At 44.9% G+C, this 57500-nt stretch overlaps 5 protein-coding genes across 5 annotated transcripts in view; all 5 read left to right on the top strand.

The window, feature by feature from the left end:
• The window catches only part of LOC310812175 (glutamate receptor ionotropic, kainate 5-like), a gene marked incomplete at its 3' end in the record, with an annotated part of 18327 nt that extends 17993 nt beyond the window's left edge, over positions 1 to 334 (top strand). Inside the window, exon 17 of the mRNA XM_083680593.1 lies at positions 1 to 334. This exon is cut by the window's left edge and continues 308 nt beyond it. Within this exon, the coding sequence (XP_083536719.1) occupies positions 1 to 334 (334 nt within the window).
• A 4117-nt stretch (positions 335 to 4451) lies between these two features.
• On the top strand, positions 4452 to 18690 carry LOC310811718 (cell adhesion molecule CEACAM20). Its single transcript, XM_083679981.1, has 9 exons — positions 4452 to 4579; positions 4976 to 5296; positions 6372 to 6674; positions 7088 to 7354; positions 9910 to 10185; positions 10417 to 10671; positions 11003 to 11120; positions 15796 to 15838; positions 16677 to 18690. The coding sequence occupies exons 1-8, from the start codon at positions 4531 to 4533 to the stop codon at positions 15812 to 15814; spliced, it is 1608 nt and encodes a 535-aa protein (XP_083536107.1). The 5' UTR covers positions 4452 to 4530; the 3' UTR covers positions 15815 to 15838; positions 16677 to 18690.
• Positions 18691 to 31057: 12367 nt separating this feature from the next.
• LOC310811722 (uncharacterized protein) lies at positions 31058 to 37411 on the top strand. The gene is made up of 6 exons (XM_083679985.1): positions 31058 to 31303; positions 32906 to 33031; positions 33354 to 33545; positions 33895 to 34076; positions 34975 to 35090; positions 36769 to 37411. Exons 1-6 carry the CDS (start codon positions 31192 to 31194, stop codon positions 36932 to 36934), a joined length of 894 nt encoding a protein of 297 aa, XP_083536111.1. The 5' UTR covers positions 31058 to 31191; the 3' UTR covers positions 36935 to 37411.
• An 8301-nt stretch (positions 37412 to 45712) lies between these two features.
• On the top strand, positions 45713 to 50827 carry gnb3b (guanine nucleotide binding protein (G protein), beta polypeptide 3b; the record flags this gene model as incomplete). Its single annotated transcript, XM_083679984.1, has 8 exons — positions 45713 to 45769; positions 47451 to 47596; positions 47861 to 47924; positions 48577 to 48733; positions 48879 to 48945; positions 49348 to 49549; positions 49981 to 50197; positions 50721 to 50827. 8 exons carry the CDS (start codon positions 45713 to 45715, stop codon positions 50825 to 50827), a joined length of 1017 nt encoding a protein of 338 aa, XP_083536110.1.
• Positions 50828 to 53166: 2339 nt separating this feature from the next.
• tpi1a (triosephosphate isomerase 1a) overlaps positions 53167 to 57500 on the top strand; it is a 5253-nt gene continuing 919 nt past the window's right edge. Inside the window, exons 1-5 of the mRNA XM_083679986.1 lie at positions 53167 to 53314; positions 54915 to 55038; positions 55306 to 55523; positions 55745 to 55830; positions 56608 to 56695. Of these exons, the coding sequence (XP_083536112.1) occupies positions 53203 to 53314; positions 54915 to 55038; positions 55306 to 55523; positions 55745 to 55830; positions 56608 to 56695 (628 nt within the window). The 5' untranslated portion in view covers positions 53167 to 53202. The remainder of the gene's footprint in view (positions 53315 to 54914; positions 55039 to 55305; positions 55524 to 55744; positions 55831 to 56607; positions 56696 to 57500) is intronic.

Here is a 57500-nt window from a genome sequence, read left to right on the forward strand (position 1 = left end):
TCTGGGGGCCAATACCACGCCGCCCCCTCCCCCACCCCCCCCCGTGGCGCCCCCCCGGGGCTGCAGCCACGTGCGGATCTGCCAGGAGTGTCGGCGCATCCAGAGCCTAAGGTCCGGGTCCTTGTGCTCCCGCCTCCCGCCCGCGGGCGCCCACTCCTCCCTGTCCCTCCCCCGCCTGCCCCCGCCTCCGCCGCCATCCTCCACCGCCACAGAGAGCGAGGGAGGCGGCCGCTCCATCAGCCCGCGGAGGCCAAAGTCTAAGCCCACGCCCCCGCCGCGACCTTTGCCCCCGGCCAAGACCCCCTCCACGGACCTGCTTGGGAAACAAGACTGAGAAGGCAACAGAGGGGGGGGGTGGTGGGGGGGGGGGGCGGGGTCAGGAGTACGGGTATGGGATGTCAGGTTGAGAGGGGTCAAAGGTCATGAATTTACAGGGACGCACATAAACTGAGAATGACAAGTGGAGGAGGCTGTGGGCTTGTAGTGAACTGACATGGCCGGGTGAAACCACTAGCCCGTTTATGGGGGTGGCGGCTTTTTGGGAGAAACCAACTCAGTCAAAGGAATCATTGATTAGCAGGAAGGTTGGTCAAACCAGGGTTGCAGACACTGAGAGACACCAAGAGAAACCCTCTGACCAGCCAAACGGTGGTCTTCATACTGAATGAGGAACCAATCGGTGGTCTCCATGTTGAATGAGGAACCAGTCGGTGGCCTCCATGCTGAATGAGGAACCAATGGGTGGTCTCCATGCTGAATGAGGAACCAATCGGCGGTCTCCATGTTGACGTGCTATGCAACAGGCTGTCTGTGGAGTGTGGTGGTCTTGTTGACCGTACTTGAACCGTTAGATCTCGTTGGTGCGTGGAACAACCATGTGGTGTCCGATCCACAGGAGGAGTGGGATCAGCTGGTGTGGGTCAGCGACCCGGTCTGACTGTTCCACTTGGACCTGATGGGAGGACTTGATTTATCCCACAAGCCCCAAGGAGGTTCAGTGGACGATAGAGACTTCACACAGACATAAGAGACACACAGACACACACACACACACACACACACACACACACACACACACACACACACACACACACACACTTAAATTCTTGCGCTGAAGGTTGGTTCTCGCCTGAAGATGCATCCTTTTTCCCAGAGCTGTCAGAGCCCGAACTTTGTGTCATGTGACATGACGGAACTCTGTGTCATGTGTCATGTGACATGGCGGAACTCTGTGACATGTGGCTTCCTCTCAGAGTCATACTCACTACATTTCTTTTTCTATCGTTCTTTATTTCCTGATCTGTTCTTTTTTGCTGTCATCATTGGTCAGTGTGTACCTCTTGACTCATGTTTGTTTGTGTACATGAGGTTCAGGGGAGGCTGGTGGAGGTAGACATCGGAGGACGGGCTCATTGTAATGCACGGAACGGAATGGGGAACGGTGTCAAACACAACGTGTTCCATGCATTTCAAATGAGGCCGTCCTCCGATGTCTACCTCCACCAGCCTCCCCTGGTTTAATATAGTGTCAAGGAGGAAAAGGAGACCCATCGGTTCAAGCTCCAGAGCACACCATGACATGTTGTTAGTGTGTAAAACAGAATCATGATGTCCAGGTATACACAGGTGTGAGTACCTGACCCAGCAAAGCCCACAACCAATAAGACAACTGTGTGTAGTTCTCATAACAGAAGATGCCACATGCAGTCCTGATTGGTTCATGGCAAGAGGAGGCCAGGTTAAACGTATATTCTGTGTGATTCATAATACGAGTGTTATTAGTGTTGCGAATAAGCACTGTGTGTGTGTGTGTGTGTGTGTGTGTGTGTGTGTGTGTGTGTGTGTGTGTGTGTGTGTGTGTGTGTGTGTGTGTGTGTGTGTGTGTGTGTGTGTGTGGTGCCTGTTACACAAGCTGTGTGTGTGTTTGTGTGTGGTGCCCATTACACAAGCTGTGTGTGTGTGTGTGTGTGTGTGTGTGTGTGTATGTGTGTGTGTGTGTGTGTATGTGTGTGTGTGTGTGCGTGTGTGTGTGTGTGTGTGTGTGTGTGCGTGTGTGTGTGTGTGTGTGTGTGTGTGTGCGCATGCGTGCATGCATCTGTGTGTGTGTGTGTGTGTGTGCGTGTGTGTGTGTGTGTGTGTGTGTGTGTGTGTGTGTGTGTGTGTGCGCATGCGTGCATGCATCTGTGTGTGTGTGTGTGTGTGTGTGTGTGTGTGTGCGAGAGAGAAGGAGTAAAGAATGCGTCAGAGTTCATGTTTATGCTCTTTATTTCCTTCCCCTCCTCCCTCAGATTTCTATACCAGTGCTAAATGGATTATTAAGAAAATGACGACAAATGGATATTATTATGATTATATGGTTATTATTATTATTATTACTATTGAAGTGTGGGGTATTGTAGGAGGGTCACTGCCCTCTTATGTTAAATATATAGACACACAAAGGTATTTGGAATAAAAATATATATACATACAAGAATGTGTGGTGTCATTTGTGACCAGTTGCATCGAGATCTTCACAACCGTAGGAGACCATGACAACCATGGCAACCATAGGAGACCATGACAACCATAGGAGACCATATCAACCATGACAACCATGGCAACCATAGGAGACCATGACAACCATAGGAGACCATGACAACCATGGCAACCATAGGAGACCATGACAACCATAGGAGACCATATCAACCATGACAACCATGGCAACCATAGGAGACCATGACAACCATAGGAGACCATGACAACCATAGGAGACCATATCAACCATGACAACCACAGGAGACCATGACTACCATAGGAGACCATGACAACCATAGGAGACCATAACAACAATAGGAGACCATAACAACCATAGGAGACCATGACAACTATAGGAGATCATAACAACCATAGGAGACCATGACAACTATAGGAGATCATAACAACCATAGGAGACCATAACAACTATGACAACCATAGGAGACCATGACAACCATAGGAGACATTGACAACCATAGGAGACCATGACAACCATAGGAGACCATGACAACCATAAGAGACCATGACAACCATGACAACCATAGGAGACCATGATAACCATAGGAGACCATAACAGCCATAGAAGACCATGACAACTATAGGAGACCATGACAACCATAGGAGACCATAACAGGAAACCATAACAACCATAGGAGACCATGACAACCATGGCAACCATAGGAGACCATGACAACCATAGGACACCATGACAACCATAAGAGACCATGACAACCACGACAACCATAGGAGACCATGACAACATAGGAGGCCATGACAACCATGAGATTGAAGCTTTAAATGTCATATCTTAAACAGAGAGTTTGTTGGGGACTTCAGCTCTCTTTTTCCCTCTGTGCACACCCTCCCACATGCATGTTTGATACCATTCCTCATTGCGTTCCGTGCTTTATAATGAGCCCGTTCTCCGATTTTTGCCTCCACCAGCCTCCCCTCGTCTGGGTGTGCCAGGGCTTGAGGGCAGGAGGTTGTTATAGAAACGGCAGACACAAAACCTCATTTAATGGACGGTCAGTTGTTGTTCTTCACCACTAGGTGGCAGTGCAGTCAAAGAAAAGCAGAGCATCTAGAAACATTCCATGACTAAAACAGCTTAATTTTCGGACATTTTTAGAAATGTTCTTTCACTTTGAATGTGTCCAGTGGGCTATGTAGACTATGCTGTGTAGACTATTGGGAAACTAATATAATTTTGATTACAGGCTCTGGGAAAATAAAAGGGTGAAGCTTTTGAAAGGGGGTGTAAACTCTCTATAGGCGATGTATTTCACCAAAGGTTTCCTATGTTTTAGATGTTACACTATTTGGACGCTAACACATTGAAATGTCATAATTTACACAACATTTACCATATTTATTTTTTTATTTTGCTTTCGTTAATGTGGCCCAATACTGATTTGATAATGACAGGCCTATTCATTTTCTAAACTTTTTCACTAGGTGCCAGCATCGCTCAACGGCAAAACTGTGATTTTGCCTAAATTCAAGTACAATGACTTTATGGTTTGAGGAGAATTAGACTTTCTTGCCTGTGAAGGGTTGAAAGTTATATTTAGAATGAGGACCACACAGAATGACTAAATGTTAAATGATCTAAATGATCGAATCATCAATATTGGTGCCACCACTACGTACTATGCCTCTAGAACATTCTAGCCTGTTTAGAACACTCTAGCCTGTTTAGAACACGTATAAATGACGGTTAAGACATTCTGTTCCAAGAAAAAGACATTCCAACTTTATCAACTTGTTGACTCCAGTTGCTGGAAATACTTGTGACGTTCCTTATGCGGACATTTTAATCATTGTTTAAAATACATACTGTACAGTAGGTTAGGCTGGGACGTTTGTGAGGTGAATAGGCAGACATTGATATGGAGAGGCGGGCTTCCTGGTACTGACACCTTTACTGGGTGTGTACACATTCATTCAGGCTGTAAAAGCAAGAGGACAAGGCATTTTCCTCTGTCGCAAGAAGGTTTCCAGACGTCCGGGATGGATTTGTTTAATTTGAAGTCGCTTGTACTTTTGCTGTTAGCTGTCGGTAAGATTAATTAATGATTATTAAATTCAGAAAATTGAGTGATTTTGTTAAATCTGTTTAGTGTGCTGCAGAATATGTATAGATAGGTTCCTAGCCTATGGGCCTATTCAACAATAATATGCAATAAGGTGATCATATTATAGGTGTATACTTTTTATTTTCTTGGCCAATATTATCACTTGAATTCGTTTTTTTCGTTATTTGACTCGTCACTTGTCTACCAACTGAGGCAGATATAGGCGATATAATTCTCTATAGATATCTATCTCCGATAGTCGTTGACTTGTTTTGTAGTGTTATTATAAGTATAAGATGTGCCTATCTGCGTACACATATGACTTGGCCGTCTGAACCACCTTTTAGAAGTGAACCTGCAATAAAACCGGTTTCCTTCAGGATGCTGCTTAGGGCAGGACGCACTGCCACCAGGTCCGATTGACGGAGTATCGGGCAAGAACGTTACCTTCAAAACCATCGTGGGCGCCGGCGAGAAGTTTCTCACCATAACTTGGACTTTCCACGGCTCGCCTGTTATCACCTCTTCGCCTGGAGGTGCTACGATTGGCACCGGTTACGAAGGACGGGTGAAGGTGAATCCAACCACTGGCGAAATGGAACTTCGATCTTTGACGCCGGAGGATAGTGGGACATATTCGGTGTCAATGGTCCCAGATCCGGGAGAAGCTAAAATAGGTGAAACGATGCTTCGAGTTCTAGGTGAGTACGTTTTTTTTTGTTTTTTGTTTTTAAATGTTTGAATGCTTAAAATACCTAATATCACGTTTTGTTTTGGGTTCATATTGAGTAGCCTACAGTCTCCACGCTATTTTGGTCATGCTGGCTTTCTTCCCAATATCACTGCATGCAAGATAACTCTCCATACAGTTTACTGTTCCTGTGTGAAAAAGGTTGTTTGATGTAGAGTTGCTATAATATGCCTCACAAAGATTACAAAGACTGTAATTTGTTTTGGGATGTTTGTGTGTCATCATTTGTGAATTGTCTGAAATATAATTTTCCTTGGCTGCTGTCTTGGACTAGGTCTCTCTTGAAAAAGAGATTTTATCTCAATGAGTAACTAACCTGGATAAATAAAGATAAGTTAAATTAAAAAAAAATAATAATAAATTTTTTTTTAAAAAAAGACATGGAAATGGAGTAAATGTAAAATATGTAAAAACAACCCAAGTTAAGTTTAACTGGGAAGGTAACATTTCAAAGACCTATGTTCATGAACTTGATATGCAGCCTACAGGGCGTGTCCTCCCTTCCCTTGCACCCACAGTAGTCTGAGACATGGAGCCACAGGGTGGATCAACGGCATGATATCAACATAGTGTTATCATTGCAATAACTGTCATGATTTGGTGCCCTTGTGCTAGGTCAGAATTGTTCGGGTGACACTTTGGCTCCTTAAACCACAGTCTGTGTTATTGCATCACCGAGATTGGAGCACTCGTTTGGTTCTAAATGTCCGGCCCGTGTTTGCATTTTCAGAATTTGATACATCTTTCCGTCATAATTTATTTACACTTCTCAGAGTACATTCATTATCCCCTCCCTCCGCTCTCATCATGACATCACGGAGGACGGGCTCATTGTAATGCATGGAATGGATGTGTTTGATACCATTCCTCGATCCATGCATTACAATGAGCCCGTCCTCTGATTTCTACCTTGACCAGCCTCCCCTGCTGCCATCTCACTCACTCTCCCCCCTCCATCCCTCCTCCCTCCCTCCTCCTCCCTCCTCCCCTCCTCCTCCCTCCTCCCCTCCCTCCATCTCCTTCAGAGCCCGTCTCCAATTTGGTCATCAAATCCGACATGGCGGAAGCCATTGAGTTTAACAGCACCGTTAAGCTAAACTGTTCCGCGAATGGCTCCTTCCTGAAGTTCACCTGGACCAACGGCACTGTCCCCGTGGTTATTGACGGGAATCACATCACCGTCACTAAAGGCGACGACGTCACCTCACCTTGGTCACAGCTCACCGTGGTTGGGGTCTTAAGGTCTGATCTGGTCGGCCCGATCTACTGCACAGCCTCCAACGCTCTGGAGGTTGAGAAGAGCGCGCCCTTCAATCTCAGTGTCAGCTGTGAGTACTGCACCTTTTGTATACTATGGTGTACGTCCATGCCTCTGTGGGATGGGCTCAGGGAGTGCTGAGTTGCTTGCTCCTCAAGGCTTTGTGTCAGTCACGGCACTCAGGGGAGTGGTTTCTACTCTACACCCAAACTGAACTCTGCTGTGTAAACAATGCTTGTGATTTGGATGCATAAGCCGATTGATTACCCGTTCAAAAGAAAATAAAAGCCATGTTTGCACAGTAATAGTGAGATGCTGCTGATCACAATCTGCAGTTTAGGTTGTCATAATGGGCTAGGTCTATGTAGGTCTTTAGGTCCACAATCTAGAGTCGATCCATCACAGTGTGTTTCCTTTGAGATGTTAGCATGTTGCTACATCCTGATCGGGAACCTATCTCTGAACACAACTGTATGTTTACAGATGGGCCAGAGAACATGGTGATGGTCGTCGCCCCCGCCAGTGAGATCCACAAGAAGGGTTCTAACATCACGCTGACCTGCTCGGCCCAGTCCAGCCCGGCTGCTGTGCTCCAGTGGATCCACAACGGGAAGCCCCTCACAGAGACGAGCTCCAAGCTGGTGCTGGCCAAAGCTGCGGAGGCCCAGGGTGGGAACTACTCCTGCACAGCCTTCAACGCCAAGACCAAGCGCACCATTTCATCCATCATGGCCAAGATCACTGTCATTGGTGAGTAGAATGTGTATCACAGAAGCTAACAAACTAATTGGTAATTTAGCTTTTCTGCAGGTATAGGAAAGGGATGTCATTTGTATTATTTAGTTTGAGAGGCAGATCTTGCTCTGATGACAAAAAGAAACTGGTTTTAGAACTCAGGTGAGCGAGTGCATACCCTTGAGGTGCTTGTTGGCAACATATCATTAGATTTTAGTAGTCCTACCTGTTCAGCTGTTGTTGATTTTGCACTCTACTTAAAGTAGTGGCACAATTACTATTTCAATGGTAATATTGTCATTAATGTCTGTATATCCAATAAAGCACTACTGTAGTATTACCCTAGATTGTTTACTAAAGACTTTCTCAGCATGAATCCGTTTTCTCTAGTCAGACTCACCAACTGCCAAAGAACTCTGGAACACTCACCACCGAGAGTGCCGAGTGTTTTATGTGGTGTTTACCTAGCAACAACACTCTGATTGGCTAAATGAAGTATCATAATGTCTGCAAAATGAAGCATCATTAATGTATGCATTTTTGGTGAATAAAGTCACCTTTGGCACTCTAGAATGTTGACAACTTAGGCGACTTTGTTCACCCTCAGCACTAAATGAGTGAAGACCGGTGGTCACAATGGAGACTTGGTTACAGATCAGAGCTTTTTTTAGTTGGATCACAGCCAATGGCTACTGGCTAATGTATGGATGACTGTCTGACTTGTCCTGCCTGACCTCATTCCTGCTGTGTGAGTTAGCCCTAGCCCTAACCCTAACCCTAACACTCTTCATGAGTTAATGAAGTGACAGGTATTGTCGTCTATGAGGATAGCCCATAGGCAAACCAGCAGACTGAAACCTGCTTCCTGTCTCACTGCCCTGTAGCCATGACAACATTGTATGGGTTTCACCTCAACTTGAAGCGCAGTGTCAAACCCAGTGGCTTTGTTCCATCATGACAGCACTCAGTGTTCCCGCGTAGGCTTTTCAAACTCGTTAAATATGCCCTGTTGACAACGTGAGTGTGAGTGACTCAAACCTGCTGGGTTGGAGGATGGTCTTTCAAAACCGCCTGAAGTCTTTTGAGTTGGGTTGAGTTTTCTCAAAGAAAGAGGGAGATGGCGGGAGGGGAGGAAGGGAGGTATAGGAAGGGAGGGGAGGGAGAGGAGGGAAGGGAGGGAGGGTTTCACATTCACAGTAATTCCATGTATTCTGTGAATGCTCACTGGAGTCTGGTAAATAGTAGTGACTGTACATCCAACCATTACTCTACATGACTCATATAGAGTTACACATTCCACTGAAATTACTGACACTTTTTTGGGACACTTTGCTCTAACCTTATACAGCATTCATCATCTCCAGTACCAAACCAGTGTCTACATATGTTCTGTAGTGAAAAGGATAAGACAAAAGGCCCTAAGGAAATTATCCTCTATGATTGTAATTGGGGGTAAAACATTTAATTTGTTGTGTTTTACTGTTTTATACGTTTATTGTTGTTTTTATTTGCATATCTGTTTTATCTATTTGAAAAGCACTTTGTAACACAGAGTGTTTTAAATAGGTGCTATATAAATAAAGTTTATTATTATTGTATTCAGTGATTTTCAGAAACTACAAAGAGTTTTGAGCCAGGCAGAGTGCGTTTGTGGCTGTAGTAGAAACAAAAAGACATCTTAGCTGGTATTTTCCTTTGGATCTTTTTGACTACAGAACATAGAAAACCACTGTTTTCACATATGTAGACACGGTTACAGTATGGTGTTGGAGATAATAAATTTGAGGAGTGTCCTATTAAGGTGAATACATCGGGATTAAAGGACAATATTTGCCCTTTAAGGGTTGGATCAAGACTTAGGAACCATACAGTATGTATCTTACTTACCAGCAGTGCTGTCAATCGATGTGTGTCTTTAAAGGGCAACCCTTTATGCATGAGACCTGTGAAAACCACGGTTACTGTGTGACTCACCGTTCTGGCGACAATGAACTTTGTGTTAACAAATCTTATCTTGCCGTTTGCTTCCCCCACCCTCCAGGCTGCCTGATACATTTCAGAATACAGTCGTTTTTCATTTGTACTAAAAGACAAATAGACCATCTAGCCTCGCCCATAGTCTGTCAGCTCTGAAGTGGTTCAGTTTGACCATGAGGAGTTATCTAGTGGTTGTCTCTCACTTTGACTGATGCATGAGACTTAGATCACATTTAAATGGTTTATCAAGCTTCTGCTGTTTATGTTACGGTTTTGCCATTTGAACACTGTCTCTGCCTGCAGGTGTAGTATATTTTAATAGGTGCAACGTTCCATGTCTGAGGAAGGTCTCTGACCGAACTGTTGCACCTATTAAAACATATTACACAAGCAGAGACAGTGGGCGGGAGCCACCTTTTTCTACTTCTAGTCTCATTCATCTGACACACCTGTCAAATCCACAATACAGGTGTGCAAAAGCCCTTCATTTGTTTGTCTTTCTACCGTTTTAACCCTGAAACCCAGCAGTTCTTTGTTCCACAAGTTTACTCCGTAAACCCTAACCCCTTCGTTTGTCCTCCTTTTATTTGTAGAGGCCATATCTGGCACCAACATCACAGGCCCCACCACGACTCTGGTCGCAGGCAACAGCACAGCCAGCCTCAGCTGCAAGGCAGGAGCCGGCACCGGCAAGGCAGTGTGGCTGAAGGGGGGCGCGCCGCTGTTGCCAAGCAACAGGGTCAACATCTCGGCAGACATGAGCTCCGTAGTGATTAAGCCGGTGCAGAAAGAGGACAGTGGGGAGTACCATTGCAAGCTCACCAACGCTGTGAGCGCAGACTCCGCCAGCTACAAGATCCTGGTCAACTGTGAGTATGAGGCAGGGGAGGCTGGTGGAGGTAGACATCAGAGGACGGGCACATTGTAATGCACGGAACAGAATGAGGAATGGTATCAAGCTACTTCTATTCTGCTGGTCACCTGGTTTATATTTACTTGAACTGTTGATAAAATGCAGGACATTCAGGGGGAATTTCAGGGAAGATGTCCAGATGAAACCCAGGTACCTAACTAACTACCTTTCCTCTCCGTGCAATCAGATGGTCCTGAGACGGTGTTGGTGGAGGGCGAGGCTGCGGTGGAGGTGAAAGACCCTGTGATGCTGAAGTGTTCTGTGGTCTCCGTCCCCCCTGCCACCTACACCTGGAAGTTCAATGGCACATTGACCATCGTGAAGACCGCTGACTACGCCATCCCGAGCGCTGTTTACAAGAACTCTGGGACGTATACCTGCTTGGCGCACAACGCCATCACAGGACTGAGCATGTCCGTTGACCACAAGCTGTCCGTCAAAGGTGAGACCCCATAACCCCCATAATTTTCAAACACCTGCCAGAAGCTCAGTTCTTTGAAAATAAAATCTGTACACACTGATAGGACGACTCATTTTGTTTGGTTTAAGGTTGGTTTTAAGTTGGTTTAAGTGTTGTAAGTCAGATTAAGGTTCGTTTAAGTGTTGCAAGTGGGTTTAAGGTTCGTTTAAGTTGGTTTAAGTGTTGTAAGTCGGATTAAGGTTGGTTTAAGTGTTGTAAGTGGGTTTAAGGTTGGTTTAAGTTGATTTAAGTGTTGAAAGTGGGTTTAAGTTGGTTTAAGTGTTGCTAATGTTCTTTCCTTGTCGCTCTGCAGAGGAGGGGGCCCTGGACGAGGGTCTGTCAGGCGGTGCCATCGCCGGCATCGTGATCGGTGTGCTGCTGGCCCTTGTAGCCATCATCGCTATAGTCATCTACATGAGAAAGAAAGGGCCGTGAGTATTCTTTATTATTGCTCAGAGGCCCGCATGACCAGTATATACTGGACAAGGGGAGGCTGGTGGAGGTCGAAATCGGAGGACGGGCTGATTGTAATGCATGGAACAGAATGAGGAATGGCATCAAACACGCGTGTACACGAGCGTTGTGCTTTTTCTACGTAACTCAAAAAGTTAAGATAACAGGAGAGAGGGCCAACCCTGGGAAACGTAAATAGTACTCTCCTCAGGTTCTAACCATCGCTAATCAAAACCCAAATTAGGTGTAGGGATGTCACAGGTGTTACTAAGTACTGTACCTTCACTGTGTCCAAAGCTATGAAATACTGTGTGCATTCATCCTGTATGCATCCAAAGACATGTAGAGACAAGCTCTGTTATCAGACCCATACAGTACAATAGGTCTCCTATGCAACTCCACTGTTTCATTTCCAACCTAATGCGGAAGTGATGCGTTTGCCACATCCTGTCTGTTACCTGCCATTGGATTTAAGGCGAACGTGTCGTTAAACAAAGAACAAACTGTTTAGTCAAGAACAACAGGGGCTGACATGCCTCGCACATTCCAGCATTTGGCAGGAGGAAACAGCGTTGGAAACACCCCCCTCAAGGCCCTTCCGAAACACTCACACAACGTAGAGATATACACTACATCGTACAGATTAGTAGATTAGTAGATTAGTAGAGATTAGTTCTCTCTCTGAAGTATTGCCTGTTGGTGTCTCCAGTCCTCGACTCGCCTGCCGATCCCTCCCTGCATGTTCCCCATTACCACACCTTCCTCTCCTCCAAACAAACCACAAAGTCACAATAGAGTTCTCAGGGTGTGATGACAGAGGAGTCAGGTGACATGACGGCGTTGAGCAGAGGTCATACCTGTAAAGCGCAGTCTAGCGCTCAGAGCGTGGCGGCTGGGCCTCCTTCATCATCGCCAGACATCTGTGCCTGCAGGTTGTGGTTCTCTGACACACACACACACACACACACACACACACACACACACACACACACACACTCTGGGTGGTCTTGTCTGGCACAGGGACATGTCTCCGTTCTCTGAAAACGTCAGGTTTGGATTGTCGGTTGAGGATTCCAGTGTGATTCTCAGTGGAAAAGCAGTAACTGAGTCCTCTGTCAGAAGTGTTGAGCTAAACTTTTGGATTGCTTGGATTGCTTGGATCGATTTACAGAATGTACCTGGTAAGGACTTCCTCAGCACCTGAACTTAGCTTTCAATTCTATACTATAGCAGCTATGCAACACAACAAACGTGAAATATTCATCGATTGTATTTGTTTGACAAGAGAGAACATGTCTACTCACTTTATGTGAGTGACCCGGCAAGCAAAGGGAAGCAGTCCTCAGATCACTTATGCAAATACGAAGCCCAACCTTCTTTGTCCAGATCCTGTCTGCGATAATCAACCAGCGTAGCATATTAGCATAGCAGCATATGTCTAGCGTTTGCTCTGAGAACGGCCCAGCCTTCCTACCAGAGAGGTAGCAGGTCGTAAATATAGAAACAGAATGAGTAGAACAGACATGCCCATTCAGGTCAACATTCCATTGTGGGTTTAGCCAACCGGCGGCCATCTTGTGGTGTACCATTTGGAAGTTTTACTTTACAGCTTTATTAACAACCAACTAAACACAACTGACATTGGAATGTTCAGTCAAATGGTGCTTAGTTGCCAATGCACCACCTCTGATTTCTTCGCTTCTCTCTGTGTTCTACACATGCAGCAATAACAATGATTACCATGGCGATTATGTTTTACAATACCATGTTGGCTATCTTGTGGTGTACTAGCCTAATCGCCATGTCCTGAGGTTACCTTGTGCGTTTTACTAATTCTGTTTCTACGGTGGTGAAGCCCGAGGGAAAGAAGCAGGTTGTCTTGAGTTGTTGACAGGGAGTGAACAGGAGAATGCAGTGTGCTTCTGAAAGTAGCGACCTGATTGGCTGCCTTCACCGTGGTGTTCGCACACCTGCACACCTGTTGACATGGGAGAGGGACAAACGCATTCAACAATAAACAGGACGCTGTCGCCTGATTGGTGCATAGGTGGCTGGCCAATGGGAGTACAGCAGGCCAGGCAGCTATGTAGTGTGAAGAATACTGATGACAGGGGCTGACAGGGCAGGGGAGGCTGGTGGAGGTAGAAATCGGAGGACAGGCTCATTGTAATGCATGGATGGAATGAGGAATGATATCAAATACGCATTCCTAGATCAAGACACGTGTTTGACAACATTCTTCAACCTCAAATGTAGCCCGTCCTCCAGTTTCTACCTCCATCAGCCTCCTCCGGTACCATTATAGGTCACTATCCTGATACAGAACAGGTCGTTTCCCTGTTGACAAATGTCAGTTGGCAGTTATGTGACTACAGATGTCAGTTGGCAGTCATGTGACTACAGATGTCAGTTGGCAGTCATGTGGCCAGTGGAGAGTGAATGCGTTCAAGCCACTGATAGACAAGACGACTACTCTTTCGTTTTGATGGAGTTTATCCAAGATAAGATGCAAGCAACTGATTACAGCAGATAGCTTGCTTTATTAAACGGTCTACTGAGTAGATAACACATTTAAGACAACTACTACAGTCTGTCCATGTTGCCCCCCCTCTATCCATTTTGCATGGCCTGGTTAGCCAGCATTAAGCCTGTGAGTATTTTGAAAACACAGTTGGACCACATTCCAAGACATCTCCGCCAGCCGGTCCGCCTCCTCTTACTGCTGCTGCTCTCTGAATCAACTTCAGATACTATATAATATAATAATATATATACGCCATTTAGCTGATGCTTTTATCCAAAGCAACTTACATTGCAGTGAGTGCATACTTTTCAGTATACATGGTCCCAGCGGGAATCAAACCTACAACCTAAGCGTTGTTAGCGCCATGCTCTACCGACTGAGCCACAGATACCAACCTGTCAGGGTGTGGTGCCTCAGGGGAGGGGAGGGGACTCCTTCAGTCAGGCCCTGAGCCCCAAGCCTCTCTCAGCCTCTCTTCCCTCCCCTCTCCTTTCTCCCCCTCTCAGTCTCTCCCCTCTCCCCTCTCAGCCTCTCCTCTCTCCTTTCTCCTCTTTCCTCTCTCCCCTCTCCCCTCTCCCCTCTTCCAGTCAGGCCCAAGCCCCTCTCCTCTCCCCTCTCCTCTCTCCTCTCCCTCTCTCCTCTCCCCTCTCAGCCTCTCCTCTCTCCTCTCCCCTCTCCTCTCTCCTCTCCCTCTCTCCTCTCCCCTCTCAGCCTCTCCTCTCCCCTCTCCTCTCTCCTCTCCCCTCTCAGCCTCTCCTCTCTCCCCTCTCCCCTCTCAGCCCAGTTGAACTCCTGCCGAGTAGAGTATGAGTTGGTTGAACATTGAGCAGGTCAGGTGGACGTGAGGCTCTTCCTTATCACTGTCTCTGAATTCCCTCCTCTGCATAGAAGGAACTGGTCTTAGGGGCTTTGGGGAGGGAGGCAGTTAAAAGGTAGAAACCGGAGGACAGGCTCATTGTAATGCATGGAACAGAATGACCTACCTCCACCAGCCTCCACTGGTTTAGAATATGGTTGGAATGTCAGTATCGTGTCTGCACAGGTTTCCTCCCTTCTTTCTTGTCCCTCGTTCCCTCTCTGGCCATCTCTCTTTCTCTTTCTCTTTCTCTCTCTCTCTCTCTCTCTTTCCCTCTCCTCTTCTATTCTTTCACCTTCATCTCACTCTTTCTCTCACATCTGAACTCAACAACACTCCGATCTTTCATCCTCTCTTTCATCCTCTCTTTCATCCAGTACTGGTATGTTTTCAATGGCCTCCCTCTCTACCTGCCACTGTCACATGGTTGCCTTGATGTGGTTAGTCCTGAGGGTTTTCTTCGTAGACTAGTATATTTTCTGTAGACACGCCATAACTCACAACACTGACACACCTGCAAGGCTCGACTACGTTCTGTAGCTGAAGTCTATTTCCTCTTCATGTTTAAGTTTTTTTTATTGCTGTCTTCATGTTTGATAAGTTTCACACGCTCTTCCTCTTGCGTGTCCTAAAGCCGGGTCTGTTGTCATGGTTACAGCTCTTATCGATTGAATCAAGATCTTCAGATGCTTAGACAGGATTCCAGTTGAGAAAGTCAGTTACTTTGTGAAACAAGTTTAAAAGTTACTTTGTGATATTCTACGCTAACAGCTAACACCACAACAACACTGGTTAGCCTCTCAGCAACAGTTAGGGTTGTTGACACTGTGGCTCAGTTGGTAGAGCACAGCGCTAACAATGCTTAGGTTGTCGGTTCGATTCCTGCTGGGACCATATATACTGAAATGTATGCACTCACTGCAATGTAAGTTGCTTTGGATAAAAGCGTGAGCTAAATGGCATATATATATATATATATATATACACCACAACAACACTGGTTAGCCTCTCAGCAACATTAGCTGTTCTTCAAACCCTGCTTTAGACTTTTAGATGCTAGTCAGCCAGCGTGAACTCTGCATCACCAGATCGTGCGAGCAGGGGGTGAAACAACACAGCGGCCTGCGCGTCCGAGATGTCGTTGTTTCTTCTCGTGGTTCCGAGCCACGATAATTCTAATCATCCCAAACACTGTAAAACAGCACGTTCCCCAACTCCTGACGCCGCAAGGCCGTCACTCCTCTCATGTCTGTTCTCCTTGGTTCTGTTTCAGGGTCGAGTCTCCGTACTAAGAGGACAGCAACGATGGGAAGCTGGTAAGCCGCTCTTTGATAAGTGCTGATGTTATCCCTGTGTGTGTGTGTGTGTGTGTGTGTGTGTGTGTGTGTGTGTGTGTGTGTGTGTGTGTTTTGGGTGTGTTGTGTGTGTGTGTGTGTGTGTGTGTGTGTGTGTGTGTGTGTGTGTGTTCTGTGTGTGTTCTGTGTGTGTGTGTGTGTGTGTGTGTGTTCTGTGTGTGTGTGTGTGTGTGTGTGTTCTGTGTGTGTGTGTGTGTATGTGTTCTGTGTGTGTGTTCTGTGTGTGTTTGTGTGTGTGTGTGTGTGTGTGTGTGTGTGTGTGTGTTCAGGCCTCACACTGGCCTTTTCCTCCTCCAGTAGTAACACCAGTGATCAAGGTGTCTCCATTGCCAGGGGACAAACACGTCCTTGTTGACGTCCTTGTTGTTGTTGTTGTTTGCGTTGTTGTGTTCAAGGTTCGAGCGACTGCTCTCCCTTGTGTGTAGCTCCCTACAGTCTCTCCCTATCACACACATTTGACCGGGGAGGCCAGAGTCTTTAAGATAAAGGGTGTTGACTTTACGTTGGGGCCGGGCCGTGTGGCACCAGGCCCAGGCTGGCAGAACTGGGTCAGTGTGTCCTTTACTCTGAATGGCAGTAAGTAAGGAAGAGGTCCTCAGGATTGTTTAGATTTGATTTCTGAGACTATCAGCAGCTCAGGAGTTAGAGGCTAGAATGAAAGAGAGTTAAAATTATCCATGGTTTGCTTTATATTTGGGGGTTCCAAATGTTACAATTCAAAACAGCAGTTATGCATGTTGACTTTGGGGAGGGCAACATCATGTGACTTATGTGACTCTTGATCCTCTCCCCCCCCCAGGAGATATCAACCCACACGATCAGCCATTTCCCCCGAAGACCCATCTCTTGAATCAGGTCGACCAATCAGGCGGAGACCTCCCCCATGCAGGTTAAACGCTCCAACATTACTCTGTCAACAGGACCTTCCTGTTTCTACATATTGTCATCCCTCCCTCCCTCCCTCTTCCCCACCCACCACATTAGCTAAAGTAAACAGCCTCCAACCCCCCCCCCCGCGTCTAAAAAAAACCAGGAGGAATGTCATTGCTTACAGTATATGAATTCTTTGACGCTCCTTGGGAAATGAATGGCATTTGAGACTTCAGCTGTAATTGTGACGTCATGCGTCACAAGGTATCCCTTCCCCCTGGAGAGAAGCCCTGGAGGAAGATCAAGTCCAACAACACTCTTGATTCAAACAGGACATCTACAGGACTGTAGGGCTGGGTTGCTCTCCCGCAGGGTAGGCTGGTGGAGGTAGAAATCGGAGAAACCATCCTCCAGTTTCTACCTCCACCAGCCTCCCCTGTTCCTCAGTTATCACAATGTCAAAGGCCAGATCAAGAGGTCAGGAGACAGAGACAGAGACATCAGCCATCTGAGGACGCAGGTCTGTACGTCCAACCACCACAGCTAGGAATCTGCTTGATCCCAAGGATCAAGGATTTTTTTCTCGTGAGAAATGTAGCTAAATGTGAAGACTGCACCGACAAGATTCAACATGCAGCAAGCATAAAAAAGAGAAAATACAGGAACCATTTTTTTTTGTGGGCGATGACATTCTTTGGTTTTGGAGGGAAAATGGTGTGTGCTTCATAGTTGTACAAGAGTTCCGTTTCCAAAAGGATCTTTATTTTATATTTGGATTGTTCTTTGCGCCATTCTGTTCAATTTCAGGTACCATTGTTTAATAGAAACACAAAACCGATTTTTTTACCTGCTGTTTACTTATGTGAAATACCATATTTTTGTTCATTTCAGCAACCTCAAATTAATACATTGAGAAGATGACTTTTAAGGAGTGATAATGATGTCATAGCATAGCTCTGCACATACACTTAGCTCCAGGTTAAAGCCAATTATTATGTTTACTGGAGTTGAAGATCACAGCTAATCTAGGGAAGGGGCATTCCAGGGTGCAATTACACACACACACACACACACACACACCTACACACACACACACACACACACCTACCCACACACACACATACACACACACACACACACACACACACCTACCTACACACACAGACACACACGAACACACACACACACACACACACACGCACCCACACCCACCCACCCACCCACCCACCCACACACACACAAACACAAAAACACAATCTCTTAAACATTTAAATACGTTAGAAATTATTTTAGCTGGTATCTTTTTGGTGTGACTGTTGACGATAATTGGAGAGCTTTCCCAGAACAGTGTATGTTATATACACATTACTGCAGTTTCATCAAAGGGAACAAAACTGCTCATAATGAGGGGAAAAAAATGAAGAAAAAAAATGAAAAAAAAAGTATGGAAAAAAGAAAAAAATGAGAAAAAAATAATCCTGATGAATCCCATGTTGTAAATAATCAACAGATACATTATGTACATGAATGCTGTAAAGAACATTTTTTGTTTTGGCATTTTATGGTTTTGTTTTTTGGTGTATCCTAATTTGAATGTTTTAAATGTTGATTTTCTCAGGTTGTTTACAGAAATGACATATACTATAACTCCTATCCCCAGCCTATCCCCATAAGCCATTTCTCTCCTTCAGTTGTATGAACACGCCTCAGAAATATTTGTTTTCTTTATTTATTCTTTGGTTACTGCCAGGTCCCGCTAAAACATAAAACAACCTTGTTTTTTTCCAAACTGAACTTTCGTATATTTATCTAGCCAATCCCTGTCACTGTATTTCCAAGCAGCCAATCAGCAGCCAGGGCCTCTCTCTTGTATGTTCTTTTGGTGGTTCCTGGGATTTTGATTGACAGTCTATAAAGGCGGACCAACGGTTCTTTTTTTGAAACCCTGTGTTGACTCTTTTCTGGTGAGACCGCCAAGGGTTTTTCTGTGTTGTGCGTGTCCCCTCCCCTCCTACCACACCCATCTCTCACACTCTCCAAGCCACAGATCTTTGAGAGGGCTTACAAGACAAGACAACAGCTTTCCAGGGACAGTTACTGGGTTGAGTTTTCTTCGACATTCAAATACTGAAGACACACCCAGTTGTAGTATTGTTTCATTAACCGTCCAATCAGACCAGATCTTATAAAACCAGGACGTTGTTAACTCAAGGTCAATAAACTCGACAGACTGGTCAGTAATTGATGCCTACCCCCAACAATGTGTTCTTATTCCTGTGTTAATAAAAAACCTCAGTAATTACTCATTAATGTAGTAAGCTTACCCTGTAATCACACTCATACAGGTTGCTTTTCTTGTTGGCAAATGAGAAAGGCAGTGAGATCTGCTTCTACAGGCCTAGATGTCCCCATTGTTGCCTGTGAAAATTTCATGACAAGCGAGGGATTATCTTTACCAAGTGCAAGTTTGCTTTTTGGAATGTTTTAATTACGCCTTGACATATGCTCTTCTACCTCCACCAGCCTCCCCTGGGCCACACCATTCCTAAGGGTCGGGCTAACCACTAAACATCCTCCCATTACACCATCACAGTGAGCATGACACACCGTGGGTGACCAGACCTGTCCTTTTTATTAACACAGGAATAAGAACACATTGTTGGGGGTAGGCATCAATTACTGACCAGTCTATCGAGTTTATTGACCTTGAGTTAACAACATCCTGGTTTTATAAGCTCTGGTCTGATTGGATGGTTAATGAAACAATGCTACAACTGGGTGTGTCTTCTGTATTATATCTGTCGAAGAAAACTCAACCCAATAACTGTCAAGATGTCCCTGAATACCATGGAAAGCTGTTGTCTTGTCTTGTAAGCCCTCTCAAAGATCTCTGGCTTGGAGAATGCGTTGGACGTGAAATCGAATCACCTGAGGGTAGAGGTGCTCTTTAATGGAACTCTTTAATTCACTGTAATTTGCATATTATTAGAAGCCTGTTTACTTCTGTGGTGACACTGTTGTGTGCATGTGTGTGTGTGTGTGTCTGTGTGCGTGCGTGTGTGTGTGTGTGCGTGCGTGTGTATGTGTGTGTGTGTGTGTGTGTGTGTGTGTGTGTGTGTGTGTGTGTGTGTGTGTGTGTGTGTGTGTGTGTGTGTGTGTGTGTGTGTGTGTGTGTGTGTGTGACAAATTAGGACATTCAGGTTTTCTCCAATTTGTCATTCAACAGACACAATGCCTTAAGCCCTGCTAGGAGGCAGCCGTCGTAGTACTGGCAGGATGTTGCCGTACTACAACTGTGACTCACAAACCTGCCTTTCTACAGAGGGCCTCTGTCATTACCTAACCCTGTAATCACACTCATACAAGTTGTTTTTGGAACTGGGAAATGAGAAAGGCAGAGAGATCTGCTGATACAGGCCTAGATGTTCCCATTGTTGCCTGTGAAAATGTCATGAGATGCGAGGGATTATCTTTACCAAGTGCAAGTTTGCTTTTTGGAATGTCTTCATTAGACCTTGACGTATGCTCTTAATCATAAAACACGGATTTACTGTTACTCAATAAGCCAACAGTAGCCTACTGTAGGTCTAAACCTATGCAAGCATTAAAACAAACTACAAACTGAAGTCTATTCTCTTGAATGATAAAATACTTAGCTTTCAGTTCAAACATATCAATCGCAATAACAACGATTACATTCAGTGGAGTGAAATGCACAGCTCTCCTGTAAGATTAAGTTGTTAAATCAAAGGCAGGACTGTCTCTGCATATTCAGGTCTGGATGCTTTCATTCATGATTAAAGTTTGGAATAACAGCAGCCGGGTTCCAGAGCGTCGGTTACTATCTAATTTGCTGTTGTTTGTTTGTTTGTTTGTTTGTTTTTGAAAGGTGAGCATTTTTCTCGTTCAAGAGACTGACTACAATTTGAAATTTGGTTGAACACGTGCTTGTTTCATTTGTTGTGTGTTACTTCAATCAGTTCTGTGAGTCTCACAACTTTTTAAATGCTGCAGAAATCGTAAATGTTCACCTGACACCCAGGTATGACTGAAAGCTCCACCCCTGTGGTTCTGCAACCTCAGGATTAGCCTTAACGTCACGCCTAGGTTCTCAGAAAGGTCAGCTACTCTCAAAAGTGTCTGTTGAAACCTAGGGGCATCTCATACACCTGTCTGCCTCCTAGTGACATTTATGTATGTTTCTAAGAAAGACAAATGTGTTTTTTGTTTTTTTTATAGCATGGTTCTTTTGTTCATGAAAAGCCCGGGAAATCATTTAGAAGACAGTCCTCTGTTTCTTGAGTTCCCTGAACAGTTGCCACTAAATGTTATTAACCTGTTATAAGGTGGGTGTGTACCATATACAGTCACGTTGGCGTGTGCTGGTGTATGAAGAAATAATCTGTAGTTTCGTTACAGAATGAGTCATCTTTAACTCTTAATGTCAACTATCAGAACACATTCAAACATGAACTCTGAGTAACACTTTATTTATTTTAGTATGCACATATTTGTAGCTACACTCATTCGTAGAGTATGCATGCTTGCTTTCGACCTAGCACCCACACACACACACACACACACACACACAACAAGTTATTGCAAGGTTGTATCTGGGTATTGCAAGGCAAGGTTGGCTTTGAGATTAGGAAGCTAGCCAGTAAACCCCAAGGTCGCTGGTTCAATACCCGGATGTGAGCCAGTGATTGGAGGGTTGCTGGAATCTAACTGGCCACCTACTACCTGACTTCTAACATGAGAATAAGAAAACACTGAATACCTAATAAATGGCTGGTAATACCCCAACATTGACCAATTAGCTACTTATTGAAGACTTACACTTATACGCAGTATATAAGCCACAAATTAGCGCATTATATGTGTTCCCCGTACTAAAGTGTCACCGAAGCTGCTTTATAATACTCCTTTACTGGCACAAGGCCAGTCCTCAACAAGGACACAGGTCTTCTCTCCTACAACACAAACAGCAATCAAATTAAAGTTTATCTGTCATGTACGTAGAATACAGCCGTAGACGATGCAATGAAAAGCTTAGGGCAAGCTAGCTCCTGAACAATGCAGTACAATATTCTATAACAACAATCAAACAATCAACAATGCAGTACAATATTCTATAACAACAATCAAACAATCAACAATGCAGTACAATATTCTAATAATAATAATAATGATGATAATAATAATAATAATAATAATAATAATGATAATAATAATAATTAGTATGATAATGATAATAATAATAAGAATGATAATAATAATAATAATAATAATAATAATAATAATAATAATATAGCAAAGACAGAGGTGTGACCAGGTGGTGTGACCAGGGGTGACCAGGTGTGACCAGGTTAAGTCCTCAATGGTGTGGACACCGAGGAAGAGCTGCTGACTCTCTCCACTGCAGCCCCACTGAGGTGGATGGGGGGCGTGGCCCACCGTCTTTTCTGTTCAGAGAGGTGAAACCAAAGCCGACAGCGCCTCCGAGCTAACGCCCAGCCCCCCCCAACCCTCCACCCCCCCAAACCCCTCCCTCTCCTCTGGAGCCACCCAGAGAGCAGAGGCTGCTGGGGGATCAGGTGGAAAGCACAACACTTGAGAGGAAGGTGAGGGCTCGGGATAGGACATGCCCATAGCAGTTGGAGCTCAGGAATGTACCGGGGGGGGGGGGGGGGGGGGGCTGGTGGTGGAGGGGCTGGTTGTAATGTATGGAATGGAAACATGTGTCAGATGCAGGTAGGTAGGCACAGGCACACACACACCCACACACACACGTTTAATACCATTCCTTATTCCGTTCCATGCATTACAATGAGTCCTTCCTCCGATTTCTACCTCCACCAGCCCTTCCCTGGAATGTACCTACTATGAGACACCCAGTGACACCGGGGAGCAGGTCATGGACTGCGGGAGGGTCAGAGGTCAGGTTTCACAGGAACAGGGGGACAGGAAGTGTGGTTGTAAATGAGGGAGAGCATGAGGACGTGCTGCTCAGATGCCTCGCTTCCCCTGTCATGTGTTTGGGTTTGTCAGAGCGAGAATACTTCTGGAATGTGAAATACATTTGTGTGTGTGTGTGTGTGTGTGTGTGTGTGTGTGTTTGTTTGTGTGTGTGTCGGTGTATGTGTTTGATCCAGTAACTGGGAAGGTCACTGAAGAACACTGAACTCATTGTCATGTTCATGAAACCAGTTTGAGACAACATTTGCTTTATGACATGGTGCATTATCATGCCGGAAGTAGCCATTAGAAGACGGGTAAATTGTGGCCATGAAGGGATGCACATGGTCAGCAACAATACTCAAATAGGCTGTGGCATTCAAGCGATGATTGATTGGTATTAACGGGCCCAAGTTGTGCCAAGAAAACATTCCCCACACCATTACAACACCTCCACCATGAGAAGGTGTGCAGGTGTTCCTAATGAAGTGTTCAGTGAGTGTATGTGTGTGTGTGTGTGTGTGTGTGTGTGCCTACCAGCATGTCATGTATGCGTGTTTATATGTCCACTTCAGCGTACCTGTCATGGCGTGCAGGGTGTGTGTGTACTGTATCCTGCATGCATGCTGGTTACTCCATGCTGCTAGTCATCAAACAAAGAGAGAACATCCACAGCACGCACCCAGAATCTGCCAGGGGAGGCTGGCGGAGGTAGAAATCGGAAGGCGGGCTCATTGTAATGCATGGAACGGAATGAGGAATGGTATTAAACACGTGTGTGTGTGTGTGTGTGTGTGTGTGTGTGTGTGTGCCTCTACCTACCTGCATCTGAGACATGTTTCCGTTCCATATATTACAACCAGCCCCTCCACCACCAGCCCCCCCCGGTACATTCCAGAGCTCCGTTCATTCATTCCATTTTTATTCCGTTCCATGCATTACAATGAGCCCATCCTCTGATTTCTACCTCCACCAGCCTCCCCTGGAGCGTGGCTCCCTGCCCTGCGTACCCCAGGGACACTCCTGAGCCTTGGAGGATCCCCCTGTGGCCCAGACACACTGTCCCTACAGGTAACTGGCGCTGGGCAGAGCTTCCCCCTGGCACCCCTGGCATCGCTACACAACCCGTCAGTGAGTGGCTGGTCTGTGAACGGTGTTATTAGGGAAATTAGTTCAACGCCACGTGCACGCACATCCGCAACAGAACAGACATATCAGATATGGTGGTTCTCTGTGGCTCAGTTGGTAGAGCATGGCGCTAACAACGCTTAGGTTGTGGGTTTGATTCCCGCTGGGACCATATATACTGAAAAATGTATGCACTCACTGTGATGTAAGTTGCCTTGGATAAAAGCGTCAACTAAATGGCATACATATTATATGGCACAGAAGCCAGGTACTGTTAAATGTTCCTCAAAGGCAGTGGTTTCAACGAATACTTGATATTATCAAGTTAACAAAGGGAAATTGTAGAAACAACACTTTATTTTTTATTTTTTATTGATTGCCACAGTATTATTTTGAATTTGTTTCAAGTTTATTTAGTTTATTTAAAGTGCATTTTTCCCAAGGTCTCAACACGCTGTACATCATCTAAAAAACAAACACATTACCAAAACACAGAACATAAATAAGAGCATATGGGCAGGATACACAATAACCTCAACATGGGGGAAGGCAGTTGGGGGGGAGGGGGGACAACCGTATGCCACTGTGAAAAGGTGGGTCTTGAGGGTTCGTCTTAAACATGGTAACTGTCTCTGACCCCCTAACAAGGGCTGGCAGGCTAGGACACAGAAGTGGAACAGTAAAGGGGCAGAGCAGCTCATGTAGACACCAAGACACTGTTATTGCTGCCACTTATATTGTCAGGGACAACAAGGTCATGTGATAAAGGAAGCCTGTCAGACGAGTCATTTGAAGATGATGTCATCAGTTTCGTTGGGAACTCAGCAGCCTCCAGACCACAGAGCTGTTAGATACCTTCCTCTTCCTCCTCCTGCATATGAGGAACGGAGTCACTCTGGGATTCTGGGAGCAGGAATCGTATATCGGCTATTGTCCTCTAGAGTGGGTTATTGCTCTGTTGCAGTAGATAATTTGTGTTTTTGCTATTTGCATAGTGTATTACTGTTGAGGTGGAGGATAATCCTGATGAACCGGACTAGCAGGATGCTAGAGGGACCATTCAAACTACTGAAACTACCACACTAGACAAGATTAGATGACTATCTATCTTAATACAAAACGCATTCATGATTACTCATGAGTCAGCTCTGCTCGCAAAATGCAGTAAGTTGCAATAAAGAACTTTGAACTTTGAGGTATAGGGATGACCTAAATCCAAAACGTGTTTTAATTCTTGTTGTAATATATTTCCTAATTTTTTATTATTATTATTATTTTTAAATGTTTCCAATTAACCCAAAACACTGAACTGACACACTGTTTAGGGTTAGGGTTAGGGTTAGGGTTAGGATTAGGATTTAGTGAGTGGCGTTGCCATGGAACGAGGAGCTGTGTTTATCAGACATGGCTGTTGTGATCTCATAAAGACATGTGACAGACCCACAGTAGCTCGAGGACATGCCTTGAGTGATGGGCTCACATCCCAAACAACGCCACAGAAACACACCACAACAATCTGAGACAAAGAAGCGGAAGTGGGCCTACAGCACGTGTGTCTTTACAGTGTACTCCATTTGAAGTGAACAGTCACTTTATAGTTCTTTAAAGGTCCAGTATGTACTGTATCATTCAAGCTTTCTAAAAGCTTCCTAATGGGATCATTTCCTGTCCTCTCATTCACTGGAGACCATTATCACAAGGCTTTAAAAAGCATGGAACATTCTAGCTTTCTAAAAGCGTCCTAATGGTTGTAATGACGATGGTTAAATCGATGGCGATCAGGGAATGAGATCCCTTGAAAGAAATATTTCATTTACAAACGCTGTTTTGGTCTGGAAAAAGCGCTTTCTAAAATGGAGTGTCCTACCCGACACTTGGTTTACATATAAACTGCTGTTCCTGGCCAGGGGTGGACACACCTTTCTGTCTCTGGTGGCTGCCTCTTCGAATCGTGCGCACATGCAGAAACACAACAGCTAATGTCCGACACTGCAAGTCCATTTATTATTAAGGAGGATGTTGTCTGGAAATTTCGCCACTGTGGCCAGAGGTGGCAGATTTCCAACAGCCTTACTTTTACAGTCCTGTGAATGCTGAAGGGTGTGTGTGGGAACGTGTGTGATGCAGTACGGCTCTGTGCCAGGTGGATCAAGGCTTGGACGTGAGGTTGGCTGGTACACCTGGTAACCCTGGTACACTGGAACATGAGGTTGCCTGGCAGGTCTGCTTACCTGGTACACTGGTAATTCTAGGGCTGACTTTAGGCAGTAAGCAACAGTGGGCACTAAAGTATTAAGAATGTATTTAACGCAACACTTTTATTTATTCAAATGAATCTTTTCAACAAAAGTTTCAAATGATCTTTGCTCTATCCTCCATTGAAATCAAAATGCTATAATCATGACAATATGCAAATAGTTGAATTCTGATAAATAATAATAAAAAAAAAGACTTTCATGGTTTCTAAAGAGAGCTCTTTACTGTACAAGTTACTGAACTATTACAGCAAGGTCCAAACTCATTAAAAGATCTCCATTACGTACGGTTTGCGGGAAAGTGATGCAAGAGTCAATGTGAATCACAGAACCATCTCTTAAATGGCATGTGTCCCTGCAGGATATACGCCCACGACAGCAGCATTTCCTCTCTGTCAGAGAACCTTTACTGTGCTCATTCATCATCATCCCCGTCTGTGTGGAAGGGAAAACGGCGTGAGGATTCAGCCAACCGCCCATATGCTCTGGAACAATGCAAAAATGCTCTGGAACAATGCAACAATGCTCTGGAACAATGCAACAATGGTTTGACGCAACAATGCAGAACACTCACGTAGCCATACCTCCAAATCAGGGTGTTCTCCTCTTTTGGGGGGTCTGGAGGATTTGAGATTAAACCCGATCTGGCTTGGACTGAACTGGACGGAGTGATGGGAGCATGTGCTCACAATTTCACTGGATGTTACAATCCGAGAACCCTCCCCCCACATGGTGGTCCTCTGTGGCTCAGTCGGTAGAGCACGGCACTAACAACGCTTAGGTTGTGGGTTCGATTCCCGATGGGACCATATGCATGGAACAGAATGAGGAATGAACATGTGTGCCTGATACCTTTCCTCATTCCATTCCATGCGTTACATTGAGCCCGTCCTCCAATTTCTACCTCCACCTGGTTTGCGTGTTAGCATTTGGGCAGACACTCAAGTGGTATGCTCACACACAGCTGACTACAATATCTGGAACATATCCCACAGTAATGTTGTTTGTCTTTTACAATTCTCATACACAAACACTCACACACACACTCACATACATACATACATACATACATACATACATACACATATACACATACACACACACACACACACACACACACACACACACACACACACACACACACACACACACACACACACACACACACACACACCGAAACCACCTATATACAAACAGCATTAACTAATTACTTATAAATCAACATTATACAGACAACTTCCCACACAAATACACTGACACAGACGTAGATCCACAAATCCAGACATGAAGTCACTCACACTATAGTGTGAGTACAGTAGAGGGGAGGCTGGTGGAGGTAGAAATCGGAGGACGGCCTCATTGTAATGCATGGAATGGAATGAGGAATGGTATCAAACACACACGATACCATTTGATACCATTCCTCATTCGATCCCATGCATTACAATGAGGCCGTCCTGCGATGCCTCCCTCCACCAGCGTCCCCTGGTGTTCAGTACAGGGTGGTGACAGAGGTATGGGGACATGTTTTAGGTAACAGGTACCTGGGCGTGACGTTTAGGCCAGCTGTCATCATGACAACAGTGCCACCTGCTGGTGATTTGGCCATCGATCAGCCCCTCCCTTTTTGTAAGCATTTTTTTTTTTTTTTTTTTTTTACAAACATAGACGATTCTAACCGATAAGAGTGTCTCATACTGCAAGACAATGGCCGCGTTTAAGTTGAGGAGCCAATCTGACTAGAAACCAGGCGAGGACAGGCGGGGGCAGTGCATCTGATGCACGGCTTGAAAACCTGGCAGTGACAACATGGCTGCTATTGTTTATAAACTCCTCAATGGAACCTCATTTGAACACTCTTTGAATAAACCACCACAAAACACAATACAACTGAATACACTGTATGTGCAATAGATCTCTCAAATACCATAATGATTTACTGTATATCCTACCACAGTCTACACAACCCCTGCAATAATGCTAATGCTACTCATATACTGCTTACACTGCACTACTTATATTATACTGCACTACTTACTGCTCATATATTGCACTACCTGTAAATACTGTTCATTGCACTTTCTGCTATTTTGCACTTCTGGTTAGACGCTAACTGCATTTCGTTGTCTCTGTACACAATGACAATAAAGTTGAATCTAATCTAATCTAATCGCGGCATACAGAGCTTTACCTGATTCAGGTACACACGTGTCATGAAAACATTCATGATTGGTCATGAAATGTGCCTCCATCAATGAAGGCGCCTGCTGCTCCCTACAGTTGGTGAGGAGCGACTGCGGCGCTTCACAGCGTCTCGCCCTACAAACTGCCTGAGCCTCGATCTTGAAACTGTCAAGCAGTCACGTTTTTTTTAAACATTTTATCCCCGTCGTGCAACAGATATTGAAAGGCGCTGATCAGCACTGGTCAGCGTCTCACTCTCTCTGAAGACAGTGGCCTAATCTCTGTGGTGATTATAGGAGCATGATGTGCTGAAACAGACTTTAAAACAAAACGTCCCTACATACTAGTCACAGTCACGCTAATCAGACTATCACAATGAAGGTCTGATGAAGGTCATTTTAGCAGCGCCGCTTGGCAAACTATCTAATCTCATTCATGTTCATGATGCCAAAACAGTATGTCTAAGATGACAACCTCAGTCCATGCGTCACAAACCGCAGAAACAGGCGTCATCGTTATATATCGCTAATATCCAGTCATACGATATAGCCACGTATGTCTTTGGTAATCGTTTATTTTACAGCCGGTAAAATATTTTTATTTTACAGACGGTATTAAGCAGGTACTTAGACAGTACTGAGTAAAACTGTACAGTACAGTATAGTACATACACAAAAACATTTAACGGTGAATGACGCCCTCTAGTGGCCGAGCATTCATGTACTCTCTCTCAATGGCATTGACATAGTTGAACTGTATAACTAGTACTGAACGGTACTGTATAACTAGTATTGTTCTTGATCAAAAATAGACTTCATCTTAAAATAATTATAGCACTGTAATTATTATCAATCGTGAAGGATGCTGTCGTTTGAAGGCAAGGGAGTTACAATCTTTCCCATTCAGAAGGTGCCTTAAAATGATGCCTGCTGAGGTGAATTGTCAACACTCCACCCAAGGCTACTTATTGTTTGACTGTTAATCAGAATCAGAATCAGAATCAGAATTATTTTATTTGGCCAAGTATATTTGCACATATAGGAAATTGACTTGGTGAGGTTGGTGCATAGGACATAAAAAACAATAGCAAATATTGACAAGTTCTTTTACAAAATAGCAAAATATTAACAAAATAGCAATAACAAATTTACAAATTTACAAAATAGAACAATAAAACAATACATTTTGTAGGCTGTGCGAGGCTAAGTGGCAATGAGGCTAGAGGCTGTGAAATGGGTATGGGGCATGTACACTATAAATTAGAACAATTTTAAATAATTATAAATTATGTGTGTGTGTGTGTGTGTGTGTGTGTGTGTGTGTGTGTGTGTGTGTGTGTGTGTGTGTGTGTGTGTGTGTGTGTGTGTGTGTGACAGGGTGGGGTGGGGGGGTGGGGTGGGGTGGGGAAGTCCCAGAGTCAGTGAGAGGCAGGGAGCTTGTTTGTGAGCCCCACTTCCATGGGGAAGAAACTGTTCAGGTGGCGCGAGGTCTTGATTGACCGGAACCTTTTGCCTGATGGAAGTCTATGGAAGAGGTGGTGACCAGGATGGGAAGGATCAGCGATGATCTTTCCTGCTCTCTTACTGGTCCTGGAGTGGAACAGGTCCAGGAGAGATGGCAGGTTGCAGCCGATGACCTTCTCGGCTGACCGAATGGTCCGCTGCAGTCTGCCTTTGTCCTTGGCAGTGGAGGCAGCGAACCAGATGGTGATTGATGAGCTGAGGATGGACTCAATGATGGCCTGTGCACATGATACATATATTTTGAATTGATTTAAATTGATTAAATTAGAGAAAATGTTAGAGAAAATGTTTTATATCAACTGTTAAACAAGCTATTCTGGTTACTTTTGATGGAACCCCTAACCTGACCTGGTCAAATAAATCAAACTCGTTTTGCTCAAATCTCAGCCCTGGTCTGGGCCTGCCCCTGACCTGTTAGTGGAGGTGGCAGAATAATCTCAGCAGCTTTGAATCCTGTTTTTATGTTGGGTTTGTATGTTGGGTGTGTATGTACAGTACCAGTCAAAAGTTTGGACACACACCAAGAGTGTGCAAAGCTGTCATCAAAGCAAAAGGTGGCTACTTTGAAGAATCTAAAATATAAAACATATTCTGGTTTGTTTACCACTTTTTTGTTTACTACATAATTCCATGTGTTCCATCATAGTTTTGATGTCTTCAATATTAATCTACAATGTAAAAAATAATCAAAATAAAGAAAAACCATTGAATGAGAAGGTGGGTCCAAACCTTTGACTGGTACTGTATGTTGGGTGTGTATGTTGTTTGTATGTTGGGTGTGTGTGTATGTTGGGTGTGTATGTATGTTGGGTGTGTATGTTGGGTTTGTATGTTGGATGTGTATGTATGTTGGGTTTGTATGTTGGATGTGTATGTATGTTGTGTTTGTATGTTGGGTGTGTGTGTATGTTGTGTTTGTATGTTGGGTGTGTCTGTGTCTGTTGGGTGTGTATGGGAGACGCCTCTCAGAAGAGATAAACCTATCATATAAGTGAAGGTAAGGGTTGCGGCTGGTCCTGATTAAGGCCGTGAACTGAGGAATACAAGTGAAGCAATGTTGACGTTTTTTCCTTTTAATATTGGCCAAGCAGAACGGGACGGGGGGCTGTGTGCTGTCGAGGTTATGTAATTAAGTTCAAAATGGGACCAATTTACTTGGACAATCCCCGAACTTGCGCAATAATGTTAAACAGACACGTTTTACTCCCAAACGTCAGCCATGAAGCCAATCCGAATAGGCTCCAAACGTTTCTCCCCACCCCCTGTTGAATAAACGGTGCCTTCTCTCCACCGAAGACGTTTTTTCAACTTGGTTCTGAGTTGAGGGTGGGGAGTCAACAGCTGCATTTCAGCTTGTTATTGCCGACTCCCAGTAACGATCACCGTAGAGATCGTGATGGCAACCGGTGCTGGATCAACGATGGACGGGATGTATTCTAAACTGATTGACAACGACAGCCCCTATTTTGACGAATCTGAGCTGAGCAGTCCAGATGTCAACCACTCCGGTAAGCAACGGCATGGTCGTTTGTAGTATTGAATGAAACATCTGTTTATTGGACTTGAGGGTTTAAAAAAAAAAAAAAAAAAATACATGATGGAATGACAATTGAAAAATCCAAATGTTTCAGAATGCACGTTTGATATTATGTTTAGCTATGTATGTTGTCACATAAAACAAAATGGAAGTATCTAATTATCTATCATTCCTTCGTTGTCCATGCAGCCCGTTCTGATTACACTTGGGTTGCCAAGTCTGTCTTTCATAACGTCAACATTGCATATGTCATTTCAACATAGTTTTCTCACATGTTTCCTATTATTCTATATGATCCGTGAAGGAAACGTGTTACTCTTAAATAGTCACAGCTAGTCCTTACACAGTTGCAATATACACTCGCACGAAAGTTACTGAGCAAAGAAAATCGACATGACAACCAGACTTCAAAGCCAATCAAAAACCTATCCGCTCAGTCGCGTCATACAGAAAGTCACATTTACATCTTGCATATACTGTATACATATATATATAGTGAAAATTGTACAGTATATGGTGAAAAATAAAAAATAATTGTGCAAGATGTAGTATTCATAATCAAAACTAATTTTGGGGGACACTACAGTGCACACGATAGGACGACCTTGTACAGTCAATGCCACACTCACATGGGGGAATTTTCTCCAATCTGGCAACACTGGAAGCGGAAGAGAAAAGAAAAACAAATGGGGAGTCCACTCCCCCCCCACCCCCCACCCCATTCCCCCCCATCCCAGGGTTCCCGGAATCCCAAAGTCCGCGGGTGCAGTCGGATGGGCGGACTCGTCTGAACTTGCTAATGACATTTAACAGACGGGAAGAAAACATTCTCTCCTGTGTGTTATGCTTGTGTTCCTTTTGTGTGGTTCACCTCTCTAAATGCATGACCTTGAGTAACGTCAACATTACGGGAAGTATGATTCAACTGGCGTTTCGTAACTTACATGTGTAGGTGTTACAAGATGTGACTGTATGTGCTGACTTGGCTGTTTTTAGGAGCCCTAGTTACAAGACAAGTGGCTCACCAGACACATGCTCCCCAAATAACTTTTGTTCCTCTTTAACTTCTTCAAAAAAATCGAATCAACCCTTTTTCAATCAATAAAATAGAGAGAGATTAAGTTGACCCAAAGGCTTCCCGTGTATGGGACTAGTAGATGGTCTTGACTAGAAAGCCACCGCAATTAACCCATTGTCAATTATATATACAGTATCTATGTCACAGGGGAGGCTGGTGGAGGTAGAAATCGGAGGACGGGCTCATTGGAATGGATGGAATGGAATGTCCTCATTCGATCCCATGCATTACAATGAGGCCGTCCTCCGATGTCTACCTCCACCAGCCTCCACTGGTATGTCCATTCTATAATGTTAAAGTTATCCATTCTTTAGGTGAAAATTGTGTTGATATAATATTTGTGACCGGTTGTCAAAGTGTCATCCCAGGTTTCTCTCTCTGTCCCCCCCCCCCCTCTCTCTCTCTCTCTTCTCTCTCTCTCTCCGTCTCTCTCTCTCTCCCCTCCCCTCCCCTCTCTCTCTCTGTCTCTCCGTCTCTCTTCCCTCCTCTCCTCAGTGTCCCCCCCCCCTATGAGAGTGGTCCCCAGACAGACGGGCCCCGGCCCCTACAGGTTAGCCACTGCCTGCCTGGCAATGCTGTGTGTCATCCTCTTCCTGTCCGTCATCGCTGTGAGCGCCCACTGTGAGTACCCTTCAGTTTGGTGACAGGAATGTGAATGTGAATTTGGGTGGGTAGAACTGCTTTGTGGACATCTGTTTCCGGAATGCATTGAAACATGTGCGTTTGATACCATTTCTCAATCCGTTTCATTACAATGAGCCCGTCCTACGATTTCTACCTCCACTAGCCTCCCCTGATATTCAGCACTTTGTTTTTTAACTGACTGGTCAAACCTACTGGCCGCCTCTGCGCTGTGATAGTGTTGTTTAGTGCCAAGTAGTAGTTTTTGTAGTTTTTCCTCGACGTTTTGGACTACAACAGTCCGTTCTCTTCCTGGACCCAGATAAGAACCTATACCAGGGTTTGGGCCAGCCACCGGGCCCCGTGGCTCAGAACCAGACTGAGGGCCAGGTCCAGATGCAGAAGCAGCCCGTCAACATCACAGTGCTGACTGCAGCCCTGAGCCAGCTGGAGGCTGAGAAGGCCAGCCTCATGGAGGAGAGAGACCAGCTGCTGGTCCGCTTGGCCAAAGCAGGTTTGTTTTGTTTTGTGTGTGTGCGTGCGTGTGCATGTGCATGTGTGTGTGTGAGTGTGAGTGTGTGTGTGTGTGTGTGTGTGTGTGTGTGTGTGTGTTTATGTGTGTATGTGTGTGTGTATGTGTGCGTGCGTGTGTTTTGTATGTGTCTGTGTGTGTGTGTATGCGTGTGCATGAGCACACGTGTATGGGCATGCGTTAATGTGTAAATATTTGTGTAAACCGTCTGTAGCTATAACTGTTTATTTACCCCCTTCAATAGCTTAGTAGCACCAACCCCATCATCAGGGTACTAGAGAAAAGGCCAGTGGCTTGACATGTCATCTCTTGCTCTGTGTGTCACGTCCAGAGGCGGCGCCCCCCCCCCCAGTGGCCACCTCCCCGCCCCCCCCGACGTGTCCCCAGGACTGGCTGCTATTCAACAGCAGCTGCTACTTCATCTCCACCAGGTCCAAGTCCTGGCCTGACAGCCAGGCCTACTGTGTGGAGAAGGGAGGGCACCTGGCCATCATCCACTCAGCTGAGGAACAGGTAGGAGGGAGGGGGGGAGAGGGAGGGGAGAGGGAGAGAGAGAGAGAGAGAGAGAGAGAGAGAGAGAGACAGAGAGAGAGAGAGAGAGAGAGAGAGAGAAGAGAGTTGGGGTAGAGAGTAAAGAGAGAGAGGGTGGGAGGGAGGAAGGGGAGATCGACTAGAAAGAGAGAGAGGGAGGAGATTTGTGGGTAGAGAGTAAAGAGAGGGTGGGTGGGAGGGAGGGAGGGAGGGAGGGGGGAGGGAGAGATGAAGAGAGAGAAGGTCAGGGAGGTTGTCTGGGGAATACAGCTGATCTTCTCCAACACTGAGCAAGGCTTACATAACAACAACAACAGACCCATCCAGTCGATGAAAGAACTCCTCCATCACCATGTAAACATGCTCATGCTGACTCTACTCACACCCAAAACCCAAAACCCTCGTCCTTTGTCTGAGTTCACAAACCGACATCTGTCTCCTGCTGCAGAAGGATGATTGCATTATGTGAATGTGTAAAACAGACGTCAAGTTGTCACAAACAGTCGTTACAAACAGTCGCCCGGCAATTCGAGTCGCTCCAACCGAGTCTCCAACTCGCGACCTCTGACTTGCCGACACACGCAAACCAGCTACGCTATCGAAAAGTTTTACCAACTCGGTTACATGTACACAGAACATCGCCTGACATCCAGCATACACTTACCATGTTTAAAAGTTTTGATTAAGGACCTCTTAGCTGAGAAATGTGTATTATGTTGCTTGTCATTTTGTGTGTGTATTATGTAGTATTGTAAACTGTGTGTACGCAGGGCTCCCTTGTAAAAGAGACCTTGGTCTCAATGGGTCTCCCTGCTAAAATAAATAAAAAATAAATAACTAATAATGAAATAAAATAATAATGAAATGTCTTCTGTTGCAGACGTTCCTGTGGGAACTGTTACCTCGCGGCCACTGGAACGCGTACTGGTTCGGGATCAGCGACAAGACGTCGGAGGCAGACTGGCTCTGGGTGGACGGGACCACCCTGGTCGGAGGGTACGCCTCAGCTTAGATCCCCAGTTCTGTCATGAGTATCAGGTCCAGAGACGTGGGAGACCGGGGGAGGCTGGTGGAGGTAGAAATCGGAGGACGGGCTCATTGTAATGAATAGAACGGGATGTAAAAAACACGTGTTTTGATACCACTCCTCATTCCGTTCTATGCATTACAATAAGCCCGTCCTTCGATTTCTACCTCCGCCAGCCTCCCCTGTTGTGAGGGTCCTTTACTGTCTGTTAGCAATGGCCCCCTTTGTTAACCAGTCCACCTCTCATGAGTGTTAATGTCAGCCGATTACCTCAGGACCAAATCCTAACTTTAGATACGCTGATAACATGTCAATGGGAGATTTGCACAAAATGGAGTTCCAAACATATACTTCCCTGGTTAAGGCTGACCCCTGCAGTCCAGATAAAAGGGGGGGGGGCAGACGCTGTTCACAACACACATTGCTCTCCTCACCCCAGGACTGGCACATGAACCTGACCTGAGGGACTGTGTGCACAGTGACAGAATCAATCACACATTCCCCTCGGGCAAGGCTGGTGGAGGTAGAAATCGGAGGACGGGCATGTTGTAATGCATGGAATGGAATGAGGAACGACCATTCCTTGTTTAATGCCATACCCATTCCGTTCCATGCATTACCACGAGCCAGACCTCCACCCGCCTCCCCAGATCCCACTAATGTACAGTGTCTGTGTGTACTCAACGTTCTGTGTTGGCATACATACTTTAGGAAAGCAGCTTTGCCCTTTGCTCCAGTTCCAGGGACAACAACCTCAGGACACTCACGGCAGTTTAACCATTTATTGCATGAACATGGTAATACATTTAAGCTTGGCTTAATTGGATGGCTCCACTCTGTAGAGATCCCTGCCTGGAGTTAAAACGACCACAACGACCATGTATACAATATGGCAGGGAGCCCATGGCTTAGAAAACCCTACCTACAGAGCGAACGAGCGGGTGGAGGCTGGGGGTGGAGGCTGGGTTTGTGCTCTTGAATCTTCTCTTTCTGCTGTGTCATCATGTTCCTTATGATATAGTCTGACTCTTTTCCTGTTTATGTAATTTAATTCTGTAAATTTTGACTTCTCCATTTATCTTACTCATATCCTTAATATTCTTCTTCTTCTGCTTTCCTCTCTGCCACCTCTTCCTCTTTTCGTCCTCCTTTATCTTTATCTTTCTTTGTCATATTGTTCTTCTTCTTCTTCACTCCTGCTGCGGACTCAGTGAGGAGGATGTGGACTCTTGCACTTTAAAGTTGCTTTACATCGGAGCTCTTGTGCTGCTGTAGGTGGGTCCCCTAAATAGACGGAAATATTGTCAAGAAATTACCTGATTGGACAGACAGGGGCAGACCTCCCCACTCACATGGGCAAAAGCTTATTTAGCAAATTAGAAATCGATTAACATTATAGAGTATCATGAACCATACAATCAACGCTCAAGTCAAAATTTGATGTAAAGAATTTAAGTGGTGCTTTGGAGTGGTAGATAGTCTCCTACACCAATATCAGGGGAGGCTGGTGGAGGCCTCCCCTGCAACAGAGGCTATAGATAACACACCTCAATAGGGCGCCTCACAAGCAAACAAGCCACCTAGTCGGCGACCCAAGAAAAGCTGTAGCAGGAGATGTTGACTGCAGTTTATTGTTCTCCGTTGTAGTTTCTGGGAGGAGGGCGAGCCCAACAACCACATCGACGAGGACTGCGGCTACATCGTGAAGACTCGCAAACTGGAGCGCAAGGCCATCAGCAGCTGGTACGACGCCCCCTGCACCATGTACTGGCCCTTTATCTGTGAGAGGGAGATTGTGCCATCTTCGAGTTAGAGCTGAGCACTGATGTAGGAGCTGTGTTGGTAAGGCTATATGCGTCCCATGTCTCCATCCTTCTCCTGGAGTATGCACATGGGTCCTGTCCCATGCAGATTTAAAACTTTTTTCTTTTCTTTTTTTTACTGTATCGTGTTTTTTTAAAATTCAAAGTTGTTTCTAAGGATCCTGGTTTCTGGTGAATCATTGAAGCAGCCACTAAGTTACAAGTTAGATTTTAAGGCACGCTTCTGTCATTCAACGGTCGAGATTTATTGAAATGTTTTTTCATGAATCAGAACAACAAGATGATGTAAACATAATAACATGATGTTATCAGGTCAGTTGCAACCAAACGATCTGACATGTCAATTGAGTGCTTAGATCTGATTAGTTAATCCAGGGAGGCAGAAATCACAATCTGGCTAAAGTTGAATGAAGTCGGAGAGGGATATGCGAAGCATACAGTCTTTGATGAAGATCATACACTACCTCTGATAGTAGAATCCATGTTGTAATCGTTTCTCACTTATGAAATAATTCCTAAGGATGAGAAATAAGATGAGTGAGTGAATAAAAGCCAACCATAGACCAACCATTGGCCGACCTCAAACAAAGGGGGTTGATGAAATGGCTACAACTATTTTTGTAATATGTTTGCAGGTAGGAATAATGAATTTTGTAACATACCGTGTTTTGTCCCAGATGTCAAATGAAAGTTGCTTGGAAAATATGATTGTCACAATCAGTATCACAGTCGTCCTCAACCTTCTTGGCTCGCAAACCCCCCAAAAAATGCATCTGACAACCGCACACACCATTATCCATAACGGAAGGTGAATGAATAAACAACAGACAGGGATGCTAACCATGAAATAGAGAGAGAATATCGCTTCTCAGTTCTCCCTCGTTCGGCTCCGCCCCCCCCCCCGTGCTCTCAGCAGCTGAGGCTATGGGATACAAAGTGGTTTCATCAGATATCAGATTTCATTTACAGATTACAGCAGCTACATGATATAACCTAGGCTATTGCCCTGCAAGGCCATAACTGATGGTTCACCGTCATGAAGTAGGCCAAAGTTATGGCCAACAGAGACCGATTCATTTTCAATGTTGTTAATATTAAGTGAATTGAAATCTGAAATATTGTTTTTATTTCCAATTGCTTAGAAAGTAAGGATGGAAAATGTGAGTCATTCATCAGAATCAGAATCAGAATTCTTTTATTTGGCCAAGTATATTTGCACATGGAAATTGACTTGGTGAGGTTGGTGCATGGGACATAAAAAACTAATAGCAAATATTGGCAAGAAATTATCTTGAATTGTAATTTGTATTCAATGAAATTTATGATGAAAGGCACGCTTAGTCTGGTCGAAAAGCAGGTTTAAGTTTAGGGTTGTTGGAGCGACCACTGGAGGGGGCATGTCGCTGGCAAATGTTGGGTAGCAACTGGATTACCTAATAAGGAGATGAGACCCAGGTGTATACTGATTGGCAAGTCTTAGTGCTCTAGTCGCAGGGGGAATCTTGGTTGCAATTAGGATCATGTCTTTCACACCTGTATCTGATTTCACAAGAGATCCTGTCCTCCGATCAAGAGATCAGCTTATGGTCATCCAATTCATAATGTTGTTGCAATAAACCGATCATGTTTATAATGGATCATCTGTTCAGGGGAGGTTTTTAAATAAAATCTTTAAAAACATGAGTCGTGCATTTGTGTGTACTGTACCACGGTCAACAGGTGAGGCGACGTGGGAGAAGTTGCAGGTTGCCATTGTCCTAAAGCAACAGGGGAGGCTGGTGGAGGTAGAAATCGGAGGACAGGCTCATTGTAGTGCATGGAACGCTATCAAACACGTGTTTGATGTGTGTTTGATACCATCACGTGTGTTTGATACCATTCCTCATAACGTTCCATGCATTACAATGAGCCCGTCCTCCGATTTCTACCTCCACTAGCCTCCCCTGTAAAGCTAAGATCTACGGTATGATTAACATCCCTCCTAATGCCTGATTACCCAAGGCTTTGGGTGTGCCACTCATAAACACGTTTGGGAACCACTCGCCTGCAAGCTGAGAAAACATCTCTTTGTTCCAGTGATCGTCGGTGATACAAGATCTGGTAACATGGGCATTGGTCCCATCATGACTCATCACCTCATTCAGTGCCGAAGGTGAATAAAGTCTCGCCCAAATTGTCAACGTTCTAGAGTGCCATGGGTGTCTTTATTCACCAAAAATGCATTAATGATGATGCTTCATTTTGTAGCCAATCAAAGCATTGTTGCTAGGTAAATATCACATAAAACACTTAGCACTCTTGGTGGCGGTTAGTGGGTTAATGACTGGATATGAACTGGGTTTGTCTACAGGTGACACATGATTTCTGTCATGCTTCAACTTGATTTCAATTGCAATGTTATTTTGTGAGTATCTCAGTTTGGTAAGTGTTGAATCAGTAACAGATCAGTTGTGTGTTGCTCCAGACTGAAAGGCCGAGGAACTGAGAGCTGCAGATCTCATGCTGAAGCCCCACCCTGAGAGCTAACTCCTCATTACACTCTTATTGCATAACACGCTATGAGGCTCAGAGGGGAGGCTGGTGGAGGTAGAAGTCAGAGGACGGGCTCATTGTAATGCATGGAATGGAATCAGGAACGGTGTCAGGCTCATTGTGATGCATGGAATGGAATCAGGAACGGTGTCAGGCTCATTGTAATGCATGGAATGGAATCAGGAACGGTGTCAGGCTCATTGTAATGCATGGCATGGAATCAGGAACGGTGTCAGGCTCATTGTAATGCATGGAATGGAATCAGGAATGGTGTCAGGCTCATTGTGATGCATGGAATGGAATCAGAAACGGTATCAGGCTCATTGTGATGCATGGAATCAAGACACACGTGTTTGATACAATTCTTCATTCCGTTCCATGCATTACAATGAGCCCGTCCTACGATTTCTACCTCCACCACCCTCCCTGGAGGCTCATGAGCTAATGAATGGTGTGTTTTTCAAATCTAAACTGTGCAGGAGGCATATAGGAAAGCATACATCATTCTCAATTAATTCCCAGGTGTCCTACTGCTACAGTCTTCATGTCATTGTGTCAACAGTTAAATCCTTTTTCAGCATGTCTACATACAATGACACTTGCTGTTCTGAAATCGGCCCTTATAATACAAAATGACTGTGACTCACATCGCAGCTATGGTCAGTAAAGCACTGCTAATGCTAGTGTACAGTGTACTTCTGTATTGTGCTTTAACTCACCAACTGCCAAAGAGTTCCAGAACACTCACCACCTAGAGAACCAAGTGTTCTATGTGGTGTTTACTTAGCAACAACACTTTGATTGGCTACAAAATGAAGCATCATCATTGATGCATTTTTGTTGAAAAAAGTCACCCGTGGCACTCTAGAATGTTGACCGTTTGGCAGACCTTATTCATTCAACGGTCCATTCAGAAGCATGGCCAGAGCAGTAGCAGGTCTAAGTCTCTGCACAGGTGCCAACACAGAAGAGTCATGCATGAGATCTCACCTGCCCTCTCTCCTGGCGCCGGTCCAAACCTGGCTTTCTGATCCTGGCTTCTCTAGACATCCCGTACGCATGATAGGCTTACAGTATCAAACCTGTTTGCACCCGCGACCTTGACTTTCACAGGTCATCCACCAGCAAGGGCAAAACAGCACCCTTTGTCTTTCTACAGTTTGCAAAGGTAAACAAATAGCTAAGAAATGAGTCTGTTTGTTTAATTTTCCAACGTGTGTGTTTCTTCATGAGAACAGAATGTGAAAATGCCTTTTGGAGAGGCCAGATACACAGATATATGTTTGCATGCATGCACTAGTATTCAAGTTAATCAATAACCTGCAATATAATTTCCGTCCTATGGACTTCAATTAAATTCTGTCCAAGGGCCAATTAATTATTGGGCTAATTGCAAACAATGCAGTAACAGTATCAACAGGGTAACAGCATTATGGGCATTTTGTTAATATTTTGCTATTTTGTAAATTTCTTGTCAATACTTGCTATTGTTTTTTTATGTCCATGCACCAACCTCACCAAGTCAATTTCCTGTATGTGCAAATATACTTGGCCAAATAAAAGAATTCTGATTCTGGTTCTGATTCAGATTCTGACCCTAACCCTCTGATTACCACCACAGCATATCAACAACACGACCGTGAAAAACACATCCTAACGCACGACAACTACACGGTATAACGTTGTCATAACAACGACATAACTGATGTCATTAACAGTCGAGACCTTATGACAGGTAAATATGATTCTCAGGTGTTGCAGGTATGGATAGAATCAAAGGTAAGGGTGTGTGTGTGTGTGTGTGTGTGTGTGTGTGTGTGTGTGTGTGTGTCGAACTCAAGCCTCCCATCCACCATTCTGAGCTTGTTACCGCTAGAGTCATCAGGAAATTCCCTAGTCCGCTTCTGTCACAGTTCGTTAGGCAGGATTACAACCGGGAGAGGTTGAGACACCGGGAGAGGCGGACTGAGAAAGCGGTAGACGTAGAGAGGGCGGGCGGGGAAGTGGGGTTAAGGTGTCCTGGTGGTTGATTGGTCGAAACTAACAGCCTTTCACTAATACGGAGAAAACCAGCGATGAGACCAACGATGGAGAACTACAGTAACTAGATCACTGGGCAGCTTTGGATACATTAAGTCATTACATTTTCGTCATTATTTAATGAACCTTTAAATGTTGGATTGCGAGCAGATCTGTTCATCGTCATGGCCTGTGGACAACTTTGCATATTTAGTGTCGGCTGCCCTGCCAGGTAGATTCTGAAGCACAGGAGCAAGTTTCATACTTTGTGGTACCCAAATGTGTATAAACTGTCATGTTGAAAAAATGTCCCTGACTGAACATGTATTCAGAAATTGGTTAATGTTTGGATAAGTCCTAATTTCCTGTTGTTGAATGTGAAAGGAGGATAAAATCTGTAACACAACGCCACCTGGTAGTTACAAGGCCTGGTAGTCACAAGGCATCACATACACTGGGAGATGGGTGGATTAGAGCTCAAGGCCTGTTTACTGGGAAAGGGTGTGAAAATTGGTGTTTACTGGGAAAGGGTGTGAATATGGGTGTTTACTGGGAAAGGGTGTGAATATGGGTGTTTACTGGGAAGTAAATGGTGTGAATCTGGGTGGAATTCCACTGTGTGCTGCAAACCAACAGGTTAACCATCGCTGACCTCAAGACAGCCATTTTCACACACTGCAGACTGCAAAGAAGCTCTGATTCTGAACAGGCTTTCACCTTTCAGTGATTCAAGGCACAGCACAATCTTAAATAACCATATTTGGCCATGACTGTGCACATCGAGGTTCAGCGCAAAGGTAAGACCTCATCAGCATTTTTAAGCACAGCTCATCTGCATTTCAAGTAACCAATCATCTGTTTAGTTAATCTGGTGTTAATTACTCCATCATATCAAAACCACGCCCTTGTGACCTCATTAGAATCTTTCTGGGATTCCGTCGTCTAAATCTGTGGAGCGCAGTAAGTCCACAGGCACACAGCACCCTCCCCCAAACCTCTAAACCCTGTCCGTCCCGATTTTTAACCCCGCCCCGGCATGTTGATCTGTGGGAGCTCTCTCTCTCTCCGTGCCACAAGTCAGATTACAGCTTGTCTCTGAGTAACGGCAGTCACCTGTCCCTGGTGGTGGTGGTACGCAGTGGTGGAATTCTCATCTCTTAACAGGGTTTTCAGGTGTGGCCATGGAGTCGCCCTCAATGATTTCTCCATTGACATCTGCCCTCAGATGTCTATTTTAACCCTGTATTGATCACCCCATGTCTTGATCCATGCTCCTGTCCCCTTCTCTGTGTCAACAGTGACGCACGTTGGGGTCGGGCTGCTCTAATTCCTTAACGGGATTGCAGATTCCCCGGATATCCCATTAGATCCTGATTAACCGGGCTCAGCTCATTAGCTCTGACAAACTAATTCAACCTCCTGAACCCCAGGCCGCAGTCAATCTCTCCAGCACCCCCACAAAATTCGACCCCCCACAACTCGACCCCACCCCACCACCACCACCCCCCCGCCTCCCTGTACACTGTCAGAACCAGGAGGATCATCTCAGCAACAGATGATCTTCAACAAATCATGGCGACTGTTCATAGACAAGGTTACCTGGCGAACCATCTCTAGGAAAGGTTAACAACCCCAAAACTACACCTCTTGCGAATGGGTCAGTGATGGGATCATTGTCAAGCAGTGTATTTTTTTGTGTCGCTTCATTGTGGCATAATAAACAATGAGAGATTTGGGTGGACTGCACAATCCAACAGCCCCTCATTGCAGAACCAAGTACTGTATACTGTTGAGTGATGGAGAACTGAAGGGAGAGACAAGAGGGGTCTACATCAGCTTTATCCAGTGGCTGTTGGCATGTGTCACTAGTGCTGTCAACGCCACTCCTGTCCAACAAGAATCTTTCCGTTTCCCAAACCCCAATCTCTCTGCTTTCCCATATTCTCACACCCCAGGTACTTCACCTCCACCTGGCCCACCCCTTCTCCCCTGTGTTCTCTCTTTCCTTTCACCTGCTCTTGTCTTTTGACCCCATAACCTGATTTCCTTCTCCAATCGGTTTACCTACCTCCCTTTGCCATGCTCCCTGCTCGCTCGCTCTCTCTCTCTTGTCTCTCTCCCCTTCCCTCTCTCTATTTCTATCTTCAGGCTTATCCCTTCATCCCTGATCTCCTTCATCCCCTCCAATCCTCATCTGTCCCTCACAGGAGGAAGGGAGAGGGAAAGAGAGAGTTTTTCACAGGTAACCTGGTACCAGTCAGTTGGTGAAAGCGTTAGAGGAGAGAGAGCGAGGAGGACAGCAGGACGGACTCTGGGATTGTGGAACATAACAACAGCCAGAAGGAGTATTGAGGCGGGGGAACGGAGAGAGTGACTCAAATAAAGCTGAGAAGAAGAAGGAGGAGCACATTGTGTGTAGAAAGGTGAGTTTGTGATTTTTCATCACTTTGGGCGCAATCTGTCTTCTGGCACTTCTGCAGTTGGAGACCTACAGCACACTACAATGGCACTACGTTGACTCTTCACACGATAAACATGGATCCATTTCTTCATGGAAACTAGCATGAAATATCAAAATTACTATCTTCCATGATCATATTCTAGAGTTGGAGCCTTCAGCTGACTGGCACTTTGGGCCAAAGGACCAATCCTCAGGCGTTTAGGTGGAAGCCAAACTCGTAGGTGATGGAAGTTGTTTTAGGTGGACATTGCACTTCGCTTATGCAATGCAATGGAATTTCTGCAGCAGGTGTGCTGTAGTCAGTAGAGAAGTTGGCTACTGCTGACCACGCTTAAGAAAGTAGCTGCATTTGGTTGTCACCACTTAGAAGGGAAATCAGTGACATCAATTAGGTCTTTGTTCCTTTTCAGGGTCAGTGTAACTCATTCGGTAATTGCAGTATAATTATCAAGCTTTGCACAACCTTTCTCAGTAACTCTGGAAGAGCCGTACTGAGACACAGGTAATTACATGAATGAAAGCGGAAACCTCTAGTCAGATACGACCGTGGTGGTGTCCATCTTTATTGGTCAACTTCGTTGTTTTGTGCTTTTGGTCCTTTGTGATTTTCACAAGTAGCAATGGGACATGATACACTGGGGCTCTCTGTAACTCTGCAACCAAGCTCATTGATTGGCCCATGTTATGACTAGCTGATGTGATACATAGCAAAAAAAAAAGAAGAGAGAGACTATCAATGCATGAGAAGAAACAGACCCTTGACAAAACAAGTTGCCATAATTGACCCCTACACTTCCCCCACTTCTCCTTCTCCCCCCCCTCCCTCGTTCCTGCTCTGATCCAGTGGTAAAGAGCAGTCTGTAATCGGATGACAGGAGATTTGACTCAAGCTTCCCTTAAGATCTCCTGCTGGGACTTAAAGCTCTGTAGTGCCCAACACCCCCCCCCCCCCCCCCCCCCGCTCACAGCCGCTACCCCCATCTCCTGCCATCGATCAAACCACTGACTGCCTGCACGTACAGTGTCTTCTTTTAATGCTGTGTAACAGTCCATCTGTTTGGAATCTCTAGGTAATTTACATATTAGGTCACGCATACAGGTAATTGGCCTTCAATTAGAAAATCAGTCAGTATCCAATTAAGATGTATTAGGCGCACAGCTCACTAAGCAAACAGTACTATTTGAAAATTAAATTGATAGAAAAAAGGCTTTCAAATGTGGGGTATGGTATGGAGAAAAGGGGGTGCATGGGGATGGGTGCACTTAATTCGTTTTCTGTTGATCAAAACAAGCGATATTGAGGTACATACAGGAGCAATTCATTTGAGAGAAAATGGCTTGTTTGCAGAAATTGGCTCAAACGGCCAATATTCACGCAAAAAAAACTACTTCTAGAATGGCCTATATGTATGAAACACCAAGATGGTTGTCAAAGACAAGATGGCCGCTAATGTGCCTTAATCTTCCAAGCGCGTAGAGCTAAAAGGATACAGGGTTGGGACCAACTCAGTGTCGTCATATAAGCAAAAGTTTGTGTTGGTCTCTATCGTCCTAAAACCAGTGGCCCTTACATGTGTCCCAACACATTTATTTGAGTCCCATGTTTTAATCAATTATAAACATGTTGTAATCTCTATTTTACAATGAGGGGATTTCACTTTTCCCAATGCCCTGATTGGTGTATATGCAAGAAAAATGAAGTTTTCTTTATTTCTTTATTCACCTGTCTCTGTCACAGCCATAATCAACCGTTGCCATGGGTGAAATGGAACAGATGAAAAAGGAGGCCGAAGTCCTGAAGACTACAATTGCGGTGAGTTTTACCACACTTCACACACACACACTTACACTTCACACACAAGTCACTACAATTTACACACCAAAAGACATATGTGTCAAACATGTGTTTAATGTATAAGATGAGTGTGTGGAAAACAGTGAAAAATGTCACCTCTTGTCCAAAGTCATTAACTAAATGACCAACAAGGATATACCATGAGTGTTGATGCAGGTGTTGCACACATACAGTAGAACTGGTGAAGTATTGATTTCACTACACAGTGTAAAGGCCTATAAGACAAACACTGTGGTAAAGAACTAAGGGTATTCAAACACTTGGTTCCTTCCAGCCAAATGTTCATGCATATGTGAATGCTCCAAAGAACCCAGACCCCTCTGAAGTGAACCAAACTGAGACAATCTTGTGAGGTGAGGTCTGAGTTCAGTTCACTTTAGGGTTCACTTTCTGTTTGCTTTTATAGGGTGCAATGTGAGGGCAAAGCACTCTCAGTCCACTTGTCATTGGAACGCTCTGTCCAATCCTGGCATGACTCTCTTGACCCTCTGGGCTTGCCATACATGTCACATGCTCAATCAGTTTGCAATCTGCAAAGCAGTTAATTGGCTTGAGTTCCAGGGAATGATGGCGCTGTGAAAGCAAAGTGGACTGAGACCTCATTACTGCTGAAATAGCAAATCAGCAAGAGAACTAATGAAGTCCTCATCGAAACAGAAGGGCACTATGAATACAATAATAACTGTTACTTTTTTTCACATTTGGGTATTTTTGGGTCACTTAAAGAGGACTGAGTTCAGTTCTTTTAAAGACGATTATTTGTCAAAATAACCTGAATATTTTAATTACATTTATGGCATTTAGCAGACGCCTTTATCCAAAGCGACTTATAACAAATACATTTGTTTAAGTAAGTGAATCCTCTATCCATCAGTCATCATAAGATAAAGTAATCAATGCTCAGACCAGGGGCCATTGGCAGTCACAATGACAAGCTACCACCAGCACATTGACTTTAAACAAGATTAAACTAACTTACTTAGACTGGAGAACAGGCTTCACCACTCAATCCCAAATGTATTTTAATGAGTTCACAAAAGTCGACTAAAAGGGTGGAAACACCCTCAGAAGACTGAGTTTGGATCTTTTAAAGGGGACTATATGTGGAAATAACCTGAGGAGATCATTCTCAATGTCATGAAACCGCATGTGTAAGCAGTACCAGGTTCCTGACCTCCAGACAGGAAGCCTTCACTTGGTGTAATGGAATTACAGATTCGGCTCCACATAGGATGGGTATTTTCACATATAGTCCTATCCTATATAGTCACATACATATACAGCCCTACACACTCAGTCCTATTTAAGTGAACTAATGCATTAAAAAAAGTCAAAGAACTCAGTTATTTCTGTGTTCACACTGACAAGCAGACTGGAAGAGCTTTGCGCACAAAATTCCACCCAAAAAAGTGAAATGGACCTAAAGTGAACCGAACTTCACAAAGTGAGACCAGTCAGGAGATCGTCTCAATTGAGTTTGTTTCAGAGGATCTGGGTTAATTTCAAGCATTCACAAGCACATGAACATTTTGGCAAAGCGCCCCGAGTTTTAAAAGGGACCAAGTGTTGATAATATCCTATAATATGACAACTGAAACCTAACTCCTCTCCTGCCTGTGATTCTCCCTCCCACCACTAGGCGGCCCGCAAGGCAGTTGCTGACACAACCTTGGCGACTGTTGCAGCTGGAGTGGCATCTGCACCCCGTGTCCAGCTGAAGAACAGAAAGACATTGAAAGGCCACTTGGCCAAAATCTACGCCATGCACTGGTGCACTGACAACAGGTGAGGACAGAGGAACACATATATATATCTATACATATATTGTGATGTAGTAGTGTTGTGGTAGGGTTCTATCAACATTCCTTTTAAAGGTCTTCATTGTTAAAGATTTGTTATAACATCATGCAGACACATTCATACCTCATGCCTAAACCAGGGGAGGCTGGTGGAGGTAGAAATCGGAGGACAGGCTCATTGCCATGCATGGTATGGCCCTGTTCACTGTCCACACACCAGGCAGCTCTCTGACTAACCTTGTCTCTCCAGGCAACTGATCAGTGCATCACAGGATGGAAAGCTTCTTATTTGGGACAGCTATACTGGCAACAAGGTGGGCTATACCATATACAGCACTACTTTACTCCTTTAGTAGCACTACATAGACGTTCCACAGTTTAGGTTTAACTGTCTTCGTCCCCTCAAGTCAACATTCTACATATTCAATTCTCTTTCACACTCATCCAGTGCCAGGGGGGAATAAAGTCGCCCAAATGGTCAACATTCTAGAGTGCCAAGGGTGACTTTATTCACCAAAAATGCGTAAATTAGGATGCTTCATTTTGTAGCCAATTAAAGTATTGTTGCTAGGCAAGCACCACTTGGCAGTCTAGGTGGCTTCTTTGGCAGTTGGTGAGTTAAGAAGTAGCATTTACTGTATATTGCTTCTCACAAGGCTTGCATGCACTATTGCAGTGTATGGGCTTTACATTTACATTTACATTTATGGCATTTAGCAGACACCTTTATCCAAAGCGACTTACAACAAATCCAAAGCGACTAATCTACCTCATCTATCCATCTCTGATTGATGTGTGGCACCCATTTTATTTACGGAGTACCTGTGACTTCATGAGCCCCTCACATGCAACAAACTCACGTTCATCATTACAATCAGATTGTTTGGGAGCATGATCCTTATGACAGTTTACTAATGTCTGATCACACAAGTGAATTATTGACCATTCCTCTCTCTCACCATCTAGGTGAATGCCGTCCCCCTAAAGTCCTCCTGGGTGATGAGTTGCTGCATGGCCCCCTCTGGCAACTTGGTGGCCAGTGGAGGTCTGGACAACATGTGCACTGTTCACAACATCAAGGGTGCCACTGTGAAGACCCTCAGGGAGCTGGACGCACACTCAGGTACCAGAGTCTAATGCAACTCTAACATAAATTCAGGTGATGAATTGAAACCAATCTCATGAACTTGATGAATGAAACTCATTATAAATGTAAAAGACAATAACCTCCCTCTCCCTCTCTCTCTCTCTCTCTCTCTCCATCCCAGGTTACCTTTCCTGTTGCCGCTTCCTGAGTGACTCTGAGATCCTCACTGCGTCTGGTGACACCACCTGGTGAGCTACTCATACGTAGCCTTATAACCTCTAGAAGTAGCATTATAACCTCTAGAAGTAGCATTATAACCTCTAGAAGTAGCATTAAACCCTCTAGAAGTAGCATTATAACCTCTAGAAGTAGCCTTATAACCTCTAGAAGTAGCATTATAACCTCTAGAAGTAGCATTAAACCCTCTAGAAGTAGCATTTTAACCTCTAGAAGTAGCCTTATAACCTCCTAGAAGTACCATTAAACCCTCTAGAAGTAGCATTATAACCTCTAGAAGTAGCCTTATAACCTCTAGAAGTAGCACTACATAGATGTTCCACAGTTTTGGTTTAACTCTCTTCATCCCTTCAAGTCAACATTCTACATTTTCAATTCTTTTTCACACTCTCCTGTTCGCTCCCTTTCCGTAGCTGTCTGTGGGACTTGGAGACTGGCAAGCAGAAAATGCTGTTCACGAACCATACGGGAGACTGCATGTCCCTGGCCCTGTCCCCAGACCAGAGCTTGTTCATCTCAGGGGCCTGTGACTCCCATGCCAAGCTGTGGGACATCAGGGATGGAGGCTGCAAGCAGACCTTCCTGGGCCACACCAGTGACATCAATGCCATCCAGGCAAGATCACATGACCTACCAATGACACCAGGGGAGGCTGGTGGAGGTAGAAATCGGAGGACGGGCTCATTAGAAGGAGGATTCTGTTCCATGCATTACAATGAGCCCTACCTCCAATTTCTACCTCCGCCAGCCTCCCCTGAATGACCAGCCTACCCTATACCCTACCCACACATTTCCTACAAAACAGTGTGACTCACTCATTAACACTTAATAGATGAGCACAAACACAGTAGAATCTATCACTATGAATTTGTTTTCATTCACATAGCTGTACCCGCATCCACCTCAACGGATAAAGTAACCCTCAAGCTCGATCAATGACAAAAAAAGCAGGAAGCACTAATTGGTCCTAAATGATTCTTCCTCCTCCTCCTCCTCCTCCTCCTCCTCCTCTTCCTCCTCTTCCTCCTCCTCCTCCTCCTCCTCAGTTCTTCCAGAGTGGCACTGCTATTGTGACGGGCTCCGATGACCACACCTGCAAGATGTACGACCTGCGCTCAGACCAGGAGGTGAACCACTACAAGGACTCTAGTATCAACTCTGGAGTCACGTCACTGTCCCTCTCCGTGTCCGGGCGCCTCATCATCGCCGGATACGACGACTTCAACTGCAACATCTGGGACTCACTGAAGGCCGAGAAAATTGGTGAGCGATGGAGGGAGGGAGGGAAGAAGAGGGGGGAAGGAGAGGGAATGGGTGAAATAATGTGATAGGAAAGATGGAGAGAGGGAGAGGTAGAGGTAGAGAAAGGGGCAGATCAGGAGATAATGATGAGTGGATGAGTGAAACAGGGGCAGGAGAAGTTTGAGAGTTGTAAAAGAAGTATTGTATTAGGAAGTAATTAGAAAGTACTGGAGAGGGTTAGGAGAGGAGGGGCAGGGAAGGGGAAAAGCACAGTCTGAATTGGAAAGATGAGGAGAGATGTGGATTTAAGAAATGCAAGGGGTGAAATGTACTTAGGGAACTGAATATATAGAGATGTGTTGTCTTTGGTTGAGTGTCTCACTCCTCTCTGTGTCTCACTCCCCTGTGTGTCCCATTCCTCTGTGTCTCACTCTTCTGTGTCTCACTGCTCTCTGTCTCACTCCTCTGTGTCTCACTCCTCTGTGTCTCACTCTTCTGTATCTCACTCCTCTGTGTCTCACTCCTCTGTGTGTCTCACTCCCAGGTGTGCTGTCCGGCCATGACAACAGAGTGAGCTGCAACGGGGTGCCCGATGACGGCATGGGGGTGTGCACAGGATCCTGGGATAGCTTCCTGAAGATCTGGAACTGAGCTGGTCCTCCAGCGTCGATGCCGGGAGAGGGGGGAGGGGGGAGGCAGGTAGAGGAGGGGGGAGGGAGCTAGAGGAGGAGAGGAAAGGGAAAACAACACAAACGTCAGAGATATGGATGCCCTTTTTTGGGACTGGGGGGATATCAGGAGGAGGTTTGTCAAACCGTTTCATGTCTTTTTTGCCACTAGATCTTCCTCTCTCTCTCTTCCTCCTCCTCGTTTATGTATGGGAATATGAGAGGTGGTGAATGGGACTTGATAGAGCATATAAATGGCACTGGCAACAGTGCGAGATGCATCCCACTGCATGTACATGAGAGGTTATTGTTGAGACTATCAATATTGAGGCAATGACAAACACCAAAAATAGCATATTTTAAGTCATTATTTGAAATAATAAATGATTAATGAAGAAAATAAGCTCTTATTGTGTCTAAGATGAGAATGACAATTACACGTATAGATTTTTGACATGTGAAATAAATACATAATAATGTTGAACATGAATTGAGATTTAGCATGACAGGTCTATTTTTATTGTCTTTGAGATCTTTGACGTATAAAGCCCGCACTTATTAGGTAACAGTTGATATGTACATTTATTTGTATTTTCTAGGTAATATATTAGGGTGCAGAGTTGATGGACATTGCCATTCTGTCACACATATCCTGAGTATGTGGGCCACTGGAATACAACAGCTGCCATTTTGGGCCTATGATGATACATGCTGACCAGCAGCACTCCTCTGACTTTGCCCCCAAAATGGCTGCCGTCACCTTTCACCACTCAAATTCATGATGTAAAACATACTGAAACAAGGTTCAATGATGAAGACAGTCTATCACACACAACGCAGACTGGCTATTCTCTATACACTGAATGTACAGCGAAACTGAGTCCTGCTTCAGGGAAAAGGTTGTAGAAGTTGCTGAATGTATCAAATACCAGTACATTCCCTCCCAACTGCATTTTGTAGTACTTTTACACATCTGCAGGTTCACTGTAAAAATGCAATGTTTGCTGAAAATCTTTCTAATAAACATAGAATTCTGCATTACCACCACGTTGGAGTTTGTGTGTCTGACGTCTCACTGTCTTACTGTACTCTGGGGAAATCAGGGGAGGCTGGTGGAGGTAGAAATCAGGGGAGGCTGGTGGAGGTAGAAATCAGGGGAGGCTGGTGGAGGTAGAAACCAGGGGAGGCAGGCGGAGGTAGAAATCAGAGCCCAGGCTCATTGTAATGCATGGAATGGAATATGGAATGGAATATGGAATGGCGTGTGTTTGATACCATTCTTCATTCCATTCCATGCATTACAATGTGCCCGGCCTCTGATTTCTACCTCCGCCAGCCTCCACTGGCGTAAATGAAGGATGAAAGTATAAACATAAATGTGATGTTTCTAGAAAATTATATGTGGTAAAAAAATTACCTGATAATGTCCTACAATTATCAATAGTCCTGAACATAAATCAGTTGAAATGCTGCATATTGTTGTTAGTGAATCCTGGAAATGTTAACTAGTACTGCCAAAGCATTCAACACCCCTATCTAAAGAAATATATATCAGCAGCATATTTCAAGCGATTAAACATGGAGAAATGCCTTCAAATATGTGAGTGAACAGATTCCATATTTGATCAGATATAATCGTAGTCAGAGATGGGTGACTACGGTAGTAGTCTATGACAACACTATATGACCGTTGACTAAAGACCCATCTCTTTAGGGTACACTTGGGCTCTTACTCCTCAGACCTCTCCACCACCTAACACCCCACATTACCAATAAAACACCCTACATTACTGTGACTGCCGATGACACCATGGACGTTTTTACTAACGATGACTGTTGTATAGTTGATTCACTTGCTTACAAATGTACTTATTGTAAGTCGCTTTGGATAAAAGCGCCCGCTAAATGACTTAAATGTAAATGTAAATGAAGACATGCAACATTACACCATGGTTGAAAGGTAACGGAAGCAATTAGAAAATGAGTCTTATGATTGGCTGTATGCATTGTAAGCAGAGTGGAATCTTTATCGCTAGCCAGTAGGCAAAGAGAAGTGATCAAAGGGGGCGGCAACCGAAAACGATGGTTAGATTGACTATATAAGCCACTCTCTGACTAGGCGCGCAGCAACCAATAGTTGTGTACTACGTCATCGACTGCGCAGCCCTTACAGTAGATTGCTATAGCATATGCCGTGGTCCGCTGACACTAGCGAACACTTATCCAGGTGTTGTGAGATTTGTCCGGCGACTGCAATGTAGTCGACACGGAACGCGTCCAGGGTGTCTGTATAAAGCGCATCACCTCGGGCTGAAGGGTTTGTGTCGTAGTTGTCCAGGTATTCTTGACTATCCAACCATGTCGGCCAGGACATTTTTCGTCGGAGGAAACTGGAAGATGAACGGTGACAAGCAGAGTCTAGGCGACCTCATAACTACTCTGAATACCGCCAGCCTCCATGATGAAACCGGTAAACTATTTTTAATCCAAATGTAGCCTAAACTTTATTTGACTGTTTTTCAGTACTACTCTGTGAACAATGTTCCCATGTTGAAGGCCTGTACCGAGGGATGGAGAACTGAGCACTACGTCTAATAATGACACCATGACATTGGAGAGTTGATGTCACGTGAATCAGTTGACAGCTCCATCTATTTCTGGTGGGGTGGGGTGTGAGGAGGACGGGGTGGAAGGGGGTTCGGGGAGGGGGGGGGGATCAATAGTTAAACGTCCCGAAAATGATTTAGTTTACCCAGTTTTTCAATAAGTCTACCTTTCATAGGACAGAGCAGGCTGTCAGTAGGCCTAGGCCTGCAGCGAGAAGAAACTGCAGCAGCCAGATTGTTCGCCGCTCGCCCTGTATGATACAAGTGTGGGTGAATAGAAGCCTAGCCCCCTAAAAGCTTAACTCAACACGATCATAAACCAAGTTAGTTTATTCTCGTTAGTTGATCAACTCAAGCAGTAATCCACGCATGATAAGACTGTTGTTATGGTGGTGTCTCCCATTTCGAAGTTGGTCAAAATGCATGGATGGTAGAATATGTACATTTCATAGACATGAAGTAGGAAACCATATACAAGAAAAGAAAATGTGTGGATTTTTCTTCATCCTCTCCTGATTTAAGAATATATCATTTTCATGAACATGTCACGCTGGGCTAAAAAGCTATTGAAGAGAGAGAACCGTATGTATATCCAATATAAAACTAACTTTACTGAGGTTAACAAGTGAGTTTTAGCGAAATTAGATTTATAGAGATGTCATACGTATTGTTGCTGGGTCTAACTTCCACCCATCGGGGTAAGCCGACTATACTATACTGGGCTGTACAATACAACTATTGTAGTGTGTCTCAATGAAATTCAGCAGAATCCCTCGGTAAACCAAACCCAGTGAGTCATCCGGACTGCTGCTGAGTCTAAATCCCGCTCATAGGGGTCATTTACAGTATGAGCTAGGCCAAAAAGTCCACATATTGGGCAATACAAAAAAAAACGATTGTCGTGTGTCTCAATAAAAGTGTCGTGGAAAACGCACTCCTCCTTCTATCTGACTCCCTTTAGATAGATAGATAGATAGAAACTTTATTTATCCCAGGGGGAAATTCAGGTTCCAAGTAGCGTACAGACATAGAGGTATCACACATAACATACACATACAACATCAGCAGGATTGTAAACAGGCGAGGTGCAGTTGTAAAAGTCTTTGCAGTTAGGTGAGGTGCAAAAAGGTAAGGCAGACAGTGCAATTATAGGACAGTGCAATTATAGCATTAAATACTAAATACTAAATATGGGCTATGAACCCATCCTCCGATTTCCACCTCCATCAGCCTCCCCTGATGTGATGCATGTGTTAGTAGTCAGTGGTCTGACCTTTTCAACTCATTTTTTCCTTCCTTCTCCCTTTCCCTCCAAACTCATGACCTTGATGAATGGAAATCATTAGAAATGTAGAAGACAATAACGTCCCTGTTCTCTCTTTCTCTCTCTCTCCCCCTCCATCTCCCTCCCTCCTTCTCTCTCTCCCCCCTCTCCTTCTCTCTCTCTCTCTCTCTCTCTCTCAGAGGTGGTGTGTGGAGCCCCATCCATCTACCTGGACTACGCTCGCTCCAATCTGGATGCCAGGATCGCCGTGGCCGCTCAGAACTGCTACAAGGTGTCCAAGGGCGCCTTCACTGGCGAGATCAGGTACTGCACCACTCCAGCACACGTCAACACAACTGCAGGCAGGATCTGTGAAGAAGCTTATCGTTTATCATTTCTTTTTGACTACAGGACGAGAGAAGTAGTCCATTTGTTTTTCAGTTGAATAAACGAGTCTTCTTTCGTTTGAAATAGTGGTCACTTGACACAGCAGCTGTTTTGCTGTTGTTTGAGGTATTGAGTCTCTCTCTCTCTCTCTCTCTCTCTCTCTCTCTGTATCTATCTATCTCTATATATCTCCCTCCCTCCCAGCCCAGCGATGATCCAGGACTGCGGGGTGGAGTGGGTGATTCTGGGACATTCCGAGAGGCGTCACGTGTTCGGGGAGAGCGACGAGCTGATTGGTCAGAAGGTGGCCCACGCCCTGGAGAGCGGCCTGGGCGTGATCGCCTGCGTGGGGGAGCAGCTGGAGGAGAGGGAGGCCGGGACCACAGAGGAGGTGGTGTTCTCTCAGACCCAGGTCATCGCAGGTGACCCAGAGAATAGCGTTTTCCCCTTTCCAGATGAAAATGTACCTTGCATGTCCACCAGGGGGTGGTGGTGGTGGAGGTAGAAATCAGAGGATGATTGTCGCGTTTGATACCGTTCCTCATTCCATTCCATGCATTACAATGAGCCCCGTCCTCCGATTTCTACCTCCACCAGCCTCCCCTGCTGTGTCTTCCTTTGTCTTAACTGAGTTGTGTTGCAGATAATGTGAAGGACTGGGGCAAGGTGGTGCTGGCTTACGAGCCTGTGTGGGCCATCGGTACCGGCAAGACAGCCACACCTGAACAGGTACGACTCAACATCTTTACAAACATATTTGTCTTCTTTTATATTTGCCTTTTTTTATTTTTTCCCTAGACATGTAATTTTTGTAATTTTCTCATGTCTGCAGAAGCAGCTGGCAGTATGAACCTTTTAAACACTGACCTGACCTCATGTTAAAAGGCATTTACAGAAAGGAAAAAGATAATTAATACAGTAGTTATGGTCAATTACACAGTCATTGTTTTAATTTCATAATAATAAACCATTTTGTTGAGGCCAGCACCGTGGTCCTACTGAGTAGAAACACGTGTTTGATACCATTCCTCATCCCATTCCATGCATTACAATGAGCCCGTCCTCCGATTCCTACCTCCACCAGCCTCCCCGGCCCTTTATGTTGGCATGGCTTCCCCTTTATCATCCTCCTCAGCCGTCAGCTGAGAGAGATATTCCTGTGAAGCTCATTGTGTTGCGTCCGTCTATGAAATGTGCTCTATAAATAAAGTTTGATTTGATTTGATTTGACAGAACTTTGGGTGCCTGAAGTGAAACCCATTCTAACCCTCTGACAGAGCCCCTCAAGCCCGGTCAGAATCAGCAGAGGTCTTTGTCCGGGATAATTCACCCGTTCTGGCTAACATATGCAACTGCGTTTGCTTATCGAGGTCGAAAATATATTTTCGTGAAGTTATGAATTTTCGTGTTTTCGATTTTGTGTCACGTAGAAAGCCAGCATTGAAAGGAGCCTTAAAGCGTAGAACTCAGGTTTAACTTCTGACCCCCCCCCCCCCCCTTCCATAGGCCCAGGAGGTTCATGAGAAGCTGAGGGAGTGGATGAGGGCCAACATCTCAGAGAGCGTGGCCGACTCTGTCCGCATCATCTACGGAGGTCAGTGGAGGAAAGAGTCTGACCCTGTCTCTCTGACACTGTCTCTCTGACTGTCTGATTCTGACACTCTGAGTCTCCAGGGCTACTGTATTACTGAAAACCCACCTGTTCTCCCTGGTCTTTTCATAACCCCCATGTCATTGATGCCCCCCCCCCCCCTCCAGCCCCCTCTAACTCCACTAGTCGTCTGTCCCCCCCCCCCCCTCGCCCACCCCTCCTCTTTTGCCTCTCTAGTCTATCTATGTTTGTCTCTTTCTTTTCTTTCTCTGTGCTGTTCAATTCTCTTTGTAAAGCATCTCTGGGTCTTAGAAAAGCTCTTTTATACGTTTGATGTATTATTACTGCACCCTGTGGGAGACACACACACGTACTGGGCTGAATAGAACGACAGAATCCCCCAAAACACATCCTTCTATACATGAACATGTCTTTGTCCTTCCCTCCGCTGTAAGAATGCAGCTTTGCCTTACTTTTCAATGGAGTAGTCAGTGGAGCAGCAGAGTGAAAGACCCTTTTAACCACAGGTCTGTGTTGTCCTTTAAGGAACGTACTAACTCACTAGTTCTCACAGAGACATTTAGTTCCATTTTATTTTGTGGTTTTTCCCTGTACTTGTACGATGTCCTTGAGTCCAAGAAAGGCGCTTTTAAATCAAATCTATTATGAAAAACCTAATACACACACACAAACACACATGACCTCCCTCCAGGGTCGGTGATGGAGGGCTAACTGCAGGGAGCTGGGCTCCCAGAACGAGACACACACACACACACACACACAGTGTTTCATGCCCTCCCTCCCCTCT

This window comes from Argentina silus, assembly GCF_951799395.1.
Source record: "Argentina silus genome assembly, chromosome: 11".
Classification (NCBI taxonomy): domain Eukaryota; kingdom Metazoa; phylum Chordata; class Actinopteri; order Argentiniformes; family Argentinidae; genus Argentina; species Argentina silus.

Bases quoted from the DNA above. Each gene is read 5' to 3' on its own strand.
- LOC310811718 (XM_083679981.1), top strand. From the start codon at position 4,531: ATGGATTTGTTTAATTTGAAGTCGCTTGTACTTTTGCTGTTAGCTGTC. The intron at 4,580-4,975 runs GTAAGATTAATT...GGTTTCCTTCAG, and splicing joins ACTTTTGCTGTTAGCTGTCG to GATGCTGCTTAGGGCAGGAC. The intron at 10,186-10,416 runs GTGAGTATGAGG...CCGTGCAATCAG, and splicing joins CTACAAGATCCTGGTCAACT to ATGGTCCTGAGACGGTGTTG.
- LOC310811722 (XM_083679985.1), top strand. From the start codon at position 31,192: ATGGCAACCGGTGCTGGATCAACGATGGACGGGATGTATTCTAAACTG. The intron at 33,032-33,353 runs GTGAGTACCCTT...TCCTGGACCCAG, and splicing joins CATCGCTGTGAGCGCCCACT to ATAAGAACCTATACCAGGGT. The intron at 35,091-36,768 runs GTACGCCTCAGC...TCTCCGTTGTAG, and splicing joins GGGACCACCCTGGTCGGAGG to TTTCTGGGAGGAGGGCGAGC.